At 38.5% G+C, this 72,089-nt stretch overlaps 2 protein-coding genes across 5 annotated transcripts; both read left to right on the plus strand.

Moving 5' to 3' along the window:
* Window positions 1-253: 253 nt before the first annotated feature.
* Window positions 254-27,924, plus strand: ube3c (ubiquitin protein ligase E3C). Its single transcript, XM_040126906.1, has 24 exons — window positions 254-424; window positions 1,062-1,172; window positions 1,327-1,380; window positions 1,618-1,692; window positions 1,984-2,124; window positions 2,239-2,354; window positions 2,486-2,643; window positions 3,432-3,585; window positions 5,142-5,362; window positions 5,546-5,697; window positions 6,320-6,507; window positions 9,493-9,579; window positions 9,743-9,900; window positions 10,259-10,485; window positions 13,227-13,331; window positions 14,065-14,152; window positions 16,501-16,598; window positions 16,983-17,115; window positions 19,335-19,582; window positions 22,314-22,526; window positions 24,375-24,563; window positions 24,658-24,724; window positions 24,941-25,071; window positions 26,755-27,924. The coding sequence occupies exons 2-24, from the start codon at window positions 1,107-1,109 to the stop codon at window positions 26,923-26,925; spliced, it is 3,240 nt and encodes a 1,079-aa protein (XP_039982840.1). The 5' UTR covers window positions 254-424; window positions 1,062-1,106; the 3' UTR covers window positions 26,926-27,924.
* Window positions 27,925-32,082: 4,158 nt separating this feature from the next.
* dnajb6b (DnaJ heat shock protein family (Hsp40) member B6b) lies at window positions 32,083-57,091 on the plus strand. 4 transcript variants are annotated; one of them, XM_040126817.1, is made up of 10 exons: window positions 32,083-32,250; window positions 38,781-38,903; window positions 40,450-40,559; window positions 42,419-42,496; window positions 42,847-42,951; window positions 46,658-46,795; window positions 46,899-47,046; window positions 47,144-47,214; window positions 54,746-54,904; window positions 55,987-57,091. In XM_040126817.1, exons 2-10 carry the CDS (start codon window positions 38,839-38,841, stop codon window positions 56,094-56,096), a joined length of 984 nt encoding a protein of 327 aa, XP_039982751.1. In that variant the 5' UTR covers window positions 32,083-32,250; window positions 38,781-38,838; the 3' UTR covers window positions 56,097-57,091. The 4 variants fall into 4 exon arrangements, with proteins under 4 accessions (XP_039982751.1, XP_039982750.1, XP_039982749.1 ...); XM_040126816.1 differs by lacking the exon at window positions 32,083-32,250 and adding an exon at window positions 32,273-32,409; XM_040126815.1 differs by lacking the exon at window positions 32,083-32,250 and adding an exon at window positions 33,383-33,481.
* The last annotated feature ends 14,998 nt before the right edge of the window (window positions 57,092-72,089 follow it).

Consider the following 72,089-nt stretch of genomic DNA (forward strand, 5'->3'; position numbering starts at 1 on the left):
ACAAAGACATTTTACACAACCAAATGCAGTATGGCGTTTTCTACCACACGTTTGCTTGTTTCACTCACTCACTCTCACACACACACACACACACACACACACACACACACACACACACACACACACACACACACACACACACACACACACACACACACACACACACACACACACACACACACACACTAGCCACAAAAGCTTCTCAGCCGATCTAGTTGAGAGGCGGGTTTAAGCCGTTATTGGCATGAATTTTGTCCAATCAGCTGCCTGTCATTGAAGGAACCGGATACAGTTAGTCTGGCCGTTCCCTGTGTTGTGTTGATTTCTAGAAAGAGGAGGAAAAGAAGACTTGACGTTTGGATTAACCTAAACTACCTTCTCAGAGTTACTGTGTGTCTCTCACTCCTTAATTCAAAAGTCAAAGGTAAACCATTCATAGGTTGTTGATTCACGATTCAGAGATGAGTGCCCTGTAATATGAGCGATGTCAAAAGGGACATGCGGATAGGAAGACACCCCCGTAAAGTTAGCCTGTGTGAGTGCTTAGCTGCTGTGCTAGCTAGCTGCAGTGCTAACGTCAACAAAATCATGCAACTTACACGTGCAAATCAGTGCTGCGACCTGTCCTCAATAAATGTTTTGTAATTTGGTGTCTCCCTTGTTGCTTGGAGTCAGATAACGTAAAGAGCAATGTTTAGTGCCTGACAGCTGCTGAGTCATTACCTAGCTAAGTTAACCGGCTAGCTAACTATTGTTGTAACCAAACTGAAGCTGTCAGCCGGGTATGTAGCTCACGTTAACCTTCTTTCTTGTCGTTCAGCAGTCGTCCACGTTGAGGCTCATGCCTGTTTTATGTGGCCACATAAATTACAAACAGAAATCGCAGCGACGCACTGTAATGGTTGGGGAATCTATTAGCCCAAGTGAATCGTTTATAAGGCCAAGTCACGAGCCGTCAGGTCATTTTTGTTTCATGTTGACACCGGTTTCAGTGGTTTGCTCTACCATTGGGTATTAGGTCAGGACTTAAGAGTTAATTTCGGTTTCACTCTCTCTTTCAGAAATTAGTGGCGACCTTTGAATCAGTCAATGGGAAAAATCTAACAATGTTTAGCTTTGAGGGAGATTTCAAGACAAGACCCAAGGTATCACTTGGAGGAGCAAGTAAAAAGGTTAGTGTCATTTGACCTTTCACAGGCGCGAAGGAGTGGAACTTGTCTGCTGTTCGTAACAAACTAAAATCCCATTTTTCTTATTTATCTGTGCTTAGCATAGATCATATAGTTTAAAGTGTTTTGCCAAAGGTTCTCTCTTGTTGTTTTTCAGGAAGAGAAAGCATCCCTGCTGCACCGCACTCAAGAAGAAAGAAGAAAAAGAGAGGTAACTAAGTTTGTGCAGTGCTTTGTTGACAAACTGCTCATAAAATCGTGTCTTAATGTCACTGCATGTGTCAGTTTTGTCTGCTTATTTGGAGGATCCATTGTTTCTCTCAAGAGAAATTAGTTGCACTACTTATACTACTTTGCACTATCAATTTATGTGAAAAAGAGTAAATGCTAAATAATATTTGAGTGTCGTGATTTCATCGGCTCTAAGGTCTGTTCTTTTATTACTTAGGATGAAAGAAGACGTCTGAAGAATGCCATCATCATTCAGTCTTACATACGTGGCTACCAGGACTTGAAACGACAGGTAAGTCTGCAAGTACTCTACAGACCTCTTTTTAAGATTTCATATATCACCTTCAGAATCAGATATTCAGCTCTGCATTAGAAATGTCAGCTGTATCATTTGCCAGTGAAAGTGATGTTTTGGGAAAAAACGATAAACTAATCTTTTACCCTTTCTTTTACACTTTATCAGCAAACCAAGTCAAGCGCACATTTAATTTTACTTCACATTTGTAGTGTTTGTGATATTATTCAAACAAGTGTGCTCAAACAAAATATTTGCAATATTTGACCTTTGAACTGTTTCTTCCAGTATGCCATCCAGAGGGCCAGGTTTGATGAGTGTTCCACGCAGGCAGGGGGGGTTCAGCATGTCTTGGACGGTCCTGGTCTTTGCCTCTTATCAAGACAACTCATATTTTTCTATAGACAGAGTGTGGATGCGCATAGATTGGTAAGAACACAAAATGTGTTTGATTCTCTTTAATTGATTATTTCACAGATGCTATTATACCCAGAGGCCTAAATGTACATCTTACCATTCGTCTTTGTTTGTGTGTTTATAAAGATATGGCTGTGCCAGAATCTGGTGAAACACAACAGTCAGTTTGTCAAGCTGTTGGTGGGCCCACAGAAGCAGACATGTATGTTTCAGATTAAGAGGATCTTAGGCTTCTGCTGCAGGTATAGTACTTATTAAAAACTGGTAAGGAATTTATATATTTTTAGCTGGTAGATGCATAAAGACACGGCAAGCTGGTTAGACCTTTGAAGAAATTTTCACTAACTCACCTATGCCTCTTTTCGTATCTCAGACTCCTGCAGAACTGCAAGGACGACAGTTTAAATGTGGCGGTTCCCATGCGGATGCTAGAAATCTTTTCTTCAGAGAGAACCTATCTTCCTGTTATTCCAGATGCTAACTATGTAGCTTCATTACTAGAGCAGATTTTGCACTATATGGTACAGAAAGGTACGTTTCCACAGGAAGTCACTGGTTTATTATTCACTGTGTGGATTAAGAAGCACTGATATTACTTACCTGTTGTTGCTTTGATAAATCTGTCTTGGGTATGTCTAAGAATGTGCATATTTTTTAGTTGTTGAGTATGCTGTCAGTTTTGTGGAGGGTGCAAAATTTCAATAGTGCAGATGTTTATCTTATTCCACTGATTACTGCCACATAGACACAAATAAACTTTTTGAGGCTTAATTTTCAAACACTAAAGGGTGTCTAGAGATGTAGAATCTGTGTCAGTATCATTTATTCTGAAGTGTTTGTATACTTTTTTCCATACATGGGCAGTTCATGGTCTGACTGGCACATGAGTATGTACAGTGCTGTGCATAGGTCAAGTACATTTCATAGTATTTATATTTTCCCAGATGTATGACTCGCTTTCAACAGCATACTCGTCAACGCTAAGCATCTTGTTTAATTTTCAGCACTACGTCAACTACAGGCAGGTGTCTTCAAGCCTAATTAACCAGGCAAACTGGTTAGCCCTACTTTTACAGCTGAAAATATGAAGCCTAGGGGAGAACCGTTTTCAGTCAATGGCCTGGGTTATCGTTATCGTTGTCTACTTTTCCATTCTCAGTATACCAATACTGCACTGATTACTGCAAACAGCAACCTTTGCTGCTTTTTTATATTTATGTAACTTATGTTGTAGTATGTATGTGACAGATGTTTAATAAAATCATCTGGATTCTTAACATTGTTTTTGAATCTTATTTCCATTTGTGTCTTCTATTCAGGATACTACAGGTCGCTGTACATTCTAGTGAATCACAGGCTCCCTTCCAGTCTGGAGTACAGTGATGCTCCCTCTATCCCTCTGGCAAGCACACTGTTGGAGCACATCCTCAAACCCCTGCACTTTACCTACTCCTCCTGCACAGCGGGCGCAAGGTACAGCACTAGAGTAAAATGACAATTTAAGATACGGGCCTTTACACCAGTGTATGGCACTTGCTGCTTGGCAGTGAGCAAAAATCAACTCCAACATTTACCTGCCAAGTTTAATTTAAACAGTCAAAATAACGATTATATAGTTTAATAGAAATATGACATGTTGCAAAGTTTTGTTTGCCAATTCATGATACATTTCTTTTCTTTGATTCCATTTGCTATGTAGAGAAAAATATACAGTCGGGTGGTTTTAGATTTTACCAGTATTCATTCAGGAATCACCCTTATTGAGTCCTCCACCAAAAACAAATTTTACTACTCCTCGGCACTTATTGAGAGGAAATTGCAAACGCTGCTGCCTGAAGTGTCACACTGACATACGCAAGAACATGAAGAGCAGTTGCTCCGGAGCGAAATGCTGAAGCACTAAGGTGGTGTTACATAGGCAGAAGAAAAATTGAACAAGCAAAAAGACATTTTGAATTCCAAAATAATTCAGCTACATTCGTTTTTTTTTTTATACCTCCTCCTATTTTAATTTTTATTGAGTTGGGTCTCAAAATAATTGGTTATGGTCAAAAAGAGCCTAACATTATAACATTTTTAACAGACACAACTAGTATTTTCCAGTGGTGACCGGTGTCTGATGGTAAAATTGCTCACCATTAATCTTGGACTACAAGATGTATTAACAGAAAAACTGAAACGCAAACAGAACTGGCAGCAAAAACTGTGACATATGTTGCACTTTCTGCTGAAGTGTCCATGAGCAACAGACTTTTTCTTAGTTCCTTGTGCAGCACCGCACAGCTAGTTTTGTTATATGACCTTCTGGAGAAGGCTGAAAAGTGAATCTCCTATATTTAAAATGAATAGAGTATCACAAATAAGGCTGCACGCTATATATTCATAAGGTTTCACTGGTACACTTATCTTAAAGTTACTGATGTTAGTAGACCTCACAAATTGCTGCTTTTTAGGTACAGAGAAAAGATAACCTTGCGTTTGCATGAAAGGAAAGTGTTTGTCCCTAGTGAATTCTTTCGAAATTGTCCATTAAACTGATCATACGACCCACAGCAGTTTTTTGTCCCATCTAGTCAGTGGTGAAGCAGTAATTGCTTCAGAGACCAATTTACAACAAGCCATAAAAGTCTCCCAGACTTGCCCACTCGCCAGAGTGCAGAATATCAGGCTGTTTGCCCTCAGTTTGAGACATTCTTAATAACAAACGACAAGAAGACTTCTTTTCTTCTTTGAAGAAAAGCAAGGCGGGAGTGAGAGAAACTTGTGTACATACTGACTCTAACAGCTAATTATCTGCCTTGACACACCAGATGTGTGTGACTGAGCCACACAAAGCAGCTCTGTTTGGAGAGACAATATTAGAGCACTCATGAAACAGAGAGAGCAGGGTGATGTAAGAACAACCCACCCACTCAGCTAATTTCTTTATGAACATACAGCATTTTTTTTCCCCATATCAGTATTCATCTAATGTGTTAACTTGTCTAATGCCTGTCTGTCTGAATCTTTGCTTGTCTGTCATCTTTCAGGCAGTTTGTATTTGCAGCCTTCACTGAGGAGTTCATCTCAGCACCATTTACCGAGCAGATCTTTCACTTCTTTATCCCGGCACTGTCAGATCTCCGTCTCTCATTCCCATTCGAGGCCTTCCTGAGTTCCCTCCAGGCCACCATTGGCTCGTCCTCAGCGGCAAAGAGCCAGGCACCGTGGCTATTTTACTTTGTCCTCTCTGCAGGGGAGAACTGCTTAGGTGGGCGGCACAGTTTAGAAATGTGCACACAGGACAGTGTTTGTACACTCCCTGTATCTACTGTATATTATGTGTTAATGGAATAAATATGACTCATTTGAAGCATAAACTCCTAGGGAGACTGATTTATAGAGCTGATTAATGAAAGTATGTACAGTAATGAAGATGGGTGTGTGTTGGCAGGCTCACTGTCAGAGGAGGGTCTCCTTCTGTACCTTCGGGCTCTGCAGACGCTGCTGCCGCTGCTGCCGGTGTCAGAGAGCAGCACCAGGCCTGACGTGAGCAGCGACTCAGAGGACGAAGATGATGCTGGCATCCATCCACCACCCATGCAGGTATGATCCATTTACTTGGCCTGATCATGTTATTGAGCGGATCAAGTATCGACTAGAACATGCATGGGCCAAAAAAGAATGATGATGTATAAATGTCACTTATAGTTAAGAAGTTATGAGTTACATTTACAGTCAAAGCCACTTGTTAACTTAATCTGACTAATTCAAATTAGTTCCATGCAGCAAGGAAGCTTTATAAAGATTTGGTGAAAACAATCACAGGTATTGAATTGATGCCAGAGAGAAAAAGTATGATCAGTGCATCCCTATGTCATCTGATGTCCTTGATGCCTACTGCTGATGAGGTTCCTTCAGCTGCATCAGGATTTACTTTCAAAAACCTAACTTGCAACATTACAAACATCACACGAGGAGCACGTATGAAACCAATTTTCAGTGCAATTTCTATCCTCAAAAGCCAACGAGGATGAGCTAACATAAATGACCCAGAATAAAATTGATGGTTTAGAATGAATTTACACAAATAGGGAATAATATTGATTAACCACATTCCTATGATAAACTAAAACGTGATCTGTCTTAATTTTTTTACTCTGTTACACGTACATGCTGATATGTGAGCGCAGCTCTTTCAAGCCACATGTGTTTCCTTCTCTACCAGGATGACAGTCGGATATCTGTACAGCTGATCACAGAGGAGTGTGTCCAAAAGCTGGACACCAAGCTGCAGACTAACGCCCTGCTCAACCTGGTGTGGAGGGATTCAGCCAGCGAGGAGGTTTTCACTATGATGGCATCCATCTGTCACACCCTTATGGTGCAGCACCGCCTCATGGTGCCAAAAGTCAGGTACAAATGCGCAAACTTGATGAGACTAATTTATTTAGGAATAACCTAAAACAGCACAGACTTTTTTTTAGTATGTCTTTTTGTGCTTTCTCATGCAAATTATGTATATTCATCAAAAATAGCACAGACCATGACAAAGGTGCACCTCACAGTGAATCAAAAGATAACATGAAAATAAATTTAAAGCATTTTTCATATTTATTTGATATCATAACATTTTACACATCTTGTCGAGATCAGCCTTGCGTTCAGAGAGCTTGTTTACATACCCACCTGATTGGGAGGAAAACTGTGTCTTAATGTATTTCTGCGCTGTAAGCAGTAATGTAAATAACGGTCAAGTGCGGCAGGCAGGCAGTTATCTGTGGTCCGCACCCACTGGCATTTACAACCGGCAGAGGAAGCAGAGGAAGCAGGGATGTCAGGGAAGCTGTCAGTTTTGCATAAGGGCAATTACCCCTTCTCAGGTTGATTACATTAGGGGCAGGATGTCAGAGTTGTTGGGGGGGCGGGGTGGACAGTGCATTGACTGACGGGAGGTGATACAGACTGAGCTTCATGGATGGTCAACCTGCTCTAGTTAATTATTAGTGGAGTCAGTAGCTTGCCAGTTGATTTGTATGTGTGGGTGGGAATGTGGATGTATAAAGTTTCATATCATGTTAGCAGCTGTGTCTTACTATATATATGCTTTGTTATTACCACTTTGGAGACCCTAGCTTATCCCAAACCATGTATATAAGGATGAATAAAGCTTCCTCTGTAATAAAAACTGGACATATACAGCTGGAGTCTGATGGTCAACTAATAATTTTGCTTTCAAATGGTTGCCCAGAATTTAGAATAATTTCAGCGTACCCCCCTCCCCGATTCCCCTTAATTTTTTACGGCCTCCTCCTTCCTTTCGCTTTTACCATAAATCCTGCCCTTCGTCTTCCATCATTATTGGATATCTGTACAAAATAATTAGCTCACTGAGAAAGATTAATCACTGCACAAGTGGAAGGGATAGCTTTACAAGAGTCTAAGGGGAGCAAATTGCATCCCGGCCTTGATTTACTGCTATTACAGCAAAAAAAAAAGAGGCTGGCCAGTCGGCCCGGCACACTGCCTTTTTAATAAATATGTAAAATGTCTCATGAAACTGCGCTCTGCTTTTTTTTTAGAGAACATCTTAAAAGCCGTACAATAATACAGGGCCAAAATTGATTTTTGATTGATTTTCTAATTCTACTCATCCCTGGTTTGTTCTACTGGGTTTGCTGTAATTTCACTTTAATTGTTTATTGTTGGATATTTGGTGTTATTTCACTTTAATCTTTTGGTTTCACTGAGTGTAGCACTCTGTTGCTAACGGGGCTCAGTGTGATGACAGTGAGCGCAGATGAGCTTTGGTCCTTAGTTTACTTTTGAAAGCTTTCCGTGATTTTTGTGTTGTCATGAGATAATTATGTTGATCATGTTAATATAAGAAAAACAAATTTGTGTATAGGTGGAAACTCAGTTGTTCAGTATTTATGGTATCAAATCTGACCCGAGCACAGCTGTTTGTTTTTTCTGCTGAACAGATTCTTTCATTACTGCAAAATGAAATGATCCAGGCATGATTCATCAAGCTGCTTTTCTCACACACACACACACACACACACACACACACACACACACACACACACACACACACACACACACACACACACACACACACACACACGCGCGCAACCCTTTTTGATGTCTTGACTTTGTTTATTAGTGGTTCATTCCATGATTGAAATGGAGGTTTGGGTTCTCTCAGGCCGTAAATCAGCATGTCAGCTGGCATTTAGTGCTTTGTTTCCCATTTCAATCAAACACCCGCATCACTTGTTATGAGCCCACAGCACTACTCCTTGCTTCTCTCCTGAGCCTTGTAGTGCTGACAGATGGTATGTGCTTGACTCAAACCATTTTTCAAGCCATACTGAGGATTATGTGACACTCTACTCCTGAAGCTCATTTCCTTTTGGGATTTTTGAATGGGTTTTGGTAGATTGAACAGTGGGATGGGAATTTGAGCCTTGACATTGAGATGAGAAAGTTCAACAAATGTAGGATTCCCTTTTCCCACTCTACCTTCTTTTCTCTTCTTGTCTCTTAGCTCTTTTTGCTCTGTTAACCTTTTCTCCTTTCCTCTACTGTGAATACACGACGCTGCTATTAAAGGCAAGCATCCTTATAGGTGTCAGTGCTGTCACTCTTCAGACAAGGGCCTATTATATGCGGGGGCACTTTATTTTGCCTTTTAGCTTACTTACCACATTTTTGTCACCTGTACTTACCCTCTGTGTGAAAAGCCATGCAATTTAGGAGGATACACAAACACACATACACTAGAACAAAGAGCAGCTTCACACCTTGGTGCCATAGCCCGTTGAGTGCAAAGCGACTATAGCGAGGTATGTAGGCCCTCCTCAGTGTTATCATGTAATTCACTGTGAGTGTGGAAGTATGCTGCCGCTGTGGGGTCACAGTAAGGACCACTCTTCCCCTCCTCCTCTGTCCTCCATTGTCTTGCTCCCCTTGCCATTAAGTTAAATGGGCCTCTAGCAGGAAACCAGAGGGCTGTTTATGACCCGAGCTGGGCACCCTTGCCAGCAACTAGTTTACTAATGGAAGGTGCCTCGCCTAAATAAAGCTTAATGGCTCATTTAATCTTTTTTCAGCCCTCGCAAGGTATAAAAAGGGGAGAGAAAGGCCAAGAAAATTCTATGAGGAAAATGTTGGTTAACAGTGTCATTTATTATTTTCCTCCTTTTTACTTGTGTCCTCTGGTGAACAGGACAAAGTTAACAATCCTAACATAGCAGACAGATTGGCGGAAAGTAATTTTACTGTTCTTCGCACTGATTGTGTCATCTGATTGAAATAGTTCTCTGACTCATTCAATTTTCTCTCCCAAATAAATGTTTAACTTTAATGTGTTGTATTTTCTGTATTTGGTCTCTGCAGACTTCTGTACAGTTTAGCTTTCAATGCACGTTTCCTAAGGCATCTCTGGCACCTGATAACTTCCATGACAACTAAAATGATCACTGGGTGAGCTAACGCAGTTCTGATTATTGGCAAATGTGTTTTTATCTGTTATCTGTGTGACTAATTGTGTAAAAATATATGTGCTTGCAGGAAGCCTATTTCTGCTTATGTACATATAGTATGTGCCTCTTACTTAGTCTTTTCCTCTCTGTGTCTGCCCCCTCAGTTCCATGGTGCCACTGTTACAGCTGATCTCGCGAGGTTCTCCCATGTCGTTTGAGGACTCGAACCGCATCATTCCCCTCTTCTATCTCTTTAGCTCTCTTTTCAGCCACTCGCTTATCTCCGTGCATGACAGCGAGTTTTTTGGGCATGAAATGGAAGGTAGTAGGCTTATCTATATGTTCAACCAGATCTTACAAAAATTCCCTTAAGTTCCTTATCAGTGCCGAAGGTGATATATACTTTCAAAGCTTTGTTTGACAAATTAATACATTGTCTGGGGATTACTGGGTATCTTGTATGTGTGGGATGATTGTGATTGGGACGCACATCTCCCTGGAGATAGTTATCATTTGGACACATCCATCTATCATCTCCCATTTCCCTTATTTGGTATTCGTCTTAAAATAATATATTGTCATTGTCTGTTGCTTTCATCAGTTGTATTCTGTCTTCCCACCATGTAAATGTGAAAATCAATATCTGTAAAAGACAATGAATACATTCTCCCTCTCAACAGGTCAGACGCAGTCCTCCATGATGCCCTTCACGCTGTTAGAGTTGGTGACGCTGTCTCGCTGCCTGAGAGATGCGTGTCTGGGAATCATCAAGCTGGCCTACCCTGAGACCAAAACGGAGCACAGAGAGGAGTATATGGCTGCCTTCCGCAGTGTGGGTGTCAAGACAAACACTGAGGTTCAGCAGCGTATCCAGACCGAACAGAAACGCTGGGTACAGCTGTTCAAGGTAAGATGTATAAAGCTACAGCGAGTTACAACTGAATGTACGTTTTTTCATATTTATCAAATAACTGATCTTTTGTAATCACACCAGGCATGCAACTAAATTCCTTTTTCTTCAATCCAATCTTGACATGGGCATTAAGTTAAAAAAAAAAAAAAAAGGATCCTAAGACATTGAACCTTTAATTGAATACAGAAATTTGAATTTAGTTGATAATAAGCAAATCTCAATTTTCAACGAGTATTCATTGTTTAAACTTAATGCAAGTATGGTGCCCAAACTTGTAGTCTATTGTCCTCTTGCTGTCTTTGTTGTTTGCCTCATTCTCACTATTGTCTTTAAATACAGTGCGGGAAATAAAGTGAGAGGTGTCAGGAAACTGCATTGCCACCATGTGTTGCTCACTCCCTCACAATTTGTCCACTAACACACATACAGAGGCAGTGTATATTAGATTATTTGAAATCAGATTTAAAGTTTAAGAGTTTTGAGATGGCAGTGGTTAAAAACACAGAGAATCCTCCTGCTTAAAGTATGTCAAACCTGTTTAAACAGTAAGCAGTACTTAAATATAATTGTACTTTTCTAAGTAAAGCTGTATAGTGTAACCATAATCCAGAATTGGAGCACTTTATTAGGAATCAAATTGTGACCTCAGAATTGAACTGTTTTAAATCTAAAAATGTTAGTATTACACCTGTAGCACAGACCATAGCTCGTCTCCTTTATCATTTTTATTGGTTATACATTTGTCTTGTCTGCGTCATTGTCTGCCAGTATTGGTGTCAGGTTTGGATGGATTTCATCCTAGTATAAAGATTAATAGTGCAAAGCAACCATGAATGAGGAGAAATTGAAACCAAATTCTTCTTGGCTAGGAGCATAAGCCATGATATGTGGCACATTAACTTTAGGCTTAATTGTCGTGTAGCCAGTCTGTGCATTGAAGCACAGTGACCTAATGCTTGCCTAAGTTAGTGGAAATCAAGCATGTATGCATGACCAGGCAAAGACAAGGTGGTGAGCTGCCATGGAGGTCATCCATTGGTTATTTACCCAGAGGAAATGAGGCAGAAGACAGCATTAACTTCATCCTCCTCAGCTCTTTTTCTCATCCCACATCCCCTTTTCATTTCTCCTCTCCTCCGTTCTCTATCAAGGAAATGGTATTTAAGCGACTTTGTTCTCGGCTGTTAGTCTTTGACAGAAGGATTTAAAAGTGAACACTGGTGTTCTGTGAAAGGTGGCAAATACGCGAAGAGCATGTCAGGAATTTTCATAAAAGATCTGCTCAAAGGCCTCTTGTCAGCTAAAACGACCCATTAAAGAAGTGGGAAGCAGGAGAAATGCATTTTCCAAATTGAACGGTGGGATTTACAGTCGGTTTAACGCTGCTGACCCCTAACACGCTAATGTTTGGTTCGTGTCATCAGCCGTCCCTCCCCATCTTTTATCACCTCCATTGTCGAGCTATCTATTTAATTGAAAGAAGTTAATTGAATGAAAATGATCAACTAAGCTTGTATTAATATTGCTAATGGAACTTTCTTCTTGGCCATGTTTGGAGAACGATGTCACGCCGGAGTTTGGGAAAGGCCCATTAAGGCTTGCACTTAGCCCGATGGGCTAATTAAGGAAAGCTTATTCATTCACAGAGTCAGGAGGTAGGCCTCCTCCAAACCCATCGCCGCGCGCCTTTTACAGCATTTTGCACTTGCCATTATTGCGGACTCTGGTTGCCTCCTGGTGTCTGGCCGAGATTGATTGTCACTCTATGAAAATGACGTGCTTTAGAAAAGAAAGTTTCGATTGAAATAATCTAGCCCGGGTATTATATGGAAATGGAGTGGCTGTAACTGTTATGGCAGACATAACAGCTCCCTTAATGAATTGTCATGCATCGGCACACCTGAGGTTATACAGTGGGTATCTGACAGCGGGTAGTCATAGCAACAGTAGAACCTGCTATGTACAGTCTAAATAAGGCTGTAGTAACTTTATTACTACAAGGTGTTAAGTCCCAATCCTGGACCTCAGTTTGAAATTCTATTGGTAAAATAATTGATATTTATCTTTAACTGCGCCATGAAGACATTGTTTATAAACACACACAAAAAAACTGTTTCTTTTTGTAGAGTACATTTTCAATGATTGTATCACAGATCTGAATTTTGGTTAGCTTTTTATAGCACATGCTATAGAAGAGAATTTCAGACAAAATAGAACTGACCACTTCAGAAAACAGATTATCGTTTGTTGGTGTTCAACTGAAATGGCACTGTGCATGTTACAAAGTGACAACATTACATCAAAGTGAAATATTGTTGTAACCATGAGCCTTCTGCAGGCCAGGCGAGAACCATGCATTTATGTGCAGTGCTGTGAACCACTGCTACTGTGTCTTTTGCATTCTCTGTCTGGAGGCTGATGTCAGCAGACCTCAACAGTAATTAACAGGGCTGGACATTGAGGAATGGCGCAGGTCATTTTTCTTTTATACTCCCCATAAATGGCGCACTAATGGCTGAATTCTCTAATTGCTTTTTTTCCCTTCTCAGATAAGGCACCTCATCCTGTATACACAGAAAAACCATAATCAGTCTTGTGTTCTCTACTCTGAAATGTTCTTGAATCGTACGTTTTGCCTTCTAACAATAAATTGGATTTAGTGGGGATACATTTGACAGAGTTAGAGATGTTAATGTGATGTGTGTATGGGTGTGCCTGTTTGATCTACTACCCAGGTCATCACTAACTTGGTGAAGATGGTGAAAGCTCGCGACATCAGACGGCCTTTCTGTCCAGCAGGTCACTGGCTCTCTGAGGAGGTCAACATCCGAGCTGATAAAGTACTTTACTATCATCACAAATATTTAGATTTTGCCTTGCAGTTGATTGTGCATGTGATATTATGTCCAATTTTAGCCTTGTTGTGAAAAGAAATGCACCTGAATAAAGCACCTGATAATCTGGAGCTTTATTCACAAACTTGCCTAGTATGAGTTGGTCACGGTGGTTAAAATCTGTGAAAATTAAAAGAATCATGGCTTTTTCTGTTAATTTCCTTAAGTCCAAAAAATACCTCAGAAGAACACCTGCTTAGAGGAGGTCTTTTATGTATGTAAGCAGAGAAAGACATAACTTCAAGAGGGAGGCAGCAGGGATGTTGACACATTAGAGTTTGTGTAGTTGATCTTATTAGCTCTCCTGTTAAAGTACTAATAATACTTAATCTATATAGTAGCTTCTTAAAAGCATTTCATAGAGAAACACAACAATCAACATAGTTTATGATAGCTAAACAGGGTTAAACAAAGTTAACATGAAGAAAATAATACAACAATATAAGTAAGTGAAACTGTAGTTCACTGAAAAACTGAAGCTCATAAAAATAAGTTTTTCAGTGGTTATTTAAAAGAAGTCTGATGGCTAGTTTAATTTTCTATGGGAATATGTTCAAGAATGTCAGAGTCCTCATAGCACCTATAATAAGCTGTTTAGATAGATATATATACAAAAGCCCCTGCATATATTCCAAGGTTGGTTTGACTAGCTGAACTGACCGGTCTATTGCGTCTCCAGGTCACCCAGCTGTACGTACCTTCTGCAAGACACGTGTGGAGAACGAGAAGGATGGGCCGCATCGGGCCACTTCAGTCAACACTTGATGGTAGTGTAATCTGTTTTAATGTTTTTTGTCATTTCAAAAAGAAAAACGTGATTCCCTTACAAGTATGGAGGTCTATGAATAGCACAGTACTACTTTACAGTCAAATAATGTCATTATGTTTTTGTGTTCATCATGCAAAAAAATGAATGCATTTGCTGAAGTTAAAAAAAACAGAGAAACTGTAAATGTTTCCCTATCTCCTTATGCCAGTAAAACATTTATATTGTTTCAACTAACTGACCCTTACAGTCATCCTGCCCTTTAAAAAACTAAGGGTCAGTTGTCTTTGTCTTAGAATAGTCTATTATTGTATTTCTCATCAGCCTGAACAACTGGTCTCCTAGCCTGTTGTTCACAATGCTGTACTTAATGTACACCACAGAGCTACTCCACTGGAAATGGATGGAAATTTAGAATCATATGCTTGTGTCAGCTTGATACATTGCCCAGAAAATCAACCTAATTGCTGTCCAAAGTCACCTTCTCTGTGTTTCCTTTTCATATTCTATGGAGCTGTGCATTGATATTATTTCCCCTAAGAAAAAACTAGAAGTCATCTCCCTAGTTTCTATCTATAGTAGATGCAGGGCAAAAGTCAAACTGTCCTGTGGTGTGGGACTAGGAAGTCTTGTTGCTGACAGATAATAAAGAAGTGATAGTTTACCTTTTTGTAGCTTGGAACAAATGCTTCTTAATGTAAAGATTTCTTTCACAGCACTTCACAGGGACAGCATAATACCTCAGAAAAAGTCGTTTACCTTCTCCTTTTTTTCCAAAGATATATTACAACATTTTCTCTTCATTCACTCAATTAGGCACTCAGAGGAAAACACACTGATGCAGGCAGGGCTTCATCTGGCTCACTTTGAGCCATCCCATGGTTCCTGTGAAGTATGGTGTGAAAACAAGCTGATAACAATGTGTGTATGATCCACCTAATGCCACTCAGAGGCTGTATGGAATAAATTCAATTAGTGTGAAAGTACCTGATGAACTCAGCCACATCTGGTCCAAGTGTTTGTCTGGCCTTTTCTCATTTCCTTAAATGGACAGGCCCATGGCTGATGAATGAGCAATGTATTGACCACTCCGAGGCCATATTTCTCCTCAAAGATGGAAACCTGATGGGAAAATGCAGATCAGATTGACTAATTGAGCAGAATAATTGAGCTGCAGCGTACGCAAAGTGAGGAGGCTGAAGAGCGGTTTAGCCATTGTTGCAATTTTTTTGTGTGGGCTAAACAGTCTAAACCCTGAGTTTAATACAAAATAAACATCAGCTTAATGGAAATAGCCTAGCAAGTGGATGGGCACCTCACAGTTGGGTTTATTAAAAGGGTGTTGGATGGTAATGTTTTTAATGGCAGGCCTGTAAGCAGTGCACTGGGTCTTATCTACAGAACTAAGCACTGAGAATGGTGATACTGTTAGTTGAGTGTTATACACAAAGGATGCTTGATGTTGGGAAGTATTTCACCAGCTAAAGGTTCCCTAAGCAAGACTGTGAATTTCTACCAGATTCAGTCTTGTCCACTTCTAGTTGTTCCAGACCTTTGAACCCTGTAGAGGATAAGACAAAAGAATCTTATCTATGAGGCTAAAAATGTCACATAGTTATGATGAAGGCCCAGCACAGAAAATATATGTGGAACATACTGTATGTTAGATTCAGTTTCTCTTCATTATTATTATATTTTGCAATTAACTAAAATAGATTTTGATCAATTTCAGACACTTGCAGCTTTAGTTTTTACACGTTGCAGTGTGAAGACAGTTTACCACCCACCTAACGAAAGTTCACAGTGAAAAAAAAGATGATCTGTAAGTCTTTGACATTTGCACTGCACTGATAGATGGCAGTGATGGGGACCAAAAATTGCCTAATGAATTTAATTAACATAGCCCTAAATACATGGATAGTCTTTTAAAACATTCTCAAATATTTGAAGTTATAGTGCTATAGTATAGAAATATCCAAAATAATTTGGATGTCTGCTATAAAGAACATATTTTGATTGTATCTATCCAGTATTGGATAAAATGGTTAAGTACACATGTAAAAAAAAAAAAATCACATAAACCCAACTACAATTACGATTTGCAGAATTTGTGGGATAATTTTAGAGGGCAGAAAAGAGTCCCTTAAGATGCAAGTAGATAGATCAAAGACAGGAGCTATTATATGATAGATCTAGAAAAAAAAAATTATAGTATAACTAACCAGAATTTACGTTTTGGCCATAACATACTCTATTTAGGTTGAAAGCACGAGGCAAGGAGAATGACTGATTGTCAAGAATTTAAAAAAAAAAAAATGCTAACATGTTGTATATTGTGTGTATCTACAGTCGGCTCAGAGCCTCCACAGCTGTCTGTGTCTGAGGAGAGACATCTAGCCATTCTCACAGAGCTCCCTTTCGTGGTTCCCTTTGAGGAGCGAGTCAAGGTACTGCACTGCGGTCCCAGCCACAACCACAAAAAAAACCCCAAAAAACCTTTTTTGTGCAATATTAGGACTGCGGGGGTCTCCCCAGAATTCTGCTTTTGCTGTCAGTATGATGATGCTACTAACTACATGTTGACATTGAGCAAATACTTAAGTTTGTTTATGTTTATTTGATCAACTAATCTGCTTTTCTGTTACATTTTATACACGTTTCCCTCATTGTTTCTGTCACTTTCAATATGAACTACCAAAAAAGCCAAATATAAGATGATGAAACATAAAGGATGAAGAAAAACACAGTGAAAGTTATAGTAAGAATTGAAAATATTATAACTAAAAGGATATGTCACTGACCCTGCCACTGGGCTTTCATCTGTCTTGTAGATCTTTCAGAGGTTAATCTATGCTGACAAACGGGACGTGCAGGGGGACGGGCCATTCCCTGATGGTATCAATGTCACCATCAGACGCAACTACATCTATGAAGACGCCTACGATAAACTCTCTCCAGAAAACGGTATGGATTGCAGCACTACAGTTTAAATAAAAGAACAATTTTTACGTGTGCATTAATTGTGTGTTAAATGCATGAGGCTGGCACACTTTGCCATCATGTGCTATAGTGGCTGTGTTATTTCCTACATCTACTTTCAAGATGACAAATAGAGAGGAGAGGAAGCGCGGTGTAGTAAATGTTGACACTGTTACTGAAACTCTTGTTATGGTCTATAAAATCTTAATATTGAGGATCACGGTTCCAGCTAGTATTAAAGATGAAGGTTAGTACTCTCCTTGTGCAGAGTATTGACTTTCGGTATAGCATAATTGTGGTTCTGATTATTTTAATGGACCACATAAAAGCAGGATCAATTATTTTAAGTCACCTCTTTTGTGTTTGAATTTGAAAGGGCACTGCCGTGGGGGCAATCTGATTAAAAAGAGTAGTATGAGACCTGTGCTGAAGACATGATCTATATCATTTATGTGTCTATAAGTTATAGCTGCCTTGATTTATCACTGTACATTAATTATTAAGATGACCTCTTATAGAATTTTATTTGAATATTCTGAGGTCAAGAAAGTGCCTTCTTACAAAATATGTTTGTTGGGGGGAAAACAATATGCTACAGTAAATTTAGGATTTAGGATTTACAATTTTATATTTTACAACCATTTTCTTTGTTTACAGGACTAATAACGTGTTCTTTATTGAAAAGTTGGCTTATTGGTAATCTTAAGTTTGTGTTTAATTTAGTCAGCAAATACATAAATAGCCCAAATGTTAGTTTTAAAGGAATATGTAAAGGAAAAGATGTTGAGATCTTGTAAGTGAACCTTAAAAAATTGTTAAAACTGAGTTTAAAAGTTAAAATGTAATAGAATCAAATATCATTGAGGGAGTGTTAATAAAAATAAAAAAGATCAAATTGTACATTATAAATGTGCTGATAATATCAAATTACATTTAATATCCCTTTATAAGTTAAAATAAAATAATACGTAATTGCAAAGCCATTGCAAAGTATTTATCTGGTTTTTAATGGCAGACATGTAACCTTTACTTTTGGAAATTTTCGATTTTGAAATTGCAAGATGAAAGTTACACGTCATTGTACTGGAAAAGTTGGATCCAAATCTCCACTATTTGGAAGTGTAGTGGAGAAATAGCCTAAAAACTGAGGCTGTGTCCGAAATCACTCCCACTCAATCATTCCATTATACTCCCCCTGTAAAGGACACTCAATAGTTTACTCTATAATGAGCAGTAAATTGAGAGTTTGGGCAATAACTAATCATTGTCATTTTAGGTCATCACTGACAGCTGTAAAGTCGTCCAGTGGTAATTTTTGCATTTGTAAAATGCAGAGAATTGCATTGTGAGATTATTAGCAGAAAGTATACATGCCGCGTACCCTACTTTTTTCACTCCATTGTGGAATCTTGTAAATCAGGCCAGTTTTATCTGAACAACATGCATGGAGACAGCTGATCAAATATTTCATATGATATAAAATGTTGGTTTCTACCAAGTTAAGATGACTTGTGTGTGACAAGCTAAGTGCATGCCGGACACAAAACAGTAAAGTAGTACTTATACAGCAGAAACCTACTTGTTTTTCTAGATCAACAATAAACTGTTAAAAATTTAGTATCTATTGATTTAAAAATAAAAATATATATCTCTCAGCATTCTCCGAATTAGTCAAGTATTTACTGTGGAGACTTTAGAAGAGGAGCCTAAGATAAATTGTTAATTAACAATAAAATGAAAGAATGTGTCACAAAATGCATGTTTTCAATTACTTTTGATTTATCAAGACCAAGCACTCATCTGTGTTAGTTTCTTTATGGCTGTGCCTTTTAAATGTATTTTCTCACTTCTCAGTAATTTCAGCTCAGAGTCTGTACCCATTTAAATGAGTACCTTTTGGGGCTCAAGTACATCTGATTCATTGTTAAAATGTATTACGAACCCGTGTGCAAGCCTATTCAGTTTGTGGTTGAATGTGGGTTTAACTAGGAAACTGAATACAATCTTTCTGACCTGATTTCTCTGCCGGAAAAAATGAATGTGAAGTAGAGAAAGAAATCATTGTTACATTGTTTGTTACATTTATTGAGTGAAAATATAGTCACAGTTTACATCATGCGCTTTTTTGGACAATGTCTTGTTTGTCCTTCCTTTCTTTTTGTACCTTCCGAAATTCTTCCTCATGCTCTGTATCCTTATCTTAGAACCAGACCTGAAGAAAAGGATTAGAGTCCATCTGCTGAATGCTCACGGTCTAGATGAGGCAGGCATCGATGGTGGTGGAATCTTCCGGGAGTTCCTCAACGAACTCCTCAAGTCGGGCTTCAATCCAAACCAGGGTTTCTTCAAGACTACCAACGAGGGCCTGCTGTATCCCAGCCCCGCTGCAGAGATGCTGGTCGGAGACTCCTTCACAAGACACTACTACTTCCTAGGCAGGATCCTCGGAAAGGTGAGCATTTAAAGTAAAACATAATAAAAATGATTGTGGTGTCAGATATTTCGGTTCTAACATAAACCTCAAAATCTCCAAAACTTTCCCCAAAAATTATCAAGAGGATTGTAAGATGAATTCACAGGCAGCCTCGACATGATGACCAATACGTCAATTGAGGTCAGTCAAAGTCAGTGTCAAGGCTGCCCTCTCTGATTATGTAAATTTAGAGGTCGTTTTGGTGTTTGCTCTAGAAACTGACAATGTTAAGAGAAATTACTGTCATTTGTTTCTTAAAAAGATTTCAGGGTTGGGTTTGAACTTGAACCCAGATCTCATGCAAGCCTTAGTTTTGTTAATTAGCACTGTGCGTAATCCGTTGACGGCATTGTTTTTCTGCCCCTTGCTTCCTCTTATGGCACTATTTATTAGAGCCTAATGTTTCTAAATCATCCTTAATGCATGTGGTAGAGATTGTTTATCAAGATGCCTTCCTCTTGGGAGGGGGGGGGTCTATCATCTCAACCTAGAGAAGAATTACCTCATGACAAGCAGTCGCCTCTCAATTAGGGCTTCCATTAGCCGATGATTCCTACCTCTTGTTTGTGTATTGATTGCATTTGACTGGCACTAAATCAGTAGGCCCACACAGACAGGACATAAATAAGCGTCCAAAGCATGTGGTAATAGCATTTTGATCTGTTTTACAGTCAGGAACATCCAGGTCTCTTCTCTATTGCTTAGCCCGAGACGGTCCAGTCCGCTTATCAGAGCATCGTAATTCCTCCTCCTCCTCCTCTTCTTTTTCTTCTTCTTCTCTGTATTCGGTGCGAGTGAGAAATGATCAATCAGCAGCTACAAGCTTTCCGCCGCCGCCCCCTCAATATTTTGCTACCATAGCTAATGGTTCAGGCAATCACGTGGGGGAAATTAATTTGAATTTGACTTTCAATTAACCCTACCTTAAGTTCCTCTTTCTCCATAAAAATGGACGTTTGAGTGGCCATTTGAGAGGTGTATTGATATTTGTTTAGTGCCATTATTGCCTGGATAAAAGGCAACCGTTTTATATAGATTGTGATTGCATCACCGCTGCTGCAATGTGCACAGTGCACATTGCAGCTCAAAGGACACAGGAGATTAATATTGTTAATTAATGTCCGAGGCGTGCCATTGTTGTGGAGGTGATGTATTACAGGCAGGAGAGGCTTGTCTAGGGTACTCACTGAAATGGGATTGAACATCAGAATAGAGGCCGGTCATCATCCTTCTTCTTCACTTGTCCACCCAGCTGGCAAGCTGAAAGATTTAAGCCACAAATGGGGAAACATGAAAACAGGTTACTTTGCTTTTGTGGTTCAAGCCCTCCAGCCTAAACACTAAAAAGATAATGTAATTGTGATGGGAGTGTTTACTGATGTCATTTTGTCACAATCACATCTCTCATTATGTAATATGTCCTGTAGGTGGTTCTCTTTGTGCCTCATTCGTCTCTCATTGGGACAAAACCTCAAACCTCGTCAGCAGTGGCCTTTCCACTCAGTAAACTATGAGGGTAAAGAAAGTTTCATCATCCTCCCTCCTTAAACACCACACTTCTGCACAGTCTCTCCTCACTGATCTCCAGCAATTGATGGTTCCCTTTTGAGGTTAGATGAGGTTGGCACCTCTGATTGATAGAGATGTGTTTGAAAGGCATTATAATTTTATTGATTCTTAATGTTATAAATTAAGGAATTTATTTGGCAGCTAACAGAATGCACCTGCAATGTTGTTGGCATTTATTCCACCTGATGGTGCCGCGATCTGTTTTAATTGCGTTGCCACTGCACTCACTTATATTAAAAGGCCTGGGCCATTATAATTAATTCTTTCCAGCCCAAGTCATTTTGGCACAATTTCTGGCAATAAACACTCATAAATAAAGTAAGTGGCACTGAAAAAATAAGGCTACAGGTTTTTTCCATATACATAATGCTGCCTCTTCCCGGCAAAAGTGTTATTGATAGGTTTCAAGGGGCCACACAGCGCATATGGTCTGAAACGAGCTTCGGCCACAAGAGAAATACTAAGTGGATTATTTTGCATAAAAAATAGACAATGTTTGAAGTTGTGCAATTAACCTGTGTTTAGAAAATAGCTGTGATTTATGTGTGTGTGTGTGTTTAAGATGCATGCATTATGGAAATCCCCTGGATTTATAATCCATTTAGCTGATGCGGTCAGGGTTTTTAGAGCTATCATTTATAAAGACCTGTATATTTTAATGCCTCCAACAGGCTCTTTTTCGGTCTATTCAAGTACATTAGCTTTGGGTTTTATGAGTTACCTGCCCGGCTGTGGTTCTTAATGGCATTTAGGGTCAAGGTGAGAATTGGCATTTATAAAGTTTGAGGTGGGTGAAACGGAAGCCTGTGTGTTTTAGATAGACTGTGTTCTGTATTTTGCTCTCAGTCACTCTGATGTGACCAGATTTACTATCTTATCACTTGATTTTTTTTTTTTGGTGTGGTGTAATGAATGTTGTAATCAGATTTTTACATTTGTACTTGTTACTTGATGCAGGCTGCAGTCCATTTAGTTATCTTGGTTATCTAATCATCGTGTTTTATTCAATGACACCCGAGCAATAAACAATCACATTTTACCTATATACTGATGGCCTGATGTTTGTGAGTGAATTTACAAGAATAGACAGTACTCATTGTCCTGCTGTTGTCCTCCAGTTAACATCCACATTTTCCCACAGGCGCTGTATGAGAATATGTTGGTGGAGTTGCCCTTTGCCAGTTTCTTCCTGTCTAAACTTCTGGGAACCAGTGCGGATGTGGACATCCACCACCTAGCCTCGCTGGACCCAGAGATGTACCGCAACCTTCTCTTCCTCAAGAGCTACGAGGGTGACGTGGAGGAGCTGGGCCTAAACTTCACTGTGGTCAACAACGATCTGGGAGAGGCTCAGGTGAGGGGTTGTGGACAGGGTGGGATGGAGTCAAATAATTGATTCACAAGTCCTTTTTTCCATCTCTATGTCCTGGTCAGTACCTCTCATTCAGCCATCTTTCCTTCCTCCTGTTTGGTTCCTCTTTGTGGCGTTAATAATTCATTTCCCTCCTGATGTACCACTTTTCAGCTCTGAGAGAGATAAAGCACGTTGCCACTGTCGCCCCAAGCTCTGCTGCAGTGTAAGAACACAGCAGCTCTGTTGACCATTCCACCTGCATTTCCTCCAGAAATTATCTAAGAACACGCCTGACAGAAGCAACTAGTCGCTCTTAAGCACGTCCCCTCCAAAGCTCAAGGCTTCGGAGACAAGCCGCCACCATCACACTGGGTCACCTGGGCCCAGACCTGCACTCTGCCCAGAGCCCCCTGTTTGCTCAGGGCCTTAACGCGTCTTATTAGCTCTTCTCAAACAACACCTGAAATGGTTGAGTTACAATGTAGCCTTCCTGGTCGCAAATAAGTCATTGCAAACACGATAGGGAAAACAATTTGTGAAAGATTAGGCACACACTCGGGAGCAGTCTGCCCTGCATTTGCCCTCGTGAGATAGCCAAAGTAAGCAAGATAACGACAGTAATTCTCTTACATTAGCACATAATCAGAATCCACTGTGGGAGAGAGAGAGAGCAGAAAATGATTATCTGTCATTGCAGCCTCATGCGGTATGCGGCATTCAGGGGATGGACAAAACAAGAGGAACACCTTACTGTAGATTATATTACCATCTATCACAGTATTGCTGCACTGAATACCTTTTATGAAGCTTAAATATCAGTTTTTGTTGACACTGTGAAAGAGAGGTGTTGATTCAGGTCTATTGTCTTTTTCGACTGTAGTGTGTACTGTTGTTTAACAAATATCCTGTTAAGTGTCAAGCAGTCAGTTTTTGTGACAGTCTATGTGTGACCACAGTTGCTCATTGCTGATTTAGTGTTACTGTTTGGCATGTGGTAGATTGACTTTTGGGAAAACGTTTCACCTTGCAGAAAGGTACAGAGAGGTAGTTGTGTATAATGTTGCAATGTTTGCCGCCACTAGCCTTTTGCTTAATGCTTAATGTTGCTTTGAAAACCCCTTCAAATTTTTTTTTTGATGTTACATGTACAGCTTTTGTATTGGCATTTATAGGAAGTGGTCAAAATATTAAAAAAAAAAAAACAGGACACAAATGTGAGATCTAAAGTTACTAAATCGCTGTTGTACAATTAAGTCATTAAGTTCTTAAAACACAAGATAATATATGCCAAATGCAAGAAAACTACAATGGAAAAAGATGAACATTATATTTTGTCCCACCGTAGCTTCTATGATGTCACCATACACTCGGCTTTATGAACAGAGATGAGCACATCTTATCAAGTGCTAACTGCTCTAAAGCTAATGAAAAGAGAACCTGGGGCCAAATTGTATTGGACCAGATGTTCATTGGACGTGCTATATTTAGAAACACTGAAATGCACTTAAACTCTCTCTCTCTCTCTCTCTCTCTCTCTCTCTCACTCACTCACTCAACACATATACACACACATCTAGCCTTACCTTTAATCAGAGTGCTGTTGGATAATATTTAATTACCGTTCTGTGATTGAATTGAAACCACCTGACACAATTAAAGCACTTACATTGTTTGTTGGTCATCTAGCAACAAAGGCAGTCTCAATGATATGCATAATGAAGTATGCAATATGGCTGCCTGACAGTAATGTTACTCAACAACAGAATGGAGAATACATTATATTTGAACAGAAAATTAAACATTACATATTTGAATTAAAACAGTGTGTGTGACTGTTTTTTGATCCAGGTGGTTGAACTTAAGCTGGGAGGCAAAGACATTCCTGTGACCACAGCAAACCGGATAGCCTACATCCATTTGGTAGCTGACTACAGACTCAACAAACAGATCAGGCCTCACTGCCTGGCCTTCAGACAGGGCCTGGCCAATGTGGTCAACCTGGAGTGGCTGCGTATGTTTGACCAGCAGGAGATCCAGGTAATCTGCACATGACAAGCAAGACTGCACATAAGCATGGAGCACAATTACGAGTCACAGAGACTTGAATGTTTGTTCTTCTGCTTTTTAATAGGTGCTGATATCTGGGGCTCATGTGCCAATTTGTCTTGATGACCTGAAAAAGTTCACAAACTACTCAGGTTGGAGCTGATTAAATTTTTTTATGGAGCTTACAAACTTATACAATGGCATTTAGTTTATAGTTTATGTATTTTCATGATGAACAAAAACACATCGTCGACATGGCTGGACAGACTTGAAAGTCATAAATTCACTGACTAATAGATATAGTAAAGATGATGTATTTGTTAGTGTGGGTTAAATATTATTATTTTCTCCATCATCATCTCCTTTAGGTGGGTACTCAGCAACTCACCCTGTCATCCAGATCTTCTGGGAGGTGGTCGAAGGCTTCACAGATGAGGAAAAGCGCAAGCTGCTGAAGTTTGTCACCAGCTGCTCCAGACCACCACTGCTGGGCTTCAAGGTGAGGGTTTGCCAGACTTGTACTTGAACTCCATCTTTTTCTTCTCCACATACTTACTCTGCAGACTTTTTACTACCTGTATCCTTCATTATCGCAAAGTTTTCCAAGCCCAACAGAATGTAGTGTTCCCTCTTAATGGGCTTGTAATGAAAATACCTAGACTGATAACAGCCCACAAAATGATCATTTTCAAATTAGGCGGCGATAAGACCCAGCCAGTGTGGTGCAGCCTTGTCTCCACATCCAACCTTGTTTTATAGTTCATGACCTTCCTCTGTTGAAGAACTTCCGCAGCTGTATGTGTGTGGGCTTGGTCGGAGATCTTGGCTGGACAAATATTGCCATTCAGAACTCTGTAGCAGGTTGAACCTTTGAACTTTTGCCTTCTGTGTGACATGGCAAAGCAGCAATTTCCTGTTAAATGAACATAAAAGGAAACTATATCCACCTGCTTCTAAACAATGTTGCAGCAGTGCTGAATCATTACCGCTAACCTCTTATTTCTGAAATGATTTCCTAATTGGAAACCATTTCACTTTCTTACTGAAATGATTTGTGGGACACTTAAGTAGTTCGCGATAGGGGGGAAAAAAGCATAAAGTGTTGCTCAGGGCCATTAAAGAGTTTTTATGTGTCTTACTTCGTCTAACCAGGAGCTGTAATCATCATATGATTGGTTTTAGTACTCTTCATGACTGTCATTAGTTAAGAAAACCTAAATGATGTTATGCAGCAGAGCAAGGGCAAAAAAAATTCCTCTTCTTAAATTCTTTCGCAGTACCTCCTCTTGATGTTTAAGAGTTGCCTTCCCTCCTCATGTAATCAATTTGACTTTGGCCAGTGTTGTGGATGCTTCCCTCCCTCCTTGTCTCTTCTCCGGGGCTGGAAAAGGGCGGTAATTTGTGAGGGGAGCGTCCCCTGACCCGGCCCTCAGCCTGAGCCAGCTAAGCCTTAATTAGCTGTCGTGAAACAGCCCAGGATTCATTAGAGGAGAAATAGCTCTGTCAGGAGAAGCCATTTAAAAAAGATGATGGAAACTCTCTTTTTTTTTTCAAAATGATAGCCCCGGTAATGACACTTTCTCAATAAGCAACGATAGTTTAATACGGTAATTGTCAGAAAAATGGGGTCATTACAGCTAAGCCCCTGAAGAGCCATTTAATCGGGCAAGTACGGCCACTGAGCCGTATACACTAACATTAAATAGCAGGATGAAATCAGGGCGGAGGAGCTTATTCGTCCGCCCGGCTTGTGATGGAAACGGTCAGTGTCACAGTCTGCAGATGAGTTGGCCTCATCACAAGGAGGCTTGATTTAAAAAATGCCAGATAGACAACATGAAATGATCATTCCTTTGGCATCTCATCCAAGGGTCAAACTGTGGGCTGGTTCCTCCCTCAGTGCCTTTCAAACACTAAGCTGATTTCCTAAATTTATACTTTCACTGTATTAGCTTAGTGCTTAATGTCTCTCTTTTACCATTTATCCCCTTGTGGAATTTGACATTTATTGCTTAATTGGGATTGCTTTGGACATAGTGATCATCACTGACACGAGCTGATTCATGTCTCTTTTTCCCATCTGTCCTTAAACGCCTCATGATGACCAAATTTCTCTTGAGTTTTAATCTGCAACTACAACCAATTTGTCATGTCCTTATTAACAACGTACATATGCAACCAGGAGCTTTACCCAGCCTTCTGCATTCACAACGGTGGCACCGACCTGGACCGTTTGCCCACCGCCAGCACCTGCATGAACCTGCTCAAGCTCCCGGAGTTCTGCGACCAGCACCTGATGAGGAACAAGCTGCTGTACGCCATCGAGTCCTCCGCCGGGTTCGAGCTGAGCTGAGAAGGGCGAAGGCTTCTCTGTCCCTGCATCCATGGACTCGACGCCACAGAAATGGCTTGGGGAAAAAAAGGCTTGAGACGGGAAAAAAAGAAAAGAGAAATCAAATGATGCACTGACCTGCTTGATTTACTGTGTGTTTATGTTTGGATGTGTGTGTGTGTGCGCGTGCCAAGTTAGAGGGTGAGGTGATGATTATCCACAGACTGAAAAGAAACAGGGTGAAAGGATGAAAAGAAACAGGGTGAAAGGATGAAGCGGGGTAGGAAGCCTTTTTTATCCTTGTTGCTTTTAAGTAATTTAAATGTTTAATCACACTACTGAAGAACAGCTATACAGTTGAATTTTGCAGGAAATATTATGTGCTGAAATAAAAACAAGAAACAAGCAGTAGCAGCTGCTCTCTTCTGTAGTTTAACATGAATGGACAGTTATTTTTCACCAAAGATTAAGTGGCATCATATTAAAAAAGGCAATATAACAACAGAGGGGACAAACAGTAGGACTCTAAAGCCACCTTGTGGTGAGCCAAGGGCTTCAGAGGCGGAGGAGCTTTTGTGTAGAGCCATCATGCATTTTCACAGAGGTCATCAAAACTCCAGTTCTTGTGATTTCCAAATGATAATTATCAATAGTAATAACTATCATGTCCAATAACCATACCGTTAAGTGTGCACACATCATCTGAAGTGTGGAATTGACCTATATTGCTGGACTACATTGGGGGAAAGTATCATAAGATAATGGATTTGTGAATATGTACATGTTTACAACTACTCTTGTATTATTCATTTATTCAGTATTTGTACAGGTTTGTTTTTCTTTCCTTTGTGTGGTGAATGGAGGCCTCTTGTTTTCACACATGCTCGCTAAGGTGAACAATCTCCTCTCTGGTCAGCGCCTGAAAGTTTGCTCTTAGGGAGCAACTACGTCACGTTGATAAGGCTTAAAAATGATCAGTGTACCAACAGGGTGAAAAAAAAAGTGTATGGAAATGAATAAACCCACTTTTCTTTTTGCATTTTCTTTCCTTAAGTCTCTTTTCTTGTTTCTTGTAATTTACAATAAGGACCAAGATGTGTGTTGGGAAAATCTCCTCCTGAGTTTTATGGCCTCTGACATATAATTAAAGAAGCATCCAGTTAAGAAACACTGAGCAGAACTATTCTGGCCTTGAGATGCATTATCGGGCTGAGCACAAATTAAGATTGTGTGCATTTGTCATAAATCTACCTGCCCTCTGATGTAGTACAGCTTAGGAAAATATCAATCCTTCCCTGGAAAGAGTCCATCTCTCCATCCTGTCCTTCCTGCTGAAACGGCCAACTTGCTGCCCCCTCTTCTCCACTCAGAGCCCGAACTCTGCACATCTGCTGGGCCAGGGAGCTCAAAGTGGTAATTGGGTCTTAAAAACCAGACTTGTCATTGAAATGAGGGATTCATCTCAATTACTACGAGATTTATTTAAGACTATTACCCTGTGATGGATTATAACTGACAAAGTTAATGCAGGATGTTATGAATCATCCTTGGTGTGTAATATACTTTAGCTTGCTCAGAGGCCTTTTAAAGGCTAATTGAAGCTTTTAGCCTTGTTTATCTTGCTGCAGGGTGAGGAAACATCAAAAATCACTTGAGGGTGATTGGATATTGTAGCCTACTTTGCACAATAATACTCCAAAAGTGATGCTATCAACAAGGAGGGCCCGCAAACCATGCACTTAATCAGATGGATGTGAGCCCAACATGGATGCATTTCTGACACGTGAACATTTCTGATACCTGAACTAGTAGTACAACAAATACTGAGACAGATTTATAGTCATACCTGCAGATATTGCTATAAAGAGAGGTCTCGAATTCCTCACAGTTCACCTTTTGCGAGCACAGATTGCCATCTAGTGGTTAACTATTGGTACTGCATAGAGAACATTTACAGGTCTGTGTCTTGTAATATCTGCAGCTCAATTCATGTCAAATCAGGCACCTATATCTGCCACTGCCATCTTCTAATAAATGAAACAGAGTGAATTAAAGTTCATCTTGTTGGTGACCCTCTGGAACCATTTCAAGGGCTCATAGTTGTTACACATTGGCTACCAGGTTGCAGCAGAAAATAGAAGAAAGGAAGTTCGACTGAATATGGTTCTACAAACAAATAAGAAATGTCTGATTATTATTATTAGCAGTACATTAAGACAGCATTATGTGTCACAATGCTGCCTTATGAGTGTACTTTCTGCTTGTCTCAACATGAACAGGGATAGGCCGACCTTGTTTTTGGGGTTAAAAATATGAATGATAGCAGTTTACATTGTTTGGCCTATCTTACAGTTAACTGCCAAAAGTTATTATTGTCCCATTTTTGCAGCCTTCCTACTTTTTAGCTTATCAAGTACAATTCAATCTGCAGCTATAAGAATCTCTGGAAGGCATAAAAGTGTACGTGAATACATTAAGAGACAGCTATTGACTGTATGATATATAATGACCTGTGCGTGTTATCTTTTGCTGTGATTCCTCCTGCTCAATGAGACTAATTAGATACTGACCGCTCATAATGTCCATTATAACTAATAGCATCTGTCATTTTCATTGGGCCTTCCTTAGCTGGCAAGAGCTCCAGCCGGCTGTAACTGCAAGAACGACCTTCATTTTCCATTTAAAATCAATGCAAGTCTGTAATCTCAGGATCAATTCCATTCAAAACCGCAATAAGATGCACTGTTTCATTCTCTGTCTTTGGGTTATGATGAGTTCAGCCCACTGATCCCCCCCCCCCCTTTAGATCTTCTGTGTCTTGCCGAATTTTTTGAGGTGCAACCTGAAAATATGGAGGTCCGTTTTTGGCATGAAAGGTGAACAAAAACTTTTGCAGTGTGTTAAAACTTTGGCCTACTTGGCTTACTTCATACAAAATTATAGGCCTAATAATTAGTCAATCAATTAATTTAATCGGTTTCTCTTCTCTTAGCTTCTCCTATTGTGGACATCAACTTTTGTCCATGTAACAAAACAGTCTATTTTAAATTTTTAACTTTTGAATACAAATTGACTATGGTTTTGACACACTAAGCCAACTTCAAAGAATGAAAGCTAATTGCCTCACATCATTTGTTAAAGGTAAAGGCCATAAACACCTTCTTAGGATTCTGTGTTCGTGTACTGAGGCCAGTTTCACTAATATATTTTAGACTGCTCTTTGGTGTTGGGCCAATCTTTATTTTGCTATTAGATTAGTCTGATGCAAGTCACAGTTTTACAAAAATAGAGACTGACCTATTTTAAACCTAAAAAGATAGCCACCCGATTCTCAGGGAAAATTTCCATGTTTAAAAAAAAAAGGGGGGGGAGGACTTAATTTGTACTTTGCTAACGTTGTCGTAGGGTGAGACCATGCTTGCTTTGATATCTCTCTGACTCTCCTGACCATTTTTATTAAATATGGATGACCTCACATAAAAGGCCTTTTTCACATCAGACATTTTGACTTGTCATAGTAGAAAAAGTACGGGGGTTAACATTGACAATGGCTCTGTTCTTTTGAGGGCTCTCAGTAAGCCGTGACAGTCATCATGCACAATACCGGGACCCTGAAGCTACAGCGGCTAAATGGAATTAACACATCATTCATTATATTGTTTAGACCTTACACCATTTTACAGTTTAGGTCATTCCATCTTAAACCTGAGCGGAGGTCTAATCAGACAGAATAAAGAAAGTCAGTATTACATGTTATTATGTCAATTTTATCGTAACAATTCAAAATTATAGGTTTTTTTTAAGTCACTTCCAGAAAGACATTTTTCACTCACTATGAGAACTTTTATTTCTATAATTGCTAACCTTTAACTGGCTTTCCATTGACATAGGTCACCTGTTTCCCACACCACACGACAGATGGCGCAGTAAACGGTTTTTCTGGTCTTGGCACCTGCATGTTGCATGACAGGAGAGCGTTAATGGGCCAAATTTTCTTTTCTTTTCTTTTGAAAAATATCTCAGATGCACGACAGACCCCTTGTCTCAGTTTAGGTACAATGCACATGCGAACAGTGAAGGCGGGCTTCTGGCCTCTGTTTCCTGGGTCTGCTGAGTGTTACCATGGATGTGTGAGCAGGTCAGTGAGACAGCGATGCTGTCGGCACTCAAAGACATGCTGCGTTCGGTACGTCTCGTAACACCCTCTTCCTTGGGTTCAGAGAATTCTTAAATGCGACTCGATGGACGTTATCGTCTTAGACTCCCAGATGTTTTTGGTGTTTCTGATGCCACTTGATTTCAGTACAACCTTTAAATGAACAAGGGTGTAAATGATTTCCTTTAATAAATGTTAATGTTGACCAGATGCATCCTTACTATGCCATGCTATTATTTATTTAGTCATAAAATGTGAGGTAAAGCTTCTCAAGCTACTCAGCAATATCAAAAAGAAGAAAGGTGTGGAGCTGTTGAATGCAGACTAGTATATTTTTTGACTGCACTAAAGCTTAGAATGTCCCATTAATATGTTTCCTGTATCATTTGAACAATGATATCTCCTCAAGCCATTCATATGCAAATACTTTTGGTGTGTTTAAAACCTGTGGGCATACACGGAAAATATTTAGAAATGTGTAAAGCTTTTTCTTCATAAAATCATCAGATTCAAAACATGTATGGTGTTGCTCACATTAAGAGTAGCCCAACTCATCCTGTAAATAACAATACTGAACCAGCAAAATACTGAAGGTATTAAAGATAGTTTGACAAATCAAACAGTCACACAGACAACCCAGGATGCTACCATATGAATCTGACCATATTCTGTAAAACCAAGATACTGGAAACCAATGAAGATATAAATTTATTTAATTAAACAGCTTTAGCCACTGTTACTTGAATATAAGTAAATAGAAAATGGGGCTCTATGGCATAGAGAAACTATATCAGACTTTGGCCACACAGACAATAGTTGATAGTTGGATCTATAAATTGTTGGTTTTGGTCTTTTCATGGCCTTTGTTGACATTAAGAAAAATAAACAGAATTTCACCAGGATTATCCTTGAAAAGTATCCACGGCGCATTGAGTCTCAAACAACTTTTGTGCTGCAATTTTTGTTTAACCTAGCCTAATTGAGGATACCATTGCTCGTGGTAATTCTCTGATGTTCGACAGTACCTGAAAGCAGCAGCAGCAGCATAATGGGCTAGTCAATGTCAGTGGCCACACCGACACCAACACCAGCAGCAACCGCAGTTAACGTACAGTTTCCGCTCTCAGGCGACGACAGTGGGGGGCAGCAACAACAGGAACGCAGTTGGAGCAGACATTTCCTTTAAACAGGTAAGGCACTGCTTGAATTAGTAGAAATGTGAAGTGTTGCATGTGTCGATATGGATTAAATTTGCTGGAAGTGCGTTGACCGTGTTTACCGTCGCATAGACACGAAGAACATGCGTGGATGCTGTGGTGTCGCTACCCGATGTCACCCCGCTATCGCCGGTATCATATATTAAATATTATTAATATTTTACCACAGACTTAGGTTTCAGTTGTGTTTGAGAGTCGGCGTTGAAGACTGCGTGAGGTAGCCGCTAACGACAAGCTAGCTTAAAACGTTACAAATTACTAGTGGACCTCCGTGCTTTTGCTTGGCTTTAGATATCCAAACCCAAATAATGATAGTTTATCTATACCTAGCAACAATTTTAGCTTCAAAACCTATCAAATACATTACATTTTACGGCAATTATAAGAATAATTCTCATGCTTCTGGTGGGTAAAATTAATACCATAAATGTTGCTGTATCCATGTTTCTGTCACCAGTCAAAACATAGCTAGTGACAGTCTAACAATACGAGACTACCAGTGCAATATTAAAGTTACGACATTAATATTTTTAGAGGTGTTTTCACTTGTTATGTAGCCTTAATGCTATTTTGTTAATATCCTCACGTTGTATGTTAATACATCTCAAAAACGTCCATTCGGCTATAAAACATTCGGGAAGTTTCTGTTAATCTGACCGGGCTCCCAAAGTACCGCTAACACTTTTGATTTTTGATCGGCCTATTGATTTTAGCCTCCAGAAAGTGGAGAAACATTACCTACAGGGGCAGAAAACACTTTTTCACCCTGCATTTTCCTCAGTTTAGACTAGAGTTTGTTCCCACCAACTGTTGCCGCTGGTTACAGAGGCCTGGAGAGAGGAAGTACTTCAAAGATTAAGTTCAGCCCATTAAATATAATATTTGCTAGTGTGGTAAAATACAGAAAAAAATGCTTCATTTACTGGCTAAGTACCTGCAAACAACAACAACATTCAATTTTGAAAGTTTGGTATTTCTACTTGATAAATGACCGAAAAAATTTGATTGTTATCAAAATTTATATCTATTAATTTGGATTTTATTGACCTATATGATAATTAGACAGTGCAGCACAAATGCAATAGGAAAGTGAAAACAACTTGTTAATTGGTTAATGTTAAATGATGTCTCTAGTTGGCATTTACTTCAGGAAATGCCAACAAGGTAGTACTTCCTGTCAAGAGTCGTTAAGTACCATACAAAGGTAAGAAGGTTTACAAAGATTTGACATACATACATTTTGTCACTTGACTTTTGAGACTAACCAGTTTGGCCATTTCTTGTAAAATAAATCACTCAGATTCACGTTGTGGTAATCCTGTCTGTATGAGATCTGGGTAAATCAGACTATATTGCAGAGCTGACAAGCTAGTCTAATGAGACAAGGACTTAGTTTGGTATTGGTAGTGTTTGATTTTTTTGGTACAGTTGTTTGTTTGCTGTAAGCCTTTTGGCGATTTAATGTTCTAAACCAGAGTTTTACAGCTTGATGAACTGTATTTAGGTTTCGAAATTCCAGTAATTTGGGAATTACAAGCTTTTTTTTTTTATGTTATCCTATCAGAGTAATGACATTAAAAACTATTGTTGCTTAAAGTTTTATTTACTGTGACTGGTTATTGAACTGCACCTACGCGTATAGACTACAACATGGAATTTGTAGCCTTTCGGTTTCCATGTGTTGGTTGAGGAATTCCAGTAAATTTGTTGCCTGATTAACTATTGAATGCAGCCATTACCTATATAGACATGGCCATTCCTTTTGCTATAGTCAGCTGTACATATTATGTTCCTTTAAATCATCAAATCTCTTTAATATAGCCTGAACATATGCAGACCTCTGAAGCAGTTATTGTTTGGAATTTTTACCAATTTTCATTAAAACATTTTTTTTTAAATTCCCCCCAAGATTTAATATCCCATACATTCAATTTTGTGAATGGTTCCCTTGTCCAAGAAGAAAATGCTCACTGCTGTGTACAGTAAATGAGATTTTCTTTGGGTGATGGCCGTTTAGAATATGTTTCCACAAATAGAAAGTCAAGAGAAAAATCCAGAGAAAACTCGGCTGATCATTTGCACACTCTGAAGTGTTTCAAGCACAAGCACTTCTTGCTATGAATCATTTCTGGTAAGGTACAAGCTTATTATTGTGTCGTGTTTAGCTGTCATCTGTGTCTCTGTTCTGTCAACTGTGATTTGTGTGAGGTGTTGGTTTCTAGCTGCTCAGAGTTTGTTCTGCCTGGTGCGCTTGTCTTGTTAATGTCACATGTGTAGTCGTTTTTGAATCGTCTTTGACACTGACAGACCTCCTCCAGCTGCGTTTTTGATTCCAGTCACAGTGGGGGCAACTGCGTACTCAGTGTTCAGTTTGTAACAGGATGAGGCTGGGTTTGTAGGTAATTATTCTAAAAGAAAAACAAAAAAAAACAAAGTCTTTAGGGGAAAACTGGGCCTTAAACAAAAGAGAACTAATTTGCAATCTTGGACAGTCATCATTTGTTTTTCGGGAGCACCTAGCTGCTGAAGAAGAAATACTGAAGTCTAATCAGAGATTTTAATCAACAGATAAAACCTAGCGCCCTCTCCAGGTAATTAACTTGGGAGTTGTGTTCAGATGGATGGATTGTTAAAGCTTTTACAAGACAGATGTATCTTTATGAGTCCATGATATGAACCTAATATTGCTTACAGTAATTATGCAGTTTCAACAGCCATTATGGTTAGGGAAATTCCAGTCACATTGTAGGCCTTCAATCCAGATCTGTGTCCTATTACAGTGAGTTTCCGTTGAAAAGAAAAGTGTGAAAAGTCTCATCTGATATTCATTTTTATTATGTATTTGTTTATTGTCTCTTGAATACCTCTGCATTAATGGGATAATATATTTTGCATAGTGGCTTGTAGTGTTTTGTAGTGCATCTGTGGAGTGTCAATATGAATCTTTTGTGAAAGCCTCTTTTCATCTCCAGCATGAACTAAATACTAAAGTTCAATTACAGACCAATATATCAACAGGCTGATGTTGTTTAGCCAATACTGACTTATCACAAATATATTGGTATTGGCATAGTTAGTTAGTTAGTTAGTTAGTTATTGTGTTTGTTGACAGATAAAAAAAACAAACAAATTACAGTACAGACATGTTTTATAGTCTGGAATTCTCTGTATTTTTTACACTTACTTCAAAGAAGAAAAATATTTCTGATGTATTTTCATTTTTAATTTATTGTAATTATTTATAACAATTTGATTTCTAGTAAAGTGTAATGACCGAATTTTACCGTAACTTTTTTGTTAACTGTTGCTGAAATCTTTAACATTGAAGTTTATTGTTTAACCATAAAATATACTGCCTCAGTACTCTTATATATGATGCGTTTTCACATTATGATAGATCCTTTGGTCTAAAGTGTTTTGAATGTGAGTGAAAACTTCTTCAAACCTGTTCTTTGAGCTTTAAAGCAGGACAAGTATTGATACGCTATAATGGAATTTTCCCAAATTATTAGCAATTATTCATACACTATGACCAAAAATGAATCACTGTATGTAAAATGTACCACATAAAATACCACATAAAATGTTTAAATGACAGTCCAAAAAATTAGTAGGTACTACATAAATCAGCCTAACATCTTTGCATTCCTGGTTTCTTATGATTCACAAGTGCAAGAATTTGACTTTTAGCACTACCTTTACAATCACTCATAAGATTTCCCTTTTGCAACCTTCTTTTTACATCATTGAATAATCCCTCCTTAATCTATCCATCAATTTTGGAGGTTTATCTGCATCCTGTTGTTCCGGGAATCCCCAATTTCAAATCCACCTGGGTGATGTTGAGGCGTTGTGGCTGAGATCCTTGCAAAAAATCCAAATCACCTCAGGTGGCTCCTGTAAAACACAGGAGAAGCAGCTCGTGACTGAGGTCTTCACCTCATCACTTACTAGAGAATAAGACCGTCTGCCCTGTGGAGAGGTTTAATTTTAGCTGCCTATACATGCAGTCTCACTCATTGGGTGTGAGTTTGTGTCCATAAATCAAGGTGATAATCAAGATCAACCAGTAAATTTGTAGAATTGCAGTGTGAATCAGCTCTGTCCTCAACACCACAGTCTGATACACTAATCACATACTGCTCCGAACTGGCTTTTAGTTTCATGATTTTTCTTACCTTCAATCATGAAAAACCTAAATTTACTAGGTCTGTAACTAACGTGACCAATTATCCGATTATGTTCTCAGTTAATCAATTAATCATTTTGTCAATGAAATGTCAAAAACTAGTGAATAAATGCCGATCCAAGGTGACATATTCAAATAACTTGTTCTGTGTGTCCAACAGTTCAAAATGTAAAGGTATAATCAAATTACTATCATACTAGACAAAGAAAAACAGAACATTCTGACCTGATAGCTCTTTAATAATAATTACTGCGACGCCCTCTTAAAAATATGCACAAATCCATTGTTACAAAAATATTAAAATAGGCAAAAGCGTTTTTTGTTTTTTTTTGCTGTACCCCAATTATCTATGTGTTTGTTGACTTTATTAAATAACAGCTTTTCAGTTTACTTCTACGAGTGCTAATTTCAGGAAAATGGAAAATCTAATAATTGTCTGCTTCTTTTTGTGTGCTGACAAGAAGAATAGCCATCACCTCTGGTTCACTGAGGAATCATGGGATTGACTGACCCACATCTGTTTCTCACTCTGAGGCATGGGTCACACCAAGCAGAGCAGGAATCCATCAGATCTGAATTAACTGTTTAATGCTACCACGAGGCATAAATCTGCACATACATGCATGGATACACATACATACACACACTGCACAGAACTAGGAGTAACTACATCTCTAGCAGACACTACTCTCCATTAAAACCGCTGCTGGAGGGAACTGGTGACGGGTGAGTGGATCAGTAATGGCTGAAGGGAGGGGGATAAAAGAAGATACATTTAATATGATGAGTCAGGATATTGGGCTGGTTTTTAGAAAAACCTAGAGGAAAATGATAACTTTCTGGGTCATATCTCTATATATTTAAATTGCGCTTTATGCGAGGATATATATATAGAGAAGAAAGAATGTTATAAGAATTATGGTAAGAAAGACTTCAAATGAGTAAAATGGGGAATTGAAGAGAAAAAGACGGAGTGGATAATGAAACGTCGAAGGGAAGGCTTTCATGAGTTTACTGTCTGTGCCTGCTCTCAACCAGGAGTCACTCACTGGCACTGCCATGTGCCAAACACCCCAACCCCCCCAGATTCTCGTAACACACACAAACACAATCTAACTGCAAAGGCCACAGGTTATAAATAGCAAACAAACAGGACACAGCGGACTCCTACTGTAAGTAGTCCTCACTGGTCCGTTTGTCATTTTTTGTATGATAGCTAAAATATCCCTTGATATATAATGCTCAGTCCTGCGTTTGCTAGGCATTTTCTTAATTTTTTTTTAATTTGGCCTGTTGCAGTCTGATGTATGATTTTTGTATGCTTTTTATCAGGTTTAGTCTAAACAGAGAATCTGCGTGTGTTTATCTCCTAACATATCTGTTTAGTTTTCCCCCACGCTCTGCCATAAAAATTAGGACCTTTAGACCTGTGAGGTTGAGATTTGAATATGACACGACAATATGACATGTTTCCCCTTTTTTTAGAAGATATAAATCAAAACACCCAGAGATTAAACTCTGTAACTTGAATCTGAGAGAAGAAGCAGATCTCCAACTTAGCTTGTTTAATGACCATAAATTTGCACAGATGGGTAAGTGTATGTTTATCAAGATCAAGACTCAATATGTTGGCAGCTGTTGTTATTATTATTATTATTATTATTATTATTATTATTATTATTATTATTATTATTATTATTATTATTATTATTATTAGTAGTAGTAGTACTATTATTATACACCAAGCCAGCTAGGTAGAGAGTGCAGGAGAGATGTTGAGTATATGACCATGTTGATAATATGTTGGTGCAGATTACTTGCTATGTGATGTAGTATTGCAAATATCTGGGGTTAAAAGTAGACTACTTGAATATCTTCTGATACTTTTTCATCAGACCTGTTCTGTCTTGTTTTTGAGAGTCTGGGCTTCATAACTTAAGCATTAGATCATTAAAGAAATGCTTCATGGTTTTTATAGCTATATACAAAATTCAAAAGCAAAACAAGATTCACATTTTCTCCCTTTCAGCCTCAGGGTGAGGGATGATCACCCACTTATTATGTAATTTTGCTTGGCTTGTACTAGCTTAGCTGCCCCCCCCCTCGCATCTCTATTTCAGTGCAGTTGATTACATTGTTGGGTATTGCCACCCTGTTTAATGCTATGCCTCCTCCCTCCCCTTTACAAATTTAGCCCTCTGATGTGGAAGGGAGATATTGTACCCGTCACACATGGCTACGCTCAGACGAAGTTTGTTGGACTTTATTTCTCCAGGCTAACATGTCTTAACAGAAGTTAACTTTCTTTCCACAGAGGCAACTTAGAGGATCCTCACACAAGACAGCACCTACAAACACACACAGACAGAGCCATGGTGGAATACTACCAAATATTAGGAGTCCAGAAAAATGCAACACAAGAGGACATCAAAAAAGCGTAAGTGCCCCGGAGTGTCTTGTGCCCCATTTTCCCCCCGGTATTGTTGTTGAATGTCGGCTACTTAGAGTGGTGTAATAGGTTAATTATATCCTCCAACGGCAGTATAAACTGACACAAGGAGAGAGAGAGAGCAGAAAGACTGCAATGCAGAAAGTTTCCACTCTTCTTCCTGTAACCTTGCCACTGTCAAATACCTTCCCCCTACGTTCAGCCACCACTTGCAGTCAAACCACTGACCAGGCCAGCTCTAGTTAATTATATTTACATACAGTTTTCTCACTAACAAGTTTTGTTTTGACACATGAAGAGTTTTCCATGAATACAAGTGGCTATTTAAACGAAAACCTCAGCAAGCCTGTTTGAAATTAGGCATGTGCTCCAGTGGACATTAAAAGTTGTTTTGGGTAATGCAGAAAATCATTAAGTAAAGTAAAGGAATGTGAGAGAGCAGCAAACCTCTAAATATTTCTAATTATTGCCGATTAAATCAACCAATGTCAGAGTATCCGATTTGCCAAGAATTCAGCATAGAAAGAAAGCAAATGCTAAGAGTCTGCTGTCCCTATGCACTTAGTTGCTTGCTGCCAAAGTCAAATGTTATCTAGACCAACACCAATCAATTAGTCATATCTCTACCCTATGACCCCAGCTCTCTCTTATTGATCCCTGATTGAATTATTATACATGCTAGCAGTGTAGCCCTAAGGATAGTAATGTCTGTGTGTCAGCTAGTCCACCATTTTGGTCTAGAAAGAAATATCTCCACAACTATTGAATGGATTGCCATGAAATTTGTAAAAAAACAACAAAAAAAACATTCATGTTCCCCTTAGGATGAACTGTAATAGCTTTGGTAAACCCTTAACTTTTAACCTAGTGCCAACATCAGGTCAAAATTTGAATTTGTCCAATACTTTGATTTATGACCAAATACCTGCAAAACTAATGACATTTCCATCAGCATTAAGTGTACTTTATGTTTAGTGCTAATTAGCAAATGTTAGCATGCTAACCTCACTAAATTAAGATGGTGAACATTAGAGCCTGACCACTAAATCTGCCAGGCTGTATATCAGTCGATATTGGATTGTGCAGCTTTTTTTGCTGGCGACTAGTCCCTAGTCTTGTCCACAGCAACTGTGTGTCTTCTGCCGGTGCTACTGCTGGGCTTAGTAACAAGCAGCTGAAGCCATCGTAAGCTGCTGTGCAAGGCCTACATTGCACGTTAATAGAGTTCAGGCTGTCTTTGTTATTTCTGCTTGGGTGGGGAGAAGAAAAGTGTGTATGTCTGTGTGTGTGTATGTCTGTAGAGCAGTTATGGGTGTCTATGTGTTTGGTATAGTCATGCTTACCACCCTAGAATAAAGACTTGCAGGTGGATATGTGTTTCTAATAAGGGGGTGCCTAGTATACATACATTCAGACACCTTGCATCTCTGTATTAAGACTTAACAGTTTGTCCTTGGCATATCTATACAGCATACATTGTATGTTTGTCTCTCTTTTTTATTTCTACTGGTACTGTATGGTATTTATGCTCCAGTTATAGAAAATTGGCATTGAAGTGGCATCCAGACAAGAACCCAGACAACAAGGAGGAAGCAGAGAAAAGGTTCAAAGAGCTTTCAGAGGCATATGAAGTGCTCTCAGATGGTAAGATTTTTCTGATATTTCTCTCAAGTGCTTTATTTTAAATAACCCTTTTTAAAAGCCATATTTTGTATTTGGCACCTCAAATATGGAAGCTTACTTTTGCCTGATGTCATATCTGTTGTTAAAAAAATATGAGACTGCACTTCCATTATCTACATACAAAGGTAGAGTATTGTTTGGAAAAAAAAAAAAATTAGGAAACAAGTTAATACGAGGATTATTTTCTTAAAAAATTGTTTGGTAAATAAAATGTCAGAAAATGGTTACAAATTGTCATCACAAGTTTCCAGAGCCAAGATTCACATCTTCAGATGTTAGTTTTGACCCAACATCAGTCTAAAGACCAATGGTATTTATTTTTCCATCCTTTAAGAGAAAGAAAAGCAGCACATTTTCACATTTGAAAAGTTTGAGCAAGCACAATTTTGCCTTTGTTTTTTGCTTGGAAAAAATGTAAACGATTTTAATACAATTAAATTTCGATCAAATGAACCAATCATTTCTGCTCTAATATAAACACATTTTTTACAAAACTCTTTTTTTCATTTGCCATAAACGTTAAATCTTGTCTACAGACACACAGTATTAAAAGGACTTTGCCTGAATAAAATACAGAATTGGCAAAAGTATGATATACAGTTGCTTTATAAAGTATTTAGACCCCTTTTTGCACATTTTATTGTGCTGTAGATTTAATTTGAAATGGATAAAATTGACATTTTTGCCCATCAATATACAATCAGAAATCCATAATGACAAAGTGAAACATATTTTTAGAATTTATTTTGCAAATGTCATGCAATGTTATGAAATACAACAGACTTGACTTAGTCCAAGTTGGCTTTATGAAACAGTTTGATCCTACTCCAGTTTGTTAGATTCATTTAAGACAGGCTTTTCACATTTTTTACAGTTTTCAAGAGTCTGGAATTGAAATATAGGTTTTAGAGCAGCAGAAGTCTGAAACATTTTATTAGTTGCAGTTTGTACCACACACCCAGTCACAAGATGCAGGTATTAGCATTTACCCTGCACAATGTCAGAAGTGTTCACGCTGGAATGTATATGTCTCTTTTGTTATCGGACAAACCACTTGTGTAGTGGGTTTAGTTTTACTTTATGTTTGTCACATGATGTCTTTGACGATTATCAGTTTAGTCTGTAAAAGTGTTCAGGTGCTGATGGCTACACCTTTTTACTGCTGAACTGCAGTTTTGTCCAGTTTGAAATGCTCACAGCACACAGTCAAGCTGATAAATCAGATAAATTATATAATCATTAATCTGTTGGATGCAATGTAGAAATGCTGACATGTTCTTGAAGTGTTCTGGGTTTGAGTGAAATATTAAAAAGTTATGTGGCTTTTCTATTAGCTGAAATTGGTTGAAGGTTACATTAATTGTTAAATTACAAAGTTACATCTGTAATTATGTTGCATTTTAAGACTATTCCTTAAGTAATGATTTTCGTTCAACACTCGTTCTGTGTCATGCGTTTTGTTTAATAAAATCCAGTACACTCAAGTACACAAGTGTGAGTAAAATTTTAATTTTCATCATATAGAACTTGATTTCTAGGTTTAGCATTTTGTAATAGATGTTTCACTAATAAATCAGTCAGAAACATGCCCTTCAGTGACGCACTGCGGTCTCTTAAAGTTATTTACTACCACATACTAAAATTAGTCAGTGAGAATAAAAATTTGTTAGTTTTTGTTCTGTTAGTTTGATGTTAACACATTATTTGCAGTTACGAGACCCTACCTGAAGATTACAATGCAACAGGGGAGGAATCTTTTCTTCCGTTGGTCAGTTTTGTGTCTATCAATCTTATCTGAAAACCTACTCTTTCCAACACAGAAAACAAGAGGAATATTTATGACCGATATGGCAAAGAAGGCCTTTCAGGTGGCGGAGGAGGAGGAGGAGGAGGAGGAGGTAAGAAGAGGACTTTCAAATAACAGAATATTTATTTCAGTGCCAGTCACTGATAAGATTTCAGTTATAGTTCATGCTAATAAGGATATGGCAAAATATGACAAGGATTAAAAATAAGATGTTATTTCAAGGCTCTGTAGATGTGCTGATTTTTAGCGGCAGGTTCCTGCGTTGTTCTGAAAGTAATTTGGGCACCAATAGTAACATATGAATTTATGATTTATTCATTCAAATTTTGTACAAACAGCCTGGTATTGCATTTGTATTTTTTTATGACATGTAATGATAGCAGTTTGTGTAATCCTTTAATTCATAGTTTATGAGCTTTATTGTTGTTTCATGTTTTCCAGGAGGCTATTATGATCACTTTGGTGGCAGCGGCTTCACATTCCGTAATCCTGAGGATGTTTTCAGGGAATTCTTTGGTGGCAGAGATCCATTTGCAGAATTGTTTGGTAAGTCCATTTCATTTCTGGCAACAGAGAGAGGGATTGAATAGTGTCAGAAGAGTAGGATGTATGCAATGATTATTTTTAACTTGATCATTTTATCTAGTCAAAAATATATATGGATGGCCAGGGAATGCAGAAGAGAGACAGAGAGAAAAGGAGTACATCCTGTAGGCCTCAGTTTTATGTATGTGATACACTGGTATTTCAATTTCCTAATTAGTTTGCCTATTAGTTAGAAGCTAGCAGCTCCTGCTGAAGATGGAGCATTGGTGCCCAGGAAACCTTCTGCAAAGGCTGGTGCTAATCCCCTACAGTTTTTTAATGTGCCTCTAAGAACTGTTCACCTCAGGTCTGTCACACGTTGGAAGACACTGACTATCTCTGCAGGATGTTGACCTCAACTTCATTATGTATCCTTCATCTATTAAAGAGGATTTGGACTCCTATTTTACTCCAGCTTTTTTTTTTTTTTTTTTTAAAAGCTCTTTATTCATACCATCCTTACGGTCAATTCAAAAGTGGCTGCATAATTACAAAATAGTTTTTCAGTCACTGAAAGGTGCTCCACCTGATTTGCCCGTCCATTATATGAAAAGCAAAAGTAAAAATGCAAAAAGAAAAAAGAATAAAAATAAGAAAAAGATAAAATACATAAAAACACGTACAGACATAAATATTTAAATAATTTTGCATAGTTTGTCTTAGGTAGTAGTAGTTCAGTTCCTGGTTGATTGCAGTCGTTGCATCCATATTTTTCTCACAAAGAAATGTTACATCTTAGTTTGAATGTGTTTTTTATTTTATTTTTTTAATGGCAGTCATTTCTGTTTCTCTCTGCATTTTCCTCAGTACAAAATTATGGTACCTTTTTGGTTGTAATATTACCCCGGATTGGATTTTTCAGAGAAACCTTTTGTACTGCTGCCTAATGTGCCACACTATTAACCAGTGGTTTATCATTTTTTGTAATGGCATCATCTTGTAGTGCCTAACAGCTGATTGTCTCAGAAGTGTCAATAGTTGTATTAAATATGCTAATAGTAACAGCAGTTTTAGCGCCTGTCCAGGGTTGTCTGGGTTCAGCAAAAGGCTGATTGGAAGGCATGTGTAGTTCACACTGTGTAACTCTAAATATGGAGTTCAGACCTAGGCAGAGGATGGATTCGAGCGTCTACATCACTCAACTGGAATGCTTTCAAAAATAGCTTCTGTATTAAAACAAAAGCAGATGTAATAATGCCGTGTGTGTGAGTGAGTGTGAGTGAGTCTGAGTCTGAGTGAGTGTGAGTGAGTCTGAGTCTGAGTGTGAGTGAGTGAGTGTGTGCGTGTGTGAGTGTGTGTGAGTGTGTGAGTGTGTGAGTGTGTGAGTGTGTGTGAGTGTGTGAGTGTGTGAGTGTGTGAGTGTGTGAGTGTGTGGTGTGTGAGTGTGTGAGTGTGTGAGTGTGAGACTACATGTAAAACATGATACAATTCAAGCACTCAAGCATGGCTATGTAACATAGACTTACTTTAAAAACTATTGCCACTATTATCAGTTATTAGACCTGCTTACAAATGAGAACACAGTCACCATCTTTTATATAAGACTGTTTTTATAAACTGCTTTTACGACACTCACATGTATCACTGTATTTATTTACATGGATAAGATTAAGTGGCGGAGGACAGCTGTTGCTATTTACTTTTTTCAGTAAACAAAGACTGTTTAAAAAAAGCCAAACCATAAAGCTGTCGCACAGAAGAAGAAAGTTCAAGTTCTATTTTGACTGGGGACAACCTTTATTAGGCTTGATTAGTAGGCAACAGGATAAGACAAAAAATGTCCATCTTGTTTTTTTTTCCAATTCTGTTTTAAGTAAGTTTCTTTGAACAACCATTTTGGTTTGCTTGACTTTCTTTGAGATGTTAGGCAGAGAGAGAGAGAGAGAGTTCAGATATGTTTTTAAAATCCCATCCAGCCTCCAGTCCTGACTGTCCAGCAGCTTGTCACAGTAAGCAGCAGCTGGTCCTGTAGATCTGTCACTCACCCACCTAGAGCATCCAGCAGACTGGGGGTGGGGGTGGGTGGGTTTTGAGACAAATACAGATTCACATGATGACGAGGGCCTACTTCTCTGCCAAGAACAGCGCACACTCATTCCAAAATGAACATGTGAAAAGTAGATAAGAAGGATATATCAGCAGACTCCCTTTTAAGCACTTTTTTAGATTAACTGCAGAAAAATTACAAAATATCTCCACAATATCTCCTTGGGCAGCTTCTATACTCCGACTTGTAACAATCTCATTTAAACAAAATTTATTTATATGTTCTGTTCCTTTTTTAATAGTGTAGTCATTAGGTCAGTATGTTTATCAGCTTTTATACATTATGGTGCACATGTACATTCTGCAAACCCACTGACACTGTCATTTTAATTTATCCTGCGCTATTACGCCCTGTGCAGTGTTGTACAGGCGTGGCACATTCTTCACTGATTTGATCTCAGTCTTCATGCTTGACAGGTCTTCTGAAGTTCTGTCGGAGTACATAAGAAAAAGAGTGCTTTGCTTTTGTTTCAGGAATGCCTTAACTTTTCGTCAGCGCTATCTCTTTGTGTACACTAATCATGTACACAACAATTAAAGCTGAATTCAAATGTTTAAACAGCATTTCTCAGTGCCTTCATTCCCCTCTCTCTCCTCCTCTGATGTGTGCTGTCTTACTGACAGCTTTGTAAGAGCTCGGCTGTCTCTTCTGATGTGTTCTTCTAGGTAAATGGACAGTCATGCAGTTACAACAGTGTACAGGGGATACTTTTATTTTAAGCTTTCTGACAGAGAGACCAAGTAAAGCTTTCTTGTCGCTGCCTCAGTACATTCAAGGTTGAAGGAAGAGTCTTCTTTCAGAAAATGGTGCCAGTGATCCAACCTTATCCTGTTAGAGTGACCCAGATTGGCAGCGTGCAATTAGTAGCATGTCCACAGGGCTTTAAGATGAGAATTAGTGGTGGGCACTTTGACAGTTTAGGATTAAGATTGTTCCAGAAATTAAAAACTGTTGCTCTGACATCCACCACAGCTTTTTTTTTTTTTTTTTAATCAGGTACTTAAATCTTTTGGAATTTGGAATCAGCCTTAAAGCTGCTATAATCAGTATTTTTTTAAGCATTTGATCAAATGACTGCTTCATATGAAAGTGTTCACTTGTTGCAACAGACCCACAGAGAATGATCACCTAACCCAAACAGCTATTTTCAGCAAAAAGCTCTAAAAACTACCTGATGTACACTCCCTGCTCAGCACCAAAGAGCAGACAGACACAGTTAGCGACAAGGTGGTGAACATAGTGAAGCATTTATCAGCTATAGTCACAGATACTTCCCTGACGAGTTGGTGGAGACTAAAAAAGGCTAAAATAAAGCTATAAATGGAGAATATTGAACTTAAATATATCAGGTTGTCAGAAACATGACTCCAAATGAACGCTAATGGTACTCCGCATCTGCTAGGTGTTTAAATAGGAAACTGTTTGCTAACAAGTTCACCATAACAACTTAAAAGTGATAATACATCAGTGTTGAGTTTAAGAATCGTTTTTGCTGCTGCCAAGTGGGCAAAAAACTAATAATTTAACACAGATTTAAAGTTTTTCTTGAAGAAGAAGAAAAAAAAAAAAGAATTTCTCATTCCCAATTCACCAAATCATGCTCTGTGATTCCCTCCACAGCTGATGACCCTTTTGATGATTTCTTCGGAGGTGGTCGCAGTCGCCAAAGGGGCACAAGCCGGAACAGGATGGGTGGCTCACTCTTTGGTTTTGGGGGTTTCCCTGCATTCGGGCAGGGCTTCTCAGGGTTTGATTCAAGTGCGTACATCTCAATATATGTCTTTACATTTCGTAGATGCTGGATTCTTTAAGAATTTATTATGCTTTAGGATTTTAAACAAGTTTTTTTGCTCTTATACAGGTTTTAGCTCATTTGGAGACATGGGTGGAGGAGGTATCACCTCTTTCTCTACTTCATCTTTTGGTGGCGGGGGAAGGGGGATGGGTAATTTCAGATCTGTGTCAACCTCCACCAAGTTCATCAACGGCAGAAAAATTACCACAAAACGGTATCCAAATTTCTAACTCAAGCATTTTCAAGACCTCTATTAGTCTGAATTCTTGCTACCTAAATGTTTTTTTTCTATTTTTCTTTTTCTGTTACAGGATCGTGGAGAATGGCCAGGAACGAGTCGAAGTGGAGGAGGACGGTCAGTTAAAATCTCTAACAGTTAATGGTAAGGAGCAGCTCCTAAGACTGGATAACAAGTAATTATCTCGCCACAAGATTTGATCAACACACAGTTTTCACATCTGGAAAAAAACTCGCCCAGTGACAATGTCTGCTACTGGTGGTTGGTCTCTCCTCTCTCTGTCCTCCTGCTTCTCATTCCCGAACAACAATTTTCTCAATTTAGCTTAGCTACAAGGGAGGGGAGAGAGATGTTCACAGTATTTCTATATTTGTATTTATTCCATTATTATGGGGGGACCATTTTACTTGGATTTGTTTTTTGTTTACTACAATAATTTAATTGTACTTTTACTTCTGCCATATGCACACAGCTGGACATGTGCTACACACACACACACACACACACACACACACACACCCGCATCTACGCTCATTTGCAAACATGCACAATTACACAGTCTCTCACATACATACACATACACACACACACACACAAACACAATTTTTTTTTTCCCTTTGAGGTAGATATTGTCTTTCTTTTTGTAGCAGGAAAACAAGATGCTGTATAGTTGGACTTCCGCATGTCATTTTTGCTGTTTTCATTTGACCAGTTTAACAAGTGAATGATAAAAGCTTAACCACTTGGCTCTTATTTCTTTAACTTGAACTTCACCTTGCTAACCTGTTAGCTATTACCATGTTCATGCGTGTGTAATATGAATGACATAGATTATTAATTAATTGAAAATAATAATGTGCATTTTTCTTACTCTTAGATTTGTTTGCGTATTTGAGAATACCACAGTTTTTTTTGTTTTTGCATGATTGCTGATTCCAGGAGGCTGCTTTGTAATTTCACTGTAACTGTGTCAGAAAACCATGAACCTAGAACACACAATACCATACGCTGTTACTGGACAGACAGGGGACTTTTCATCCTTTGTACACAGAAAAAGAAAACCAAAACAAAGAGGTCAGATTTGGTCAATAAAGTTGAGTTTGACATTATGGAAATGCTGCTGCAGTCACCTGGTGTCTGTGTGGTGTTTGGTGCGAGTGGCTTTTTTTTTTTTATATCATCCACTCTTCCTGGGTGTATGAGGTATGTGCTTGTGCCTGATCACATTTTAAAGTCTGCTTCACACAATTGCAATAAAGGAAACCACATTGGCTGCTTCTTTTGTACACTCACCCATCATACAGCTCACTGTGTGCATTATTTTAACCCACTAATGCCTCATTTTTATTGTAGGTGACTTACATAAGGGCTTGGTCACTGACAATACGGTATGTTGGTAATGTGCTGTGTGTGCCCACACTAAAATAATCCTAATCATTTATCTAAGAGATCATGTGAAAAAACTCACTTTGTTTTCAGCAAAGATACACCTATCTTCCTTCAACATCTATCTTCAAACCCTGAGGTTTTTTTTTTTTTCCTTCTGTGTGGTAGGTATGCTTTACCTTTACGCACCAGGTGAGAATGAAACAACACCCACCTCCAGAATACATTTGCCCGTCCTCGTGTTTCATTTCTCTCTTCACCCCTCCCGTCTGGACATTTTTATGGGGTTATATAAATGCTGATAGTGCACCTCTTTTGAAAACGCCCTGAACAGAACTTGAGTTCTGCAGAGATGTTTAGGCAAAGCAATGACTCAAAATTTTTAATATTTTTTTAATAATTCAGATTGTCTATTAAACAAAAAGTCTTACATATTAGCTGAGAAAATCCAAAATTACATTTTAATGTCTTGCTTGGAGACATTTGTTAAAAGAGTGGGTTTGTTTCCACTTTGTCTTGAACATTAGGCATGATAAGGTTAGATCCAAAGCTAAACTGGGTTGTGCGAATGATTGCAGTTGGCTCAGAGGTCACTGTGTTCAGAGAAAAGAGTGTGTGTGTGTCTGTGTGTGTTTCTTCAGGAATGTGCTTGGGGCTAGTTTATTTACACAAGACCCACTGCATATTTTGTAAGAGACAAGTCAGGAGTGGGAAACTGAAGAGAAAGAAAAGGGCAGGGTGAGGCCCTTCGTTGAGTCACGCTGAAATGTTCAGGCTTAACAGTTATGACTTTTAATACTACTTGTATAAATGCAAAATTATGCAGCCTCTATGCATGTCCTGGTGGTGTCAATCGGGCGTGAAGGCCACGACTTCAAGTATTAGGCTTGTATTTGTGTTGTCCTTTCAATTTATTTTTCCCCATTGCTGATTGCAGCGGTGGTTACGCTTGCGCAGTCCTGTTGCTAGGTGACACTGCTGCCTTGCGCCAGTCTCTCTTCCTTACATATTCTGCAAAATCTCTCTCCAACCACAGTGAGGGTTTTTGCCTAAATGTACTCAGTAGATTAAGGATAGATGTTGATATGGATTATTACCATATCACAAATGATCTGATCTTCATCTTAAACTCGACGCAAATGTATCTGTACCTACTCCCCCCAACGTTTTCATCTGGAAGCTGTAGAAAACATGAGTCAATTATCATAATGAAACAATTATAAGATGTTGAATAAGTGTTGCAGTCGCAGGAATCATTTATATATATATATATATATATATATATATAAAATATATATATATATATATATATATATATATATATATATATATAAAAATATGTGTGGTGCAATGGCGCCCTCTTCTGGATAAACATAATTTTGTGCCAGAGCAGAGGGTTGTTCAAGGGATGGGTGGTTTGAAGTTACATTATTAATGGGATTTGTTAACATTGTGGCAAACTTGCACCACTGAAAGTATCCCGAATTAGCTCTTAGCCGTTCCTGTTTGCAATGTGCCCATGGATGTGCAAACAACTGTCACCACATTGCTTTGATACGGGGGGGGCGGGCGTAAAAACGTGATGATTCTCAGGCAAGTTCTGGAGGTTTGAGGAGCTTCTTTTATCCGTGATTCAAAATGGGTGTTATAGGCGTATAGTGGCGATGGGCGTCGGAAATAATGATGTCCTCGGGATGTGTAAGTCCCGCCGAATCTAAAAATATGTACCACGTGTGTTCAGATCAGACTTGCGCTATGACTCCGGGGAGTTTCACTGTTCGATGCAAATTGCGGCAATCGGGGTTTAACGTTTTTGTTTTTGTTTCTGTTTTTTTTTTAATTACAGTAATAAAGGCGGAAAGTCTGTCCTAAAACAACTGCTATGTGCCCACACAGCGCATTCAGAAAGTCTTCAGATCCCTTCACTTTTTTCAAAGCTTGTCTCGTCATGCCCAAGAAGACTCGAGGCTGTAATCGCTGCCAAAGGTGCTTCAGCTAAGTGCTGAGTAAAAGGGGCCGGATACTTATGACAATGTGAGATCTCAGTTTATTTCCTTTTCTCATACATTTGCCAAAAATTGTTTTGGTTTTGTCAGTACGGAGTATTGAGTGTAGATTAAAGGGGGGGTGTTAAATGATTTTAGCATAAGGCTGCAACATACCAAAAAGTGAAGGGGTCTGAAGACTTTCTGAATGCACTGCATATACATTAAACAAATTTTTTTTCTTGCTGTACTCACTCTTCCTGTTCATACTGGTTTTTCAAAAATCTCTCCATAATGCTCTTTCAGTGTAAGTGACGGGGGATTATCTACAACAGTTACTGTGTTTTTAGTATGACCTCCCCTCCTTGTGTTTCCACAGACAGTGTTTTCCCATTAAGCTGCAGTGGAGGGCACTAAAAAGACTTTGACTCTGGAAGATATCCACTTTATTTGTCTACCTTAGACCGATGCATCATTTTATTAGCTTCAGGTAAACTTTGTCCCCCTTCTCTTACATTGGAAGCATCTTAGGAAGGGATCTTTTAACGGCAAGTATGAACAACAGGAACGATTATAGCAACAAAACCCTGTTTCAGTGTAAATGTGGCCACCTGAATATTTTTTTAAAGAACGACTTGAAAAATTGTGAGCCTATCCTTAGCCACTGTGGTCTCTCCAGCTGTTGGCTGTATTGATATGTGGGTATGTTACAATGATTAACTTTGTTTTCAGAACACCAACATGCAACTGTTCCTTTCACCTCACACAGTGTCTTGGCCTCAATTCTCCCCCTCCGCCTACCCTTTAACTCTCAACTCACTGCGTGAAAACCTCTGCGCCAGAACACAGGGAGGGGAGGGAGGTTACTTTAACAGTGTTTCCCAACTTTTTTGTTTGTGAACCCTAAAGATGCAGCTTTTTCTCCTTGTCACCCCTCATAATTCACAGGTTGCACATCTATAAGTGAGAAGTTCAAGTGAAGAGGGATTTTCGTTTCAGATTCACTCAGATTAAAAAAAACTTTTGGAAGCTTGATGAATTAAAACTGTAGGATTTTGCCAAAGAGAAGTAAAAAATACAGAAGATTCTGAAAAATCAACATACTTTGTGTGTCGGAATTGATATTTTCTAATTTCCTACCTGGGCAATCATCTCACAACCCACTATATTTATCTTCTCACTTCATGGAGGGGCCCCTACCCCCAGGTTGGGAACTACTATTTCAAAAGACATATACAGCCTAAATAATAATATAAAATTAGTAGTTGAAGAAAAGTAAAATCATTAGATCTGAATTAATTCTGAGATTTGCCTTGAAAAAACGTATTGCTGCCTTTAATCAGACATTTTTGATTTGAAGGTGGATCCTCATGTGGCCACTAGATGACACTGTTTGTATACAAAAACAATGTCCAACAGGAATCACAAAACCAGAGGCATAACTGGAATAAATGAAGCAGCATGTGACATATGGTAGTAATATATATATACATATACATATATATATATATTCATATACACACATATATATATATATATATATATATATATATGTGTGTGTGTGTGTGTATGTATATATATATATATATATATATATATATATATATATATGTGTGTGTATGTATGAATATATATATGTATATGTATTCATACACACATATATGTGTATATATGTATATATATATAAATGTGTATATATGTATATGTGTGTGTATACACACACACATATATATATATATATATATATATATATATATATATATATATATACCATATGTCACATGCTGAACACACATATGTAGGTGTGTATATATGATTTATGTGTTATTTTAGCGAGAAATCATTTAATCAATGTTCATATTTACATGTCAGCACACTTTTTGTTAGTTATGATTTGATAAATTTGGCTTTGCATTTCTTCAAAAGGCAATGGAAGCACTTCCTCTCATAAAAATATTAGATACAAAGTCTTACAGCCTCTTCTCCTGCATCCATCCATTCCAATGTGACACATAATACTGTGATTTCCTGTCCCCGAGTTTCCCCACGTTATGAAATATGGCTTCCTGTTGGCAGAAAGCAGCGTCCGGTTTTTATTCCCCCTCCACCTTATCTGCTTGACATTTTAGCATGAGACCTCGGCTTGGCCGGAGCCACTGGACACTTTATGAACGATGGCAAAGATAAGATGCCAGTTTCTCTTTGGCTGTGTCAGAACAAGGACACAGACTGTATCTCTCTGTGCTCAGCATTAGAGTCACATCAGCACGACATCAGATGCCTTGAATTGGGAGAAGGAGGACTGTTGAAAATAATCTGGCCCATAGTTGTGGTTGTCATGTAGTGTTAGCCTCCTCCTGATCAGTGATTAATTTTAGGTTTCCTTAATAATCTACTAAAGATCCAGCATACTGCACTAAGCCTGCTTTTGTCCATCACACAGATTTTATGTCTGTTTGTGTTTAGGGTGTCAACCTGGGTGTTTGTCCCTGTGTACATGTTCTTGTATTTTAGTCTAGACAGTGTGTATCAAACAGCCCTTACAGACACACACAGCATTGTTTAGCCTGGAGACAAACGACAGGCACTCTCAAGACAATAGCTGCAAATGAAAGCATCCAGGAACTTGGCTTTTCAAATGAAGTCCTTGATCCAGAAAATAAAAGGCTCTTTTTATGAGCATTAGAAGATCTCATTATCATCACTGCTCTTCTATATTGTTTTTGTTGAAATTAATTAACTGATGATGGATTATGCGATTTTATAGGATTCTTATCACCCAGGTATCCAGGCCCATAATAGATGCAACTTGTTGGTCCCCAGGAGCAAAGGAACAAAGTATACAACCTTGATGTCACATACATGTTGGCTTAATCCAGCTGTCTAACTTCACCTGATAGGATCAACTGACACATGCACCTTGGGATTAGTTGTTTTTTCCAAAAGCTGGATTGAAAACGAGTAGCTGCAGCCATGAGAGTAAAGCCACCAATTGTCCTGTTTCTGTTGGTCCACTGGGAGTTGGTGTCTCTCTGCAGGGTCACCTCTGGGCTTTTACAATTGTGTTCGATTTAAAAAGCTAATTTGAAATAAAGAAATTCAATTCTGGGTCCAAAATAACATAAATCACCTTAAAGTTGAAGTGTTTTCAGCATGAAAACAAACCATGTTCTGCGGAAAAATAGAAAAAAAAAACTCAGATTTGCTTCCAACTCCGAAAAAAACGATTTTGACCCTAACACAGTTGAAAAGTATTCCCGACAAAGAAATTTGACTAGTAAGAAGCCTATTCAAAGAGAATTTAAATCCAGTGATGTCTTTGTCTTTTTTAAGGACTGAGCACATGCAGTTGTCCGTTATTACCTCAAAACCCTTGAGCTCCTCCTGAAAGAATCAAAAGAGAGCAACCTCCCTCTAAAATGCACATCTATGTCGCATGGAAAACATATCAATGATAGCGTTTCAGTTTAGCCACAATTCTACATTAATGATTAAAATGACTGTGTTTATGTTAAGATGGCACTTGCTGCCATAGGTATACGCCAATATGTCAAACAGAGCTGCCATGTCTCTAATGACTTCTGATGTGTTTAAGGCCGGGCTATTACACACTGTGCAGGGGTTTGTGAAATGCTGGTGTAGATTCTCCTCTAAGTGGGACCAGGTTCAGCACGGCGAGCATCTGGCCTCCTTTCTTCTCCTCTCCACTGCCTTAATTACACAATACAATGGCGATGAGATCTGCCTGTAATCTTGGAGCATAATAAGCCCCCCCCCCATACCCTGCCTGCCACTAATTCAATATAAATGTAAATTACCTAGAGAGAAGAATAACCAAGTCTCATTTTATTTACATGACTAATCACAATAAAGTAAGGCAGATGAAATATGAATGAAATGAAACATGAATATGTTTGGTGTTTGAAAGGAAGGAGGGGTCTGTATCGCCTTAGGGACCCTTTGAACTCCTTGTTTCGTATCATCTTTGTTGTTTCATGTTAGTTACATCAATATACCTTTTTGCACTTGTGCTCAACTTACTGTAATAGATGCGTGTATCTCTTTTTTATTCTGTCTGATTCTATTCACATTGCCAAGGGCATCACGAGGTAATATGTTTTCTTTTCAGCTTACTTTTTTCTGCGCAATACCTCATGTCAGAAGGCTGAAATTCACAGAAGCTACGTAGAAAAAAAAACCATTTAATGTTGGTTTGAACACCATCAGCAATGCATCCAGACAGCGAGAAGCAGGGTTTAGTAGTGATTCATTCCCACTCTGCTCTGCTCTGCTCACATCCACAGACATTGCAGCCGAAGACCCCTTGGAGGAAGAGTTTTGTCGCCGTAGACAGAACACACTTCCTGGCCTAGGCCTGCATCAGCGCTACCTGAGAAACTCCGCCCAAAACCCCTCAGAAGAAGAGGAGGAGCATGGCTTACAGAGCCTGGGACTAACGAGAGGTTCGCCCAGTCGCCACTGTGCAGGGCCGTTTAATTACCAGCACACAGAGCTTTCCTTTAAAGATTAGAGTCTTAATAAGCGCAGCTAATTGTCTGCTTTTGTGTCTGATGGCTGCACAAAGGACGATGACGAAGAGTGGTGCGTTTGATTGGCAGATGTAAACACAGAGGACAGAGGTGTTCATTAGGCAGCTCTGTTCTACATCGTGGTTACGACCAGAGGTCAAAGGTCACCCTCCGTTTTCCTTCACAGGGTCAGGAAGGTTCACACAAAAGCTGTGCCATTATATGTAATACACAGGGGCTGAATGATTTAAAATAGCAGTTTCGTTAGTTATGGAGGGAACCTTTAATTTCACTGTGCAAAGTTCCTGCTGGGATGCAAACAAAGGCCCTAATTCTCTTTCTAAGATAATGACATAAACTATTCAAATATGATTCCTCAGAGAGTGTGTTTTTTTAACTAGTGCTGCCAGCTGAAAGCATTTTTTAAATGTGAGAAAAATTAGTACCACATTTTTTAACAAGTCACTTTTTCTACAGTGGTTACAAGCTGTAACTCATGCTATAATTAGTAGTTAATGAATCATTTACTAATGCTGTATAGATAATGTGCAACTCATAAATAGAACAAGTTTTTGGTTGCCAAGTTGCTGGTGCTTATCCGTTGCATCACACTGTTTAGCTCTTAAATATATTAAGAAGAGCCCTCTAGTGAACTGTATATACCCCTAGTCCAGTCTTTGTGCTAAGTTAGCTAATTGGCTGCTGGCTATAGCTTTATATTTATCATACAGACATGAGAGCAGTGTCAATCTTCTCATTTAACTCTCAGCAAGCAAACAAATTAGCATATTTCTTTTAATAACCAGAGAGATTTTTCACAACCGGGTGGCTCATCAGTTGTTCTTGTTTACAGCTTATAACTGATCTATAAAGCATTAGTTATTTATAAATATTAATAGAGCCATTAGTTACAGCTTATACACCCCAAATAAAGGGTGACTTATTAGAAAGTGGTATAATAATAATAATAATAATAATAATAATGTATAATAATTGTTTGCCCTTTTATTTTGTAGGGCACATGGACACCAAGAGGAAGAAACTGTGGCTAAAGGAGGCAGAATCCAAAAAGAAAAGAGCTCCTCGGCTCTTCCCACGATTCGGTGGACTCGGTGCCTTTTTTTAAACACTCAGCCAAACACTTACACATGCACACACACACCTACATATGTTGGCAGAAGCACCATCAATCATACCTGGCATTAGTTCATCTTTGCTATGTATCAGTGGCCCAACATCCCCGCTGCTTGGCCGTATCTCTTCTTCTCTATCAACTGCAGTGCAGAGCATAACTCCTGCATGCTTTCATCAACCGAACGGTAGCCTGCAGAGACCTCACTTCAATGTTTTGTTTTGTCCAAGGTACATTTTAGTAGTTAAGCTTTTGCTATTGCTGTATTTATTGTGGGTGGGCCCTGCAGATGTACAGTGAACATTCAGAACCTTAATTAATCTCCTATGATTGGACTTTTCCACTTTTTATAGCATGTTTTGAGAGAGTGTTCTTGTGTTTGAAAGGGTTCAGGTGGAAGGAGAATTACAGTAGCAGCCTTGTTTGTGATAAGTGTGAAAATTACTGTACTAATACTGTATAGCATGTGAGAATAAGTGAAGGTAAAGCTATTCACAGAATCCCTTTTTCAATAGAGTCAAGCAGGGAGAGGGATATCTGGGGAATGTGAGAGTAAAACAGAATGAACGCACTGAAGATTGAGTTTTATTACAGAATTACAGGATTACAGAATATTTCCTGGTCACTCCTGTATCATACACAAAAAATGATTATCAACAATCCAGCAGTAATATTGTCCACTCTTTACCACTACTCCCACAGGGTGTAAAACAGCTGTTAACCCCTCTCAAAGTTATTAATTTCTTTTTTTTGTAAGAATCTTTGTACAGTGTGGATTCAGTAACCTTCAGATTCAGTAATGTTAACCTTCTATGAATGTTTCTTAAAAGATTCCTTTAACAAAACGACAGTTTCCCACAACCGATTTATCCTTGACAGGTTGTTCTCATGATTACTGTGAGTGGAAATGTGGAAAAGTCTGAGAAATGTTCATTTTTTATGGACTCCTACCAATAAATGCTTAAATAAAAATATGTCCTCATGGGTAACTAGTTCGTATCGTATCGTATCGTATCGTATCGTATCGTATCGTATCGTATCGTATCGTATCGTATCGTATCGTATCGTATCGAATCATATCTTATCAGAACATTTTATTGATCCCTAGATCTAGTTTGGTCACCCATGCATAGTGACAAATAACAAAAAAAGACAAAAACCATTAGTATGTTAATGTAAATACAGTTGATCAATAAATAAAGAATCATAAGTGATGAACCTAAAATCAACTAAAGATCATGTCAAAAATACATACCATCAAAACAAACTAATTTCACATCATTCATAACTTTCACAGCTGTAAATTGTTATGTGAAACCTCTGGGCATCCACAACAATCACTCAACACTCTTTAGAGACTGATAAAAACACCAAACAGGGGGTGCCCTTTAAAGTAAAATACGGTTTAAACTCTCCCTTTATTTCTTTTCTCCAAAAACATTCTTAATGAATCAGTTATTAATCCTGATGGCATGACTGACATTGGTTATCCCAACATTCAGTACAATGGCATAAAACAAAGTACTGACCACAAAACTGATTGAAAACATTTAAAAGCTTAAAACTAACCTTGATTCCTGACGATAAATAACCTAGACTGTTTTTAAACACAGGCATATATTTTAGCTTTATCATAAATGATGAAAAAAATTCATTTAAACCTGTATTCTTGGGGCGTACGCAACAAACTGTAAACACAACATAGACATATTCTATTACCTTATAAAGATGATATGGATATAAAGTGTTGCAAATAGTTGCTTATTGACACATCCAGGAGACACAGAGCAACTTTTCAGTCATTTTGTTTCCACATGATGATTATAACTTATTATATTATTACAATATTCACTCTCATTTAGCTCTGTTTTCATCTTCAACAATTCCTGAGTGAAATATCTTGCTCTTTAACCACTAAATATTCTTTATGTTCACCAGCTAGTCACTGAATGTGTCTGTCTGATGTTTGGTGCTGGGCAGGTTGCGTACAGTGGCTTTATCAGAAGTTTTAGGGTTTGTTTTTTTTTTTTTTGCTGAAAGCAGCTACTCGCTGATGCTGAAAACAACACAGTAAAAAAAACAGTAAAGTTGTCGGCTGCAAAACAAAAACAATGAGCTGAAAGACACTAAAACACTGTAGAGTTGAGGGGAACTGCAGAGTTGACTGAGAATTCTCTGTGGATTTGTCAATACCAGCGACTCCTTTCGCATTTAACATCATCACTTCCTTTGTTAAAATAAAAATTTCGATTAGAGCAGCTTTTATTGAATTACTCCCTTGACACAGCATCAAAAGCATCTTTTAGACAAAATTTAAACACAACTCAATGCCTTTAATCAAAGGCAAAAAACACATAAGCATTGCTTCCAACTCTCAATCAGCATAATTTATTCTCTGTTAGGTTGCCAAATCACCTGAGCTGCAGTGTCTTCTTCCTACTGTATGTGTTTCTTACCAGCTGCTCTCCTAAAACAGTAATTGAACAGAAGCAGGGACAAAACACCCTGGATTTTCCTCAGACATGGGCAGAGCCCTGGAAGGAGCAGTATTCTCAGATTATTTTGGATCAGCCTGAAGTATTTTGTATTATTCATGTAGCAGAACGCATGTACATGATCCAGCAACTCATTTGGCTCTTGTTCCCATGCAGCCAGTAGCCTCTAAGGGTTTAATTAAACAGTGTCAAGGCAGTGGCCCATCTCCCTCCATTGCCTTACTTTTTACAGACCTCCTCCTCCCAAAGTCATTACACAACTGTTTGACAACGTATTGACTTCCACTCTGAGGACTTCTACCTCCTGAGGAGCGAAGACCAGAGCGACAGCTCGCTATCAAGCTCCCCGTCAGCCACTGCTTGCCTCCTTTTAAAAGAAAAATCACCCATTTTCACCCGAATGAAACAGAGCACCTATTGACACCCATCACCGTGTGGAAAGAAATGATGATCAGTGTAAGTATCTCCACTCAATACACTAGAATGTGAGTAGAAAGAAAGACAAAAACCTGTCTGATGGGAAGGACTGAAAGTACAGATAGATAGATAGATAGATAGATAGATAGATAGATAGATAGATAGATAGATAGATAGAAACTATAAATAGCATATAACACAAATTGTGTTATATCTTTATATGTTATATATATATTATAGTCAATTTTTTGGGGGGACAGCGGGAGAGGGTCTTTAGTAATTGAACTTTATTTCTCCAGCAAGCATGTCATTTGTCACTATCATACAGAGGCTGCCATCTTGACTTTATTTGGGATCTCATTCTATTGTGCAATTTATTGGCTATGTGGAAATTATTATTACATTAACATATTAAGGATTGAATTTCTGTAAACCATCTTAAATTTGTTGGGTGCTTTTAGTTATTTTTTGCAAAATGAGTTGTACCAGTTCAATACTGTTGTATTACTGTGAGATATTGTAGAGACGGGGTTACGTTTTTTTCTCTTTGTCAAAACTAGGGTCCAAAGAAAATACTCAGAACACTGAGGAAGGGCTAGCTTTTTTAAAAGGGGAAATACTGCATTGAGCCCCCCTCCTCAGCCCATGATTTCCATACAGTCCCTTAATGTAACTTAATTCCATACAAACAAGAGTTACAATAGATGTAATTGCATAAAGCTAATGTATTCAACAAATCTTAAAACAGAATCTGTAACATAAATACACTATATTATACATAATTAAAATTCTACACAATGAGTAATGTGCAACAAACAGCACTCAAACCAGTGTTCCAAAACTTGATTAAAGAGATCAAGTATTTGTTATGTGTATACAATGAAAAAACCACAAAAATGCACCATATAAGCACTGTGCGCTATGTTGGGCTATTGTTTGAATATAACAGAAACTTTGTCATCTGGGGTTTCACAAATTGCATCACACATGTTTTATTCATACCATGCAAAAATCATAGAAGTGGGTATTGTACAGCCAGATCAGCAAGGATGGCCTATTTATTGTTTTTATAATAAAAAAAAAAATGCTGCAGCCATTCAAAGAGGAGGTCATGACTGCAACAAATGTATAGTGCTGTTGAAATTAATATATATGATGGCATTTATAACTACCCCGCGTGGATTAAATAAACATGAATCAGAACAAGCCCTGATTCACAGATGTTTTTTTTTTTCTCCCAGCAGCAGCAACTAATTGGTTTGGTGCAGAAAATACTCATAAATCCCTCGTATGTCAAAGAAGCTTTGAATGCCCCTCACTGCAGGGACAATTTGTTACTCATCCTCTCGTCAAAGGGCTTTTGTTGTGCTCAAGGACTTAAGACTTCCAGCGAATTTGAAAAAACACGCTAGGGTCAAAGAAGCTTGACGCAAGAAGATTGTTTTTAAAAACAATTTTACAGAATGATTTGGTTACCAAATGGAATTGAAAGGAAGTAGAAACAGAACATACAAAGTGAAATAAATACAAAAAGCCACCTGGGCGTGCTTTATTTTGGAACTGCTGTCAGACAGGGATTTAGGTGGAGCAAAATTGGAGAGATTTATTTCTAGCGGTGCAGTCAGAAGATTAGGAAAAAGAAAATACAGTAGCAAGTTTCCTTTGAGTAAACTTACGAAGGGAGCAGAGAGATTCACTCCTCCACCTACAGTACAATAATCACTTTCCACACAAGGGTATAGTATGAAACGGTCTAAATGTCAAATGATTAACTGTGAAACATAATTTAACATAAATTTGTATACTTTTGGGCTGTTTTTTTTTCTTTGGAGTATATTGTGCAAGTAGCTTGTCCTTGACTCTCGTCCAACTGAAACATAATAAATCTCCAGATTCTTCAGTTGTTGATTCTTCATGCTTTGTTTGTGTATTTGCGTGTGCTGCTTATTGTTGCATTAGAGGTATTAATGCTGCTTTGTCTTGGAAACGGAGAAAGGATTTATGTGAGTCTAGACAAAAGCCTGAAGTTTTGTGTTTGTGTACAAGTTAGAACATGAGCACAACAACTACAGATCCAGCTTGGCACATGGCAGTTAAAAAAGACACCTGTCATAACTGCAGTGCGCAAAAGAACAGCCGGTAGCAACTCTGTCTGTGATAACAGAATAAGTAACGTTACTGTCTGACTCAGGTGGCTGCTTTCTGACAGGGGTAGAAATCTGTCTGAACAGTTTGAGTTTTACTTTATTCCAGGACAGAGGAGCTCAGTGTAGAGCAGAATGTGAATTGTGTACTGTAAATAGGTCGAAGCTTAGAGGAGATACAGAGAGAGCCAAAGTATCTGTTTTTAACTAGACTGCCAGTCTGCAGCCATGCTAGGGGCTCTGGGAGGCTGTACTGCGGCACAGCAGTGCTTTGAACTAAATGCTACCATTGGCATGCTAACACGCTCACGATGACAACATGCTCATTGGTGGAAAGTAACTAAGTACACTGACTCAAGTCCAGTACTTAAGAGCAGTTTTAACTTATCCTTTATGCTGCGTTACACGCCTACATCACTACATTTGAAAAGAAAATATTCTACTCTTTTACTGCCTGTAGCCCATGGTCTAACCTGCTCGCAAGACATCTAACAAAGTGGTTACACAGCAAACCTTCTCCTCTCCACAATCGCCACTCTGTATGAATGAATGACTCTAAACAAAGCAATTGCACGACAGTAGTCGCTTATTCATTCACTAGACAGAAATAATGTTGTGTTACCTGGATGTAACTCCAGTTTTATAAATCTTTGTGTGTAGGTCACATCGCTCTGTATCACAAAGTAAATGAAAAAATTTAAACACAGTTATTGTGGGGAATATAAAGCATGATACAGTCTGATAACATATGCATCACGGAGGCAGCTATAGTTACTATGGTTACTTCTCAGATTAAGATTTGGCACGAAAACAAAAAAACAGATGAGTTTATAAAATATATTATACTGACAAAGATTTAAACTAGCCAGTGGTGTTTAAAGTATTTAAAAGTTAAAAGTGTCAACCTGCCAGTGGTGTTACAGGAAAAGTTAGAGGAATACCAAAGCCATTAGGATACATTGTCTTGTGACCATGAATGTCTGCACAAAATTTCGTGCCAATCCATCGAGTAGATATCAAATTATTGATTGAATAAGTGAAAATTCTGATCTTGTTGCACTGCATTAAAAGCTGCCGATCATTAAAGTCATTACGATTCATCCTCTGGGGATCGTGAATATCTGTGCAAAATATAATGGCAATCCATCCAATAGTTAATAAAAATTCAGTAAATAAAATTGTTACTCAGAGATAGCTTTTATAATCCTTTCACTGCATCTCCTTCAGCTTTCAGATTGTTTTTGTGAAAAATTATTTTCTCTGTTTCTTCTCCAGTTTGTCTCGGATGTACTGTATCTACCTTCCTGTTTCCCCAGGGGCTCCGTGATAGCATCTGTTTGGTGATGACATTGTTAGGTCTTTTCCTCATATGTGACCCCCCCAGTCATCTCTACCTCTTCTTCTTCTTTAGTTCCGTGTCTATCAGCTCTTGTTTGATGGATTTCCAGACACATTTCACTCAAGGCTATCAGCAGAGGAGAAGTGCAGCAGCTTAAAATGAAATCCTACAGCTGAAGGTTTTAGAAAAGTCATTGAAAAGGAAATATAGTCAAAATCTTATCTGAAATGCAGCTTGTGTGGTTTTACTTTCATGTCACTTTTCACAAATTTTTGACGTTATTTCGGAACAAAATGATCTGAGACATCTTTCAAAGAAGACAATTTACAAGTAAAACAACAGTCTGCTGATTCAGCCAAGCACTCAATCCAAAAAACTTGGGTTAAAATAAGAATATGGCGGGATAATCTACAGTTTACTTCAACGACAAAAACGGCCCACTCCTGCTGTGTGCAATGAGCGCACACTTGCATGCACATGCATAAGAAATGTAAGGACAATAATGTGTAAATCACTTTTATTTGCCTCTGAAGCAAGCTGTAAATTTACACACATATCACACACGTGGCAGCTTTTGTTTCAGTTATTGTCCTGTAAGACAGACAGGCTTTTATGTAAAGGTCTGTTCAGTGTCTTGCTCAAGGACACTTAAACAGTGGTTGTCATGGAAGATTTTTGGTCACAATCAGTGCATCTCTAAAACTGAGAGGAAATATCAGTCAACACAAGGATTTACATGATTCACATTTGGGAAACATTGACATTCTACAAAAAGTACAAAAAGTCTTGTTACTGTCCAAAAGGTAGAGAAAAGATTCTCCCCAATATTTAAGACAGACTGTGGATTATCCAGAGTAACATGGACATTGTTTTTAGAAAAGAAATGCTGTTACTGATTTTCTTAAAATGCAATTTAGTGTTCCTGTGAGCAACATGAACAAATTACCATTCACCGCCATTATACTGGGGTGGAAAAAGAAATCTCAGGCACAGATACCTCAAAAACTCATAAAACCAAAACTATCTGCGAGACTAGATAACTCGATTAATAATTGAAAAAAGGTGATGTTTTTTGTAACTCGGATGACCTTACTCTTTAAAGGATAAGGCTGGTGATGATCTATATATATTATCTATATATATTTTTTTGTCAACAATCCCATGAGAAAACCAAGACCAAGAATATGTGAGTCCATCTCTCAGTGCTTTCTGAATTACCTACTCTGTCTTTGGTGCTGAACACTTAAATCTGTTTCATTTTTAAAACAGGCTAAGTCATTTCTTGAAACATTTTCAGGTGCAGATTACTATTCATTTGCCAATTTAGTTGGTATCTACAGCAGCAGAAAGGTGTATGTGGGATTGACTCAAAATAGCTACAGTGTCCATGTTTATCCTAATGAAGGAACCCAGTGGATCAGTTCGGCTCATTAATGTTGTTTTTAATAGTTTTTGGACAAAAATACAGCTCTTTGGCACAAAACAACAAACATGATTTCAAAACAACTGCTAGCATCAAATGGAAGCTTTGTTGCTATTTGTATAATAAATGAGTCATCTTTAAGGGTTTACAGTACTTTGATTTGAAACCAATTTCATGTTAGGGCAGATAATTGTGTTTTTGAAAATGTTTGCCTGAAGCTTGTGGTTGCAAAAGGAAATCTTAACTGTTTGGGGATTAAGTGGTTGATATCTAGATTTTAGGGCAACAAAAGAGGAAATTCTATTTTGTTGCTTTAGAGGAGATTGAAAACTGTCCAAGTTTATATAGATACTGTTCAGTGGCATTCATCTAATTTTTTGTGTCACCCTTTAGTCATCTCTGCCAGGCCAAAATTACAGGTAAAACAATACTGCATAGAGGTTTTGAACATTTTGTGCGTAGTTTTCCTTATTTTCTGGTTGCACAGCAGAAAAGGCGAGATTACCCCAAAGTGGAGAGACAGACATCACTGTGATGTATTACCACACTGAAAATTATCAGACCATTTTGACCAGCACCCTTTTGAAGCAAAGATCAGGCCTATCTGACATCAGATGACAGTCAAAGCGCCCTTTGAATAATGATGTTTGATTACAGAGAAAGAAGTCAACAAAAATCCCACTCTTCTGGAACATTTACATGTGAGAGGAGTACGCTGTAAATCAACACTATCATCATAGGCTGCTGATCAAAATTTACCAATAACGTACAAAGTATAAAAAGTCTTTTTGAGAAAAAGAGAGAAATTTTGTTACAAAATGTGCATTTATATCATTGGTTAAATGGAAATAAAAAACCCTTTTTTTTTTTTTTGAGCTTCATTTTTGGACTATGTCCTACACATTTTAAAAAGAAATCTAATGAAGTTTTCGAAGCAAAGAAATTGATAAATCTAATGATATTTTCTTCATAATCTTAATATACATTGACCATAAATGGCAGTGTAGAAGTTGAGATTTTTGTGTGTTTCCATGAGTAAATGAATCGGTTTATGCCCATATTACCCACAATATAGCAGATTTGTGCATACATTCAAGATTCAGAAATTCACATGGAAACAAATCAACACTTCTCGAAGTTTTAGTCGCAGCAAATCAACTGTGGTATTTAATGGAGCTTCTAAAGCTGCCCACATCGTGCCCATGTTTTGTTGATGATATGGTAATGATAACCGTGCGGCTCAAAACAAGCATGGAGGAAAAAAAGCCCAATTAATAGCAATATTTGCCCACTTTATCCCATTATTTTCCTCTTTTTGATGTTTATTAAAATATTAAGAGTGTGAGTTTTATATTCTGTTGTCCCAACATGAAGTTTCAAGCAAAAAAATGACGTGTGTGTGTTAACAGTATGTAGGTTTTAATGTCAGATTTGTATACATGGGTCCCAACACTGTCTCCTAGAAATTCTGTTTATATACTACTAATTTTCAACATCAAATACGTTTTTAGAGAATCACAATGCTTTGCGAATAACCCGGATGACTTTTTAATTGCATACATTTATATATTTGTCAGAAATGATAATAAAAATAATGTTGGTAGTTGAAAATACAAGTTCAGATAAAATGTTGACATAAAGGTAGTGTAAGTCAGAAAAGAAATTCATCAACCATATTGCACATCACATTGTACTTTATTACACAGCAAAAATGCTTCAAAAACACCATTAGGAAGTCATTACATTCATAAAAAAATACTCAGAGGATGCAAATGAATATCAAATTTACACATAAATATGCATAATAATGGATATAGACCTGTTAATCCACAGAGTTCAGAGCCCTTAACACACCCCATTCTGGTCAAAAGCATGGGGAAACACGTCATTATGCTTTCTGCATGTCCTCCCCTCTTTATTGGCTAAATTTTGATCAGGCATCAAAGTTTCTGATAGGCTGCCGTGGTGGCAGAGAGTTGTTGCTGTTGCTAGGATCCTGTTGCTAGGACGGTTGCCATCTCAGAGACTCAGCAGGAAACATGTAATGAATCATGGATGGTTGATTTTTCTCTAAGCACCCTCATCTGTGATGCAGATGAGCCCAAAGCTCGCCTACCCCGTCTCCACCCTCCTCCTCCCAAATGCATTACCCCGACCCCCATCCCCCTCCCCACCTCTGGATGGGGTCATTATTAAAAAAAAAAAAAATTTCAAGTTTGGAATTGGAGGACTGGCATTTCAAATGGTCCTGAGTTTACTATAGAAGGGGGTGAGGGCTACTGATGCCAATTCTCATGCAAAAACAGAGAGGTCAAAGGTCATTATCAGTTATTTGTTGAAGGAGAGCCAGAAGGGAGAGCAGCAACGATCCATCCTGACCTCTTAATCTATTCTGAATGGTGAGGTTTTTGAAGTTCGTACAGCTTTACACCTCCTGAAAGGAGGTGGTGGACAAACTACTGCTGACATTTTATCTGCAATTCACAGAATGCAACTTCAGCACATTTAGGATAAACTTAACCATTTTAACTGCAGAATAAGAGTAAGAAAAATGAAGCTAATAGCTGTCTGTGCAAATAAAGATTATACAGAAAACTGTGATTTCATTTTCTGCTGCTCAAAAAAGCATTTAACTCTCAAGACTTATCACACATCTGTTATTATTCTACTTGCTACAGTATGTTTTGCTTCTGAAGCTCATAAAAAGCCTCATGAGGATTCACAAAAGGTCATCCATCCTAGTTCATATATGCCGCCTTGACTTAACAATCGCAGTGGGTATTTTTAATATCATGCTATTATACTGCAGAGGGTATACAGGCCTTTGTTTAGCGGACAACACGGGCATGGCATTTCAAACCCCAGTTGAACCATGGTGTGCATGACTTATTTATTCTTGTCCTGTAAAAAGATGTGCAGCTGCTTCATATAAAGTGGCAAACAGTTAAACTATTCATACGAAACACTTCTCGTATAGACGCTGAAACTTATCCACAGTAAAAAAAAGTGGTAATTACAACAGATGACAGACAATGTAGGCCTAGTTCTATAATGGTACAAAGCAGAAATACGGAGGTGAGTAGCTATAGTGACTCTGCTGTATATAAACACCTTGTGTTGTTCACAACTGTGGGTTTTCCTTCTACTGGAGCAATATTTTCTTTAATGTAATTATATGTTTCACTTGGCTCTTCCATTTTTGCTTGACTCTTCATCCTGCATCCTGCTGCTCTGCTACTCGACTCAAGTTCTTCGATTGCTTTTGTGATTTTTTTTCCCTATCATTAATGTTTTCTTCAGGCATTGTGTTCTTTGAGATAGACAAAAAAAAAATACCAAAAAATACCACACTTCTCTATATTTTCCATCCCTGGCCCTTTAATTAACCCCTTCCCTTCATGCAAAAGTGCATCCCTTGACAGTCTTGCTCTCCAGACTCAGTTTTCCTACCCTTTGCCCTCATCTTTCCTCTCAGCAAGTCACTAAACGGATCCTTTAGAATCTAGTTGTATACGTGATGCTAATACCCTCTGACACATTTGTTCGCCGTCTCGTTATCATTAATAATTATGCAAAAGAGGCGCGTTCTCAGCCGAGCAAAAGAAAGTAATCTTAGTATGCAAATAGTTAAGGTCCCTGTGGAGTGTGGTGATTAGATGTGTGTTGATAAACTCACTTATGATGAGTGACAGTGAGCAGGATTGAAGTCGCGCTGGTCAGCACTGCCACAGACAATGATGAAAACACCGCCACCAAATGCCAGAGTATCCCCAGAAGCACGATGGGACAGGGATGAAATGGTGTAAAATGTCATTGTGGCTGCTGTGCACCCATTAATAACCAGAGAGAACGAAGCAAGGGGGTAATGAGGGGAGATTTGCCTCTTGATTGAAGACTTTTCCTTTTCTGCCCAGCCAGATGCTGGCCCCCGCTGCAAATTTTCACCTTCAGCTGCCAACATCCCAAGCCCTTTTCAACTATTGTGACTGGACCATGAATCCAACACCCGATTTTATATCGGGGGCAAACGGTTCTACACCTGGATGGGGTTGTGACTTTGAGAGTTCTTAACATACAACATATGTAACATACAAGTTTTTAGAAACTATTATCTGGTTTCAGATGGATTTACTAAATTGGGTTGCACCATTACAGCTTGAGAAATGTCTTAGCTAGTAAAACTTTAGAAAGTGTAAACTGATGGCTGGAAACTTCTGCAGCAATGTACAAAAAAGCAACTGACCAACTGAGCACTCTAGCATCTAGAGCTGTAGTATATCTTACAAAAATAGCATTATAGGAAGCAAAATAATATATTAAACTTAACTGCCCATCCTTTGTAAATGCATGTATGACTTTGCTGTATTCATATATAAAAATGTTTTAGCAGTTAGCAGTATTCATACGAGTGAGAGCAATTAAGCTAATGTAAGTTAACTGACGTTTTTGGTCATTTAGTCTAATTTTATAAGCATAATGTTATGTAATTTTAAGTATATTAGGTTTTTTGTGAAATGAAATTTATGGCTGTCTCAGTTTACTTCAGTATTAAACAGCATTTTGATCAAGTGTCAGGTCAGATATTCTAGATTACCTCTAAATGGGTTATATTAGTAAACTAATGGTCATCAGTTAATTAGCTAGTTCAGTTAGGTAACAATACGTAACAGTTACAACTTGCAGTCACTGAGTTTAATATGTTGTAGTATCTAGTCTTTACGTAGTGACTAGTTTGTGTGGTGCAATCCATTTTAATTTAGTAACATGTAAATCTGTTCTTAGTAACTAACTTTATAACTAAGTTTGAATTTAGGAAAAGCAGCAGGTGCAGCTGGCTCTTGAGGATTATTTTACTCGGGAATCGGGAAACAAGTAACAGATGCGACTTGAAGAGGCAAAATTGGAGCTTGAAACATTTTTTATAACTGATTAAAACAATTTTGGTTGTGGTCCTAGTAGTTTGTTCAAAGATAAGAAAAAAATACAGCTTTTGGAGAGCTTTATCCCAGAGCTATACACTAGTACTGCGCTAAGATGTAGTAAAATCACATCAGTTTTTATCTTAGCATATTGTAGTATAGTCACATATCACATTTGATCTGGCTTTCATGTTGAGATTTAAAAATGTGCATCCAGCAAAGTTTTTTGTGACAACATGGTGAGAGTCCACATTTTAAACCTCAGATCACTGCATAAGCACGAGTACGCATGACTATTCAGGCAAGATCAATTTTCTCAGGATCAGCATTTTGATGAACACAGACAGAGGAAGAGGAAGAGAGACACTAGCCGGGAGTGCCAAGTTTAAAAGCTTGTTTGTTTCTTAAGAAGATCAAAGGTATCAAGGCCTTGGACAGACATGAGAGACATAGCCTCTGCAATCTGCTCTCCATTCATTCCCAACAACACCAGCAAAGAAAAACAAGGCTTTTCTCTTTGGGAAATCCTGGAAAGTATCCCAGACAGTTTTTCCAACAAGCAAACAGTCTGGGATCTCCCAAACCCTCTCCACGGGGAAACAACAAGTTTGTCAGCATGTAGTGAGTTATCTTTCAAAAGTTGAATGATCTGCAGGTGCTTTTTTTTCCTTTTTTTTGAGTGCAAAGCAACTCTCAGACTTGGATCCAAAAACTGAATATGACATGAAACTTAAGCAGCTGCTTAAGTTTCATACTTTCTGCATCTTCAGTCAAGTTCTCTCCCACAGTTCAACAGGAGATGGTTTAATAAAGAAAAATTATTTTTGGTGAGTTATCCACAATACCTACGGGGATATTTCACCCATGAGGCCAATAGAGCAAATACTAATATCAACATTTCACAGCAAGACCAAACTTTGGCTGGAACCAATGGAAGTACATCTAATGCGGTGCATTTTTTGTAGCTCTATAAGAGTGGTTCAAGAACTTCTTCCTTGTACCCCCTTGATAGATGGGATGGCTTAATGGACTCTTTTTTAGTAGGGTTGGCCAAGTTGGCAGTTGTATCTCTACCATTTGGCAACAAAAGTTGGACGTTTCAACCATTTATCCATTACTTTTAGATATCTGTTTCAACTCTTCAGCTAGCTTGCTAAAGATTTTTCATGCCCTCTCAGTAACAACTCTTGGTTTAAAGGTCAAATATTAAAAAGGGTCTTATCTTACACACACACACACACACCCGTCATCGCCATAATGCATTCCCTTGCTCCTCACCCTTACCTTAGCCATCAAATCGAAATCCCTAAACCCAATCCTTACCCTAACCCGAAAATCAAATCCTAACTCTCAACCAGCCATTTAAATTTGGGGGGATTCAGCATTTTGGTCCCCACAAAGCTGTTGGACCCCATAAGTACAGTGGGCTCCCAGTTTTTCGGACCCCTCGAATGTAGTAAAACAAGCTCTGTCTGAAAGCAAGTGCTTACCAGCACCTCTAAACTTCACTAAGTAACATTTTGTATCCATCTTGTTTATTTAATAAGTACAAAGCTTATTAGTTACCTTCCCTCTGTTTCCAGTTTTTATGCCATGCTCAGATAATTATCGGCTAGCTGTTAGCTTCAGTTTTTGTGCAGATTAAACAAACAAAGTATAACATATTAATTAGTGAGTTTTAGAGGTGCTGGTAACTGGATATTATTATCTTTGGACAGAGGCAGGCTAGCTTTCCCCCCCTGTTTTCAGCCTTAATGCTAAGCTAACAAGCTGATGGCTCCAGCTTCATATTGGACAGACTGATGTGAGAATGGTATCAATCTTCTTATCTAAATCACAGTAAGAACAAACATATTTCCCAAAATGTGAAACTATTCTTTTAAGGTTTTTGGAAACTGAGGTGTGCCCTGTGCATTTTTCCTGTTATTGTAACAATAAATAAATTAAAGACCAGCATCAAATCAATTTGTAATCCTATGTGTTTATTTACAGTATATCACTCCTGAGCATGAATATGTTGATGTATTTTTCTTATCAAAACAAAATATCTGTTTTAAGCTTTCTCATAATCTTTCCACGTTCTACCTGATAACTGCAGCCTGGGTTACAAGTACCCCTGGTTTGGAATCACTGCTCTAATGAAAGACTTCTCCATAGAGGAGCTACTGGCTGGGCTTAAGATGCATTTCCTTACAAGACTGCATGAATTCACAAGTGTGTCAGAAGGACCGAGAGCCAACAGTGATTACAATAAACCATAGAGAGATCATCAAAGAGTGGGCAGGAGCTGTAAGACTCACTGAGGTCCATGGCTGAAAAGGCCCACTCGACGTTCTTGGCGGCATGAAGGCCCTTTCGAGGGACCTGCACTCTGTGTGTTTTAATCTGCTTGTTTCAGGACTGAATTATTCATCGTCTTTGAAATGGCTTTACTTCACAACTCCCTTTTATTAGATGTGTTTCCTCATTTTGTTGTGTTTGTGACTTTTCACTTTTGTGTTGCTCCTGCATTTCCACTGATTTTACAGCTTTCCTATTTGGTGGTAGAAATTTAGTCTCTACAATGCCAGGTAGGTTTGTGAGTATTTTCTGGTAGCATCATGATTACACACGCATTTTCCTACTTTGCAGTCAGTTATATCCCTGTGATATGCCAGCACGCCTTAACAACGGTGAGATATGTTGATTTTGATGGATCTAACCCTAAAGATTTATTCGAGCTTAAGCAGCAATTTAGAAATCTCTAAATTAAAAATCACTTTGAGTTAAACCAACCATCCAAAGAGGCAATGCACAGTATCTAATTTTGTGACTTTTTCAGAACACATTAATCCTCCCAAATGGGAGCTGACAGGATATCACATGGTATTGTAGCACACCAGATACCTCAGGAAGCAATTACCATGAATAGATTTTCTAATAAACTTGTACCCATCAGATGATAAGCAATTAAACATGCGTAATTATGGTTTCCATACAGTAATTTCTAAGCTGATTAGGTCTGTGTGCTTTACAACCTGAATGGGAGAATATTAATAGGGCTTTGGTTTGGTGTTGCTGGTTAGCGGTGGCAGCTCGTCAGTGAATCATATGCAAATGAGGCCTCAGGAAGTGCATGAAGCCTCATTCCCAGCTATTAGAACTGTCAGGGGAGGGAGGGACATGTCAATGGGCTGTACACACACACACACACACACACACAGGCACACACACACACACACACACACACACACACACACACACACACACA

Source organism: Xiphias gladius, chromosome 5, assembly GCF_016859285.1.
Source record: "Xiphias gladius isolate SHS-SW01 ecotype Sanya breed wild chromosome 5, ASM1685928v1, whole genome shotgun sequence".
Classification (NCBI taxonomy): Eukaryota; Metazoa; Chordata; class Actinopteri; order Istiophoriformes; family Xiphiidae; genus Xiphias; species Xiphias gladius.

What these genes read in the sequence shown, in the direction of transcription:
- ube3c (XM_040126906.1), top strand. Translation starts at nt 1,107, where the DNA reads ATGTTTAGCTTTGAGGGAGATTTCAAGACAAGACCCAAGGTATCACTT. An exon ending in ACCAGGACTTGAAACGACAG is followed by an intron (nt 1,693 to 1,983) that starts GTAAGTCTGCAA and finishes TGTTTCTTCCAG; the next exon opens with TATGCCATCCAGAGGGCCAG. An exon ending in GTGTGGATGCGCATAGATTG is followed by an intron (nt 2,125 to 2,238) that starts GTAAGAACACAA and finishes GTGTTTATAAAG; the next exon opens with ATATGGCTGTGCCAGAATCT.
- dnajb6b (XM_040126815.1), top strand. Translation starts at nt 33,399, where the DNA reads ATGATGTCTCTAGTTGGCATTTACTTCAGGAAATGCCAACAAGGTAGT. An exon ending in CAAGAGGACATCAAAAAAGC is followed by an intron (nt 38,904 to 40,449) that starts GTAAGTGCCCCG and finishes TTTATGCTCCAG; the next exon opens with TTATAGAAAATTGGCATTGA. An exon ending in AGGAGGAGGAGGAGGAGGAG is followed by an intron (nt 42,497 to 42,846) that starts GTAAGAAGAGGA and finishes CATGTTTTCCAG; the next exon opens with GAGGCTATTATGATCACTTT.